The sequence below is a fragment of the Nipponia nippon genome, unplaced genomic scaffold, assembly GCF_047370975.1.
Source record: "Nipponia nippon isolate SJK-2023a ecotype South Korea unplaced genomic scaffold, ASM4737097v1 scaffold_33, whole genome shotgun sequence".
Lineage (NCBI taxonomy): Eukaryota > Metazoa > Chordata > Aves > Pelecaniformes > Threskiornithidae > Nipponia > Nipponia nippon.
In genome coordinates, this window is record NW_028262351.1 from 5,823,765 (window position 1) to 5,894,603 (window position 70,839).

The window sequence follows — 70,839 nt, forward strand, 5'->3', positions numbered from 1 at the left end:
GTTCCTTGCTTTCACTATTTGTAGTTAGTTGAAAATATGCCTCAGAAGTTCCTGTCTGTGCTTGCTTTTCACATTTAAAAATAAATTCTGTAATTGCATTATCATTTTCTGAAATTTATATGGTGCTTTATGCAAATCTAATAGGACTTCCAATGACCACAGATCCAAGAAGTCACTTGAAAACCTAACAATTGTCAGTTTTCCTGTTTCAGCCATTTTTTTTCCATTTTACTTAGTACTCAGCAAGCATAAACAACTAGATGATGTTTATCCCACACCACTGATTTGTGTTGTGATCTCTCCATCTCTTAATGAAAAATGTTTGTCCTTGTATCCAATCATCTTTCTTTCATGTTCTGTTTTAATTAGATGTACTCCTCATTTTTTATAGCTCACAGAATTTTATTTGCAAAACACAATTCTTACTATCCTTGCAAGTACTTGCTATTTCCAAATTCATGTCCATCTTTCCTATATATTATACTTTTACATTAATACCTAAGTCTCACAGAAAACTTCACTCAAAACAGTTTGTAAGATTTCATCCTCTTCAGCATTTCAGAAAGACAGTTTTCAATTCATTCTGTCCATATGCATTTTCATTTTGAGAAACCACTTTCTTTCAAAAAACTTAAGGGATTTAAAATATCAAGTAATTTAATTATTGTAAGAGGTCATGGCAAGAGAGGTCAACAGCTACCTACTTTCTGAGGCTATTGCTACTCATGTTTGCTTATACCACTTGGCTGGGAAGCATGAGTAGCTAGCACCCCTGAGTACAAGGAAGCTTATCTCTACTGTAGCACAGCACATATGAGGGTACCTTAGGCATGTCCAGGTTTGATAATCCATATTGTTGATTCCAACAGCCAGTATATTCTTCTCTACACTGGTGCTTCAGCTATATGCATTTAGCCCTAAGATTTCCAGGAACAGACATGAGGCTCTTTGTACTTCACCAGCTAGATTTGTTTCTCAATACGCTGTTGGAAAACTTGTCTCTTCTTTCTGTATCTCTTAGTGGAAGTGCTTTCAGCTCATCTATATATTTTAGCTGAAAACCGATAGCTTCTAACTTCTTGTGTGAGACCTCCTCTGTGAGATGTCACACTGGCTGGTACTCGCTGCATCTTTACAATTTAGCTATGAATGTTGAACAGATTGAGAACTTTCTGATAGTTCAGATGCTCTTCTGGAAAATAGATTTGATAGTTGAGACCACTGGATTGTGGCAGGTGATCTATGACATAAATTTCCTAGCTAGAATGGACTTAGAGTGGTGTGCTCTAATCTCCTTGGACTGTCCCGACTGGCCTACAGTTACCTGCTGCATGAGATGGTTACCAGGATCCTCTCTCTTGAATAGGATTGCATTTGAGATGCCATAAGTGCATTAAATCTGGGCTCCTGGCAGACCAGAGACTTGCTCTAGACTGGCCAATCCCTCTGACAGTGAAGAAGATGACAGCGTGGACTCTGGTGGTTTGGCAATGAGGGTCCTTCCTCTATGTCCTTGGTTTCCTTGGTGTCAGTTACCTATGACACCCTGTCACAAAATCACAGGGCTTTGGACTGTCAGAAGTTCAAGTTCAGCTCCTTGCTGAATATCTCATACAACTTATCATAGGACTGGCAGGTAAGCTGAGTTCTTGTCTTCTTTGTAGACATAATACAGCCTTGAGTTTCTTGAACTCGATATTTGTCAGTTTATGTGAAGATGCCCAGCTTCAACCCAGTATCTTCATATTATTGCCTGGGAGCTTTCCCAGCAGTAGAGACCTATATCTAGGCACAGTCCAGACAAACATTAATCATACCTCAGGTCTCATAGGTTGTACTACTTTGTGCCAGCACTATAGCTCCTCACAGATGCAGATTAAAAATAACTGCTTTGTGGACTGCTAGGCACAGCCTTTCATAGAGCCCTCTGGAAGATGTGGCCTGCAGCTGTGGAGAAGTGGTAAGAACGTGAGGACTTGGACTGCTAGCAGCCCACAAGGCCTGCAGAGTTACTCTTGGAGGACTATAGTAGGCAAAGAGTCAAATTTGCTGAGGACCACTGTATTGGCTCTGACTGGGATGGAGTTAACTTTCCCCATAGCAGCCCTCACAGTGTTGTGCTTTGTATTTGTAGCTAGAATGGTCTTGATAACACACCAGTGTTTTGGCTACTGTTGAGCAGTGCTGGCACAGCATCAAGGCTGTCTCTCCAACCTCCACCTCCAAAGGCCAGTAGGCTGGGGGTGGGCAAGAGGTTGGGAGGGGACATAGCCAGGACAGCTGACCCAAACTGACCAAAGGGATATTCCATACCATATAACATCGTGCTCAGCAATAAAAGCTAAAAGAAAGGAGGAGGAGGGGGGGATTCGTTATTAAGACATTTGTCTTCCGAAGCAACCGCTATGCATATTGAGGCCCTACTTCCCAAGAAATGGCTGGTCATCACCTGCTGATGGGAAGTAGAGAGTAATTTTTTTGCTTTGTTTTCCTTTGGTTCTGCGCACAGCCTTTGCTTTTCCTTATTAAACTGCCTTTATCTCGACCCACGAGTTTTTCATCTTATTTTCTCCCCCCTGTCCTGGTGAGGAGGGGAAGTGATAGAGTGGCTTGGTGGGCACTTGGTGGCCAGCCAAGGTCAACTCACTACAGTCCTTTGTGGCTCCCGATGTGGGGCACAAGACAACAGCAGTTTTGAATTGTGTACTATAGTTATAGTAGTTATTAAGTGGCAGCTCCTGTGCATGTTACAGAGTTTGTTGGCTGCACTGCTTATCTCTTTATTTTGCTGAGCTTGGGAACATGTTAATACAAACAATGCCTATGCGCTTGGCCCTGGCATTGATGGCCTTACTGCGCAAACTATCTTGTGGAGAGGATGAGGGAATACATCTCCCTCTTCCTATCCGGGATTGATGTGGGTGGTTTTATTGCGCAGGCTCCTGAGGTCCTTGTTCACCCTTACATGATCTGCTTAATACTACTAATTAACACTGTTGGCATATTGTCAGGTTTGTGGAATCTGGTGTCATCCTGGAATATGAGAAGACAACTTTTGGGTGAGGCAATACTGAAACTTGCCCAGAGGCAGCAAGTCTCTGGGTGGCAGGGTGTGTGGAAGGGTTTGGGCAGATTCCTAGGATGGTTATCACCTCCCATAGCCTATGATTTTACACCTGAACAGGCAAGTAATCCTGGTAAATTGACGTGCCACCTGATAGAAGGGTGCCTTGCCTACCCCAATGAAAACCAGCAGCTTCTCGCACTGTACTGGGGCCTGGCCTGTGCCTATTGGGCCACAATTCGTACTCTCAGAGGACTGTGGTTAAGACAGGGACCCAAACTACCTCTGAGAATGCCATGACTGAGACTGGGACACAAACTACATCTAAGAACACGATAGTTGACGCCGGAGACCCCCTTTGAGTAGTCTTCTCAGAGCAGCGGGTCTGTGTTCAAAACCTCTCCCCTCAGGTTGGGATGCCGCCTGAGGAAACTTCCCGGGATTGAGTGCCCTCACCTCCTTTGGGTGAGTGATTTTCTTCTGGATATCCTTGAGTGAGCCCTCCCCCCCCCCCGCCAGGGTGAGCGATTACATCCTCTGGGTACCCACGGGAGGGAGAGAGTTTCCCCCCATTGTGACTGAGTGTGTGCGCACTTTGGATCATCATTGTCATGTGTATTGCCGTGTAGTTGTAGTAAAGATAAGGGCTGGCGACCGGAAGATCACGCGCTGTACTGAAAGAGTTAAGGGTTGACCCTCCCTTGTCTCCGCCCCTTATAACATGACACGCCTACTGCTGGGAGTATAAAGGTAAACTACTGCGCAATAAACATTGAAGCTGAACACCCACACTGTGTGTGCTGACTGTTCCTTCCCCAGCCCGGGTCGGCTGGAGATCCGCCGGTATAACCTTGATATGTAATGAACGCTACATAGTGGTGACCCCGACGTGATCAGCTGCAGGTAGCAGCGATGGAGCTCGCAGAACTCGTAAAGGTACTAAAGTCGGTAGTGACGGAGGTGGGCGAGGATGGGGCGATAAGGAAAAGGCCCACGGGCGACTGCATCCAATGGATGCTACGCCGGGGAGTGCTCGGCGCTCCCACAGAAGTTTTTGGACACCCCAAATTGGGGGAAAATACGCAATGAGCTGACAGAAGCGATCATAAGCAATGTTGGAGGAGCCAGTGACCGGCTTCGTGCCTCGGGAACAGTAGAAAGGGTGCTCAAGAAGGGGTTTGCGGCAAAGCGGTGCTGGCTTGCCGCACGTAGCGCGCTGATGGGGCATGAAGTTCCTGGGAACGAAAAGCAAACGGGTTTAGTCTCGGAGGGGACACAGGCTGGCTGGGAGGGAGCACAGCCAGGGGGGGCTGACCCAGACTGGCCAAAGGGCTATGCCATACCATATGACATCATGCTCAGCATATAAAGCTGGAGGAAGAAGAAGGAAGGGGGGGACGTTTGGAGTGATGGCGTTTGTCTTCCCAAGTAACTGTTACGCATGATGGAGCCCTGCTTTCCTGAGGATGGCTGAACACCTGCTTGCCTATGGGAAGTAGTGAATGAATTCCTTGCTTTGCTTTGCTTGCGCGCGCGGCTTCTGCTTTACCCATTAAACTGTCTTTATCTCAACCCATGAGTTTTCTCACTTTTACTCTTCTGATTCTCTCCCCCATCCCACTGGAGGGGGAGGGAGTGAGCAAGCGGCTGTGTGGTGCTTAGTTGCTAGCTGGGGTTAAACCACGACAGTTTTTTTTGGCGCCCAATATAGGGTACAAAGCGTTCGAGATAACGACAGATTTAATTGGAATGTGCTAGATCGAAGTTATAGCAGGTATTGCTGTTTAGCTATTAATCGGCAGGTTTCTGTGCTTGCCACGGGGCTTGCTTGCCTTACTGTATATTAGAGTCTAATGCTCGTTAGTGGCTGCTTTTTGCTTTCGCTGCTTGCTGTACTGCTGAACTGCTTATCATCTTACTCCGCTGTGCCTGGGAACATTTTGATAACAGCAATGGCTATGTGCCTGGGCTGGCAGATGGCCAGGGCATCTCTGCTGTTTTTCTGTACTGCTGTGCTGGACAGGCTGGAACTCCAGTGTGAACTTGAGTTGAAGGGGTGGCCTGTGGGGCACAGACGGGGCCGTCATTACTGGGGACTGAGCCAACAGAGTAAGGGGAGGCGCAGGGAGGCTATGGCGCAGCGGGAACAAAGGAGTCGGGAAAGGTGTTCCCGTTACGAGTGGGGAGTCTAGAGCAGCCACCCACGGAACCTTCGGCACCTTCTGCACCAGCGGATCCGCCACCTACTCAATACCCCTGGGGCGAGTTGCAACAATGTGTGGAAAGGGAGCTGACTGATAGGTTGCTGGATTGGGTCCCGGGGGCCAATGTGGGATCCCAGCGGTATTGCAAACTACGTGAAGGAAGATGGCGGGAAGGAGAAAAGGAGGACAAGACACCATCACCTTCTGAGGACGCCCCGTTGCATCCCAGTGATCGACGGGTGCTGGACACACAGAGAGCAGAGCGCAGGAAAAGATCTGAGGAACAAGGAGAACCGGCGTCACGGCTGACGACATCTAGGGGGGGTGGTAGGGCTCCCCCGGCACTGCCAGTGATACCTGAGCTACCAGAGGGACCCCTTACCCCTGGGGCAGTGGGAAAGCGAACTGGTATTACTTTGCAAGATGCTCGCTCTGTGATTGTTGCTTATCCTGTGTGTTCCAAAGGTCCCCTCTGGGAGGCAGGGGTAAACCCTCGAGGGTTGCAGCCCAACCAAATATGGCAGTCTGATGTTACGATTTATGAACCCTTTAATCCACATAAGTATCTGCATGTCACAGTTGATACCTGCAGTGGAGTTATTTTAGCCACTATGCATGCTAAACAAAATGCTCTCGCAGTTATTTTACATTGGCAGGACTGTATGGCGCAACTTGGCATCCCACAAAAAATTAAAACAGATAATGGAGCAGCATATGTCAGCAAGAAGACAAAGGACTTTTGCGCGCGCTGGGATATTCAGTTGAGTCATGGCATTCCCTACAACAGTACGGGCCAAAGCATTGTAGAACGCGCGCATCGCACATTAAAAGGGTTACTCGACCGACTTAGGGAGGGGGAAAAGATAAGCCCAGGAACAGGGGTTCCCCCTCCCCTTGACCCTCCCTTATTTCGGGCACAGCGTCTGTTGGCAACGGCACTAATTACCTTAAATCATACCATTTGAGGGAACACCTATAAAACCCAGACTGCAACCCAGGCACATTTCCGGCTCGATGAGAACGAAGGGCCTTACCCTTTGGTTCAAGTACGGGACCTGCAAACCCGTGAATGGAGGGGCCCTTATTCCCTCCGTTGCCTGGGACGTGGGTATGCGTGTGTGCAAACCGAGAAAGGGACGCTAGAATGGGTACCCAGTCTAAATATTCGACCGTATAAACATTAATCAATTTATTGAGTCTTATCTTGACAGGTTACCATTTCCCTATGCATCCTGATGGTGTGGGGGAGCAATGAGGGAGCCGCGACGAACTACTGGCTGGATTGGGCAAAATCCATGAACGTAACGGATGCATGTCTGTATATGCCGGCTATTGGACAAGCCTCTACCTGTCTATTGTTCACCCCCTACTTCACTAGAGATAAGGAGGACAGTTGCTGCCACAAGTCAAACCAGAGCTCCACTATCCCAGGCTTACAAAACTGGAATGTTAATAACGCCCAAACTTTTAATAACCGGGCTCATAGTCTTGTTACTTGTTCTTGACCTTGTTGTGCTATTACCCTGTCTGTTACGCTTAATTATGCATTCTATGAGTCGTATATTAAGAAGTCTTACCACGTATCGATTATTTTACGCACAGCTTCCCCAGCGAGATCCAGAGCTACTGGAGCTAAGGGAGGGGGAAATGTAGTAAAGATAAGGGCTGGCGACCAGAAGATCACACGCTGTACGGAAAGAGTTAAGGGTTGACCCTCCCTTGTCTCCGCCCCTTATAACATGACACGCCTACTGCTGGGAGTATAAAGGTAAACTACTGCGCAATAAACATTGAAGCTGAACACCCACACTGTGTGTGCTGACTGTTCCTTCCCCAGCCCGGGTCGGCTGGAGATCCACCAGTATAACCTTGATATGTAACGAACGCTACAGTAGTAACAATACCCTGCCCGACTGACTCCTCGAACCTGTTATGTGTTAAATGTTATCGGAGTGTTGATTGATTTTGGTTTGCCCCTGTTTCTCATTGGTTTCTGTTGTGTGGTTTTGGTTGTTTTGTGCAATGAAGTTGTTTGAGTTTGTCCTTCATTCGGTTAGTCTTAGTGTACCTCCGTGACATTTATAATTGGCGCAGCAAGCAGGGTGTCTGTCGATGGAGGGATTGTTATGGAGGCACAGTTGTGACCCTTCTCCCTTAGGAATGGAATGGGTGAGGGAGAAGTGGTATGAACCTGAGGCTGTTGCAGGGAGGACAGAGGAATGCCGTGGAAACAAGTGAGATGGCAGAGGCAAAGGGACCATGTGTGTCATACTGTGTGCCTGCTTGATGCAAGCGCAGGACCAGTACAAGCATTTTAGGCAGGTGGAAAAGGATCATTCTGAGAGTCAATTAGAGATCGAATGCTTAAAAGCGGAGTTAAAATGAGAGAGAGAGAGGATGCGTTTACTAGAACGAAAGATTGAGATTATGTTAACCCAAGAGAAAAAGCCCCCCAGCGTTGTCCAAATTCGGAGGCTGATTGCAGGAACAGATCCCGAGGACTGGGATGGGGACATCTGGGGAGATTCTGATGAAGCTAGCGTTGATGAAACTGAGGAGGTAAAGAGATGTAAGACCTCTCATCAAAACGGAGAGGCATATGGGCCCACAGGGTGGGAACCCCCGAACTACTGTCCATACCACCCCATGGACAGGACCTGAGCTTAGTGACTTGCAAGTTAAATTTTCACGCAAACCAGGCGAGACAGAGACAGAATACCTGTGGCGTGTTTCACTTACCAGAGGTGATCGGATATTATTGAATGATGATGAGGCTCAAGGATTTTGGGGACCTGGTATGTTTCTAAGTGATGGGCCAGCTGGCAACCAGTCTATAACTTCTTGGGTGGCTTACTGGGCTGGTGGTATAGACCCCAAAGAACGAGGGGAGCCTATTACCATTCGGATAAGGGGATTGTCGGAATTGGCAGAAGGGGTACAAAAGGCTGCCTGTATACAGGTGATGTATGAGAGGGGGCAGCAAGGCATACCAATGGCTGCACCGGTAGATCCCGCCCACCTCAGGCCTCTCATTAGGGGGTTACCAGATGCTTTAAAAATACATGTGCAGTCCCTTAGAGAGAGAATTCAGACAGCCATGGAACACAATCGACAGAATGCCCCAAATCTTCCTGCACATGTGCCGACGTGGTCCGAGACACTGCATAGTATAGTCACCCACAGGCGTGAAATGGGGTGGACGGATCCAGGTGGTGGTGCAGATGGGAGCAGGAGGGTCCGGCAAGCCAGCTGTGAGCCTCGTCCCGGATGCCTGCCCCTCCCCAGGAGCCTGAACCCTTCCGAAGCAAGTTGGACCAAGCTGGCAGACCGGAGGGGAACAACTTGTGGTGGAAGGCATTAGCATTGGGGACACCTCGAGCGCTGTTACATGGGCAGGCCACTGAGCATATATGGAAGCTAGTGGAATTGCTGGAGGGAAAGACCAGGAACATAAAGGAGGTGCCAGCAACTGCCCCTCCCCCCCAAGATGGGAGGCAGAACTCTAACCCTTTTCACATCGTTGTGAGGGGAATTAAGTGAACTAAAAAACTAAAAATTGTGGTTTGGGATCCGGGCCACCCAACCCGCTTGGTAAATTCCTGTCAATGGTCCGCCACTAAGGAACCCTATGTACATATTCCTGTTGGTCCGCAGCAGATAAGTTTAGAGTTTTTGATTGACACAGGAGCCCAGATTAGTGTTCTAAACAAGCAGCAAGCTGACAAGCTCGGAATCAAACCATCGAGAAAAGTCATCAGTATAATAGGGGTAACGGGTGCAGCAGAGAGGTGTCCTTTAGCCCGAACCCAGTTTTGGCTGCCTGGGGAGAAGCAGATGACAGCCATGGAGGTCGCTCTGAGCCCTTACAAGGGAAACATATTGGGGTTTGACATTTTAGTGGGCAAGCAGTGGCATCTGCCCGATGGTGGCGTGTGGAGTTTCAGAAGCTGTGGGGTGGGAGCTGCCTGCATTAGGACCTTGCAGTCCACTCCTGCGCTGCCACCATCCAAAGTAACCTGTGTTTCCCAATATCCCTTGCCAAGCGCAGTGAAACGGGGTATCACAGAAGTCATCAATGATCTTGAAAAAAGTCAAATAATCAGCCGCACCCATTCTCCCTATAACTCCCCGGTCTGGCCAGTTCACAAGCCCAACGGGTGGTGGCGACTAACTATTGATTATCAGAAACTGAATAGCAATACTCCACCACTAACAGCTGCCATCCCAAACATAACCTCGGTGGTGACTGCAATACAAGCAGCAGCCCATCCGTGGATGACTGCCTTAGATGTCAAAGACATGTTCTTCATGATCTCCCTAAGGGAGGAGGACAAATCCCAATTTGCATTTACCTGGGAGGGGACCCAGTACATCTTCAATCGGCTTCCGCAAGGATACAAACACTCCCCCACTATCACTCATAACGCCTTGGCTGCACTTCTTGACACTGTGGAAGTGCCATCAGGCATTCACATATGCCAATACATAGATGACATCCTGGTGGGCAGAGACAATAAGGAACAGGTTGGGCAGGTAGCTGAGACTATCTGGAACTTATTGACTGAAAATGGGTTAGATATTCCACCTTCCAAATGCCAAGGTCCTGGGCAGGAAATCAAATTCTTAGGGGCTTGGTGGATAGTGGGAGCTATCACGGTACCTGATGATGTCCTGTCAGCCATCGAGAGGGGGCAGACCCCGAATAGCAAGACAGAATTGCAACATCTATTGGGCACGTTGGGGTACTGGAGGAAATTCATACCAGGTTTTTCAGTAATTGCTCGCCCTCTATATGACTTGCGCCAAAAGAAAAGGAAATGGGATTGGACCCCAAGACATATGGAGGCCCTTAACATCCTAAAGGACGAACTTAAAACCTACCAGAAACTAGGCCCACTACACCCACAAGACCCGCTGAGGGTGGAATGGGGGTTTGCGGAGCATGCCTCCTATTGTGATGTATTCCAAAAGGGACCACAAGGGCCAGCCAGACCTCTATTGTTTTCTTCCACCTCATTCAAGGAAACTGAACAGCAATATTTGGAGTGGGAAAAGGGGCTTCTCTCACTCACCAGGGCAGTTAAGGAGGCAGAGAGATTGCATACATCACAGGACATTATTGTGCAAGGCCCTTTCCCTCTATTAAATTCAGTCCTTAAGGGGTCACCCCCTCCTAAAGGAGTGGCGCAGAAGGCCACAATACGAAAATGGTATTCCTATTTGGAGGGAGTCAGTCAATTTTCACCATTAAAAGAGGGCCCTGCCAAAGTTGCCAGGTTTCAGCAACCCATAAACCCTGACCCAGCTCTGCTGCTCTAATCTCCGATTAAAGAGGCGCCCGAGCTAATCCAAGATTCAGACACACAAGGGGTGTGGTTCACCGACACGTCAGCCCATCAAGTGGGGCCAAAGCGGCAGTATAAGGCAGCAGCAGTGGAAATTGCCACCGGAACAACAGTGACAGAGGAGGGGGAAGGTGGTGCTCAGGTAGGGGAGTTGTGTGTTCTCTTATTAGCCGCAGAAGCAAGTGCCTCCACAATTTACACGGATTCTTTTGCAACTTACAAGGGTGCCACTGAGTGGATATGCCAATGGGAATCCAATGGGCAGGAAGTGGGTTGCACTAGAGTCTGGAGGACTGAAGATTGGCAAAGGCTATTGGAAATAGGCAGGTCATGGCCCTTGAGAGTTGGCCATGACCTGCCTATTGAGTTGGGTGAAAGGGCATGTGAAAGGTGGAACTCCAGCTGCTAAGTGGAACCGACAGGCTGACCAGTTAGCTCAAATCAGAGTGGTTGATGGCGTACGGGAAGAGAGGGAACAGCTAGCTGAGTGGCTACACATCAAGAGAGGCCACTCTGGGAAGGCAGATCTGTATTATGAGTGCCGGTCTTGGGGGTGGCCAGTGTCTATGGCAATATGTGAAGCAGTCCTCACGGCTTGCCCACAATGCCGAATAAGGCTTAAAGCTGACCACCCAAACCTGTAGTAAAGATAAGGGCTGGCGACCGGAAGATCACGTGCTGTACGGAAAGAGTTAAGGGTCGACCCTCCCTTGTCTCCGCCCCTTATAACATGACACACCTACTGCTGGGGGTATAAAGCCCGTGTTGGCTGGAGATCTGGTGGGATAACCTTGATGTGTAGTGTTTGCTACACAGTGGTGACCCCGACGTGATCAGGCAACAGCGATGGAGCTCACGGAACTCATAAAGGTACTAAAGTCGGTAACGACAAGGGTGCTCAAGAGGGGGTTTGTGGCAAGGCGGCGCCGGCCTGCTGCATGTGGTGTGCTGATGGGGCAGGAATCTCCTGGGAACGAAAAGCCAACAAGTTTAGTTTCGGAGGGGACACAGGCTGGCTGGGAAGGAGTGGCCTGTGGGACACAGACGGAACCGTTGTTACTGGGGGCTGAGCCAACGGAGGAAGGGGAGGTGCAAGGAGACTATGGTGCAGCGGGAACAAAGGAGTTGGGAAAGGTGTTCCCGATACAAGTGGGGAGTTTAGAGCGGCCGCCCACGGAACCTTCGGCACCTCCTGCACCGGCACCTCCTGCACCGGCGGATCTGCCACTTCCTCAATACCCCTGGGGCGAGTTGCAACAATGTGTGGAAAGGGAGCTGACTGATAGGTTGCTGGATTGGGTCCCGGGGGCTGATGTGGGATCCCAGCAGTATCGTGAACTACGTGAAGGAAGATGGCGGGAAGGAGAAAAAGAAGGCAAAACACCTAAGGACGCCCCATTGTATCCCAGTGATCGACGAGTGCTGGACACACAGAGAGCGGAGCGCAGGACATCGAGGGGGGGTGGTAGGGCTCCCCCAGCACTGTCAGTGATACCTGAGCCACCAGAGGGAACCCCTATCCCTAGGGCAATGGGAAATCAAACTGGTATTCCCTCACAGTGGAGGGAGCCTGTACACGATTACCCCATGAGCTCTGATAGCAGTGAGGGCGAAGGGGGTGACGAGGGATCCTCGATTGTTGCTCATCCGCCCCCGCTTCCGAGATGGACTAACGAGGTTTCAAGGGAACTCGAGGCATTGATCAGCCGATTGAGAGGGGTGGTGGCAAATGCGGAAAGTCTTATGCCAGGGGGAATGCCGAAAGAGAGGGCAAACGGGACGGATTGGCGGATGATTGCAAAAAATTGTGTCTTGGAAGGAGTGCGATTCCAGGCCCCTCCGATTCAAGCATTTCCTATCCGAGCAGCCCCAGGTGGAGGATATGAGTGGCAACCGTTAGATGCAAAGTTGGTGAAAGAATTGGTCACAACGGTGAAAAGTCATGGATTAAATTCCCCAGAAACCCAAGTCCTACTAGACTGTGTTTTTGCAACGCCGCTTGCACCTTTTGATATCATTCAGTTGATGCGGGCCGTATTGACCCCCTCGATGATGGTATTGTTTAGGGAGGAGTGGAGGAATCGGTGCACCCAAGTTGTTATCGAGGCGCAACAGGCCAACCATCCCATGGCAGGAGTGACTTTAGAGCAGCTGATGGGTGAAGGGCAGTTCGCAACTCCTCAGGCACAGGCTCAGCGAATGCGGGGGCGCGATTTTGCTGCATCTTCGAAAGCTGCCCAGGAAGCGATACGCATCATCGCGGCTCTTGATAAAAGGGAGCCTCCATGGGTCCAAATACGGCAATCGTTAAGTGAGCCCTTCACAAAGTTTTTAGACCGGCTGCAAGCGGCGCTCCAGGTTGCTCGACTTCCTGAGCAGGCTAAGGAGGCGATATTGCTTGACTGTGCACGTACGCAAGCAAACCCACAAACTGCAGTGTTGCTAAGACAGTTACCCATAGGGACCACGCTTTCACAGATGATTCGTTACGTGCTGGAACAGGAACAGGCGCAAAGTATGCAACCGGTAGTGGCTGCAGTCCATGCGGCCTGCCGCGGCGCACGACTTACGTGCCATAAGTGTGGGGGGCAAGGACACATGGCGCGACAATGCCCTTCAAAAATAAACACCCCCGGAACAGGGGAAGGAGAGAGAGACCTACGATGCTGGCGCTGTGGGCGACTAGGCCACAGAGCTCGACAGTGCAAATCGGGGAGTCAGCAAAGGAGACCGGGCTGGGGAAACGAGAAGAGGGGATGGCTGAGGGCCGTGCCATCCCCACCTGCCCCAGTGATCAGCTCAACAGGCCCGACGACAGCAGCGCAATGTATGGCACAGGGAGTCTCTCCTTCCCCGGGACCAGCACAGTCGCCTGCGGTCCCAATGATGCAATATCCAACTCAGCTGCCTTGGGGAGATGGGAGCGCGCAATAGAGGAGGCTGGGGATAGAGCCTCGCCGTATGTGGCACTCACCCTAAACATGACCACACGACCAGAAGTAGATATTATAGTTACCCCATGGCTCCCAGAGTTGGGGGGAACACCACGCCTCGTGTTAAGAACCCTTTTAGGTACAGGAGCGGATGTTACAGTAATCCCATCACATCTATGGCCAGATGATTGGCCACTCGAACCGAGAGGTTCGCTGCAAGGCGTGGGAGGCATGCAGACCTCGCATCAAAGCAGGAACCCAATGCAAATTATGTTGAAGGATCCGGAATCTGGACAAGCTAGGGTAGCATGGTGTAACCCCGTCATTGCTGAGTTACCCATTGTCATCTTGGGACGATGTTGCTTGCAGAAGATGAATATAGTGCTGCATACAAATTTATCATAATGGCCACTGCCTGTGTCCGCCCATTAAAACTCACCTGGTTGACAGATAAGCCAGCGTGGGTAGAGCAGTGGCCATAGACAGAGGAAAAGAGGGCGGCTGTTCGACAATTGGTACAACGAGAACTTGACGCAGGACAGATCGAACCCTCTACAAGTCCCTGGAACACCCCCATTTTCGTGATAAAGAAAAAATCGGGAGCGTGGCGACTGCTACATGATCTACGCGCAGTTAATGCATGTATACAAGACATGGGTCCGCTACAAGCGGGCCTCCCTTCTCCGGCCATGATTCTACCTGACTATCAAATAGTGGTTATAGATATTAGAGATTGCTTTTTTAGTGTTCCCTTGCATGAAGAAGATAGAGTACGCTTTGCCTTTACTGTTCCTGAGCCTAACAATCAACACCCGTGCGCCAGATATCAATGGAAGGTGTTACCCCAGGGCATGAAAAACTCACCAGTCTTGTGTCAAATTGCTGTAGCTTCTGCAATACGCCCTATTCGAGAAAATTTCCCTACGGTCATCATTTTCCATTACATGGATAACGTGTTATTGGCGTCCAACCAAGAGGAGTTACTGGAAAAGGCACACGTGCAGCTGATACTCAGTTTGGAGCGACATGGGTTACACATTGAGCCTCGGAAAACACAGGTAGGGCGTGCAGTAAAGTATTTAGGTACTCAACTGAGGCCACGAAGCGTGACAGCACAATCATTTGAAATTCGGACTACAGTGACAACACTCCATGAGGCACAAAAATTAATTGGACAACTATTGTGGCTTAGAAACTTTATTCCAATATCTGAGGCAGAAATGACTACCTTATATCAACTCCTGAAAGGAGGAGATTCCCCCCTAGCTCCAAGGACTCTTTCAAGAAACCATCAGGAGATTCTTAGGACAATTATGGAGCGAGCCCAGCATTGGGGTCTCGCTCAATTTACACCTGAACAACCGGTCACTGCCCTGATTTACATGACCGATACCGCTGGCCATGGTTTACTAATTCAAAATAATGGTGAAAAAGGCTGGCCTTTTGCTTGGTTGTATCAAGGCAAACCAAAGACGGCTTTAATTTCTTGGCCAACATTATTATCCCAGCTTATTCTCCGCTGTCGGAGGCAAACTCAACACTTAACAGGGAAGGACCCGGAGGTCATCGCATTGCCCTGTTCTTTGGCACAGTGGGAGTTGGTACTTCCACAAGTGGGGCTCCTGCAAGCGGCGATAGCTGAATTTACGGGTCGTATTGAAGGTCTAAGACCACACCCCTGTGGGGAGATAATCCAGGTACTCCATTTTTTGCCAGCTAGTGCCATAGTTGAACAACCCACCGGAGGCCGCACAGTTTTTACCGACGCGTCATCGATTACTGGGAAAGCTGTCGTTACATGGCAGGAGGATGGTCAGTGGACCCACATTAGTTATCAAGATCAAGGGCAATCCGTGCAGTATCTTGAGGCCAAAGCGGTATGGATGGCTCTCACTCAATGGCCCGAAGAGGCCTTGGATCTAATCACAGACTCTTGCTATGTATATAAGTTACTGAAGAAGTGCCGATGGGCACTTGGGGCAACGTCAGAGATTGCCGGAATGTTGCTCACCGCACTGCAAATGAGAACCGCTCCTGTCTGTCCTATCCATGTTAATAGTCATAGTTCCATACCGAGTTTTCTTTCTGCTGGGAATGAAATAGCGGACAGCTTAGCAAAGAGCGTACTGGCGGTTGAAGAAACTTCTAACCTAAGGCGAGCTTTCCGCCTGCATGAGCTCCTCCACTGTGGAGCTCGCGGTTTAGCTAGGCTCGCTGGCATTACGTTGCAAGATGCTCGCTCTGTGATTGCTGCTTGTCCTGTGTGTTCCAAAGGTCCCCTCTGGGAGGCAGGGGTAAACCCTCGAGGGTTGCAGCCCAACCAAATATGGCAGTCTGATGTTACGATTTATGAACCCTTTAATCCACGTAAGTATCTGCATGTCACAGTTGATACCTGCAGTGGAGTTATTTTAGCCACTATGCATGCTAAACAAAATGCTCTCGCAGTTATTTTACATTGGCAGGACTGTATGGCGCAACTTGGCATCCCACAAAAAATTAAAACAGATAATGGAGCGGCATATGTCAGCAAGAAGACAAAGGACTTTTGCGCGCGCTGGGATATTCAGTTGAGTCATGGCATTCCCTATAACAGTACGGGCCAAAGCATTCTAGAACGCGCGCACCGCACATTAAAAGGGTTACTCGACCGACTTAGGGAGGGGGAAAAGATAAGCCCAGGAACAGGGGTTCCCCCTCCCCTTGACCCTCCCTTATTTCGGGCACAGCGTCTGTTGACGACGGCACTAATTACCTTAAATCATACCATTCGAGGGAACACCTATAAAACCCAGACTGCAACCCAGGCACATTTCCGGCTCGATGAGAACGAAGGGCCTTACCCTTTGGTTCAAGTACGGGACCTGCAAACCCGTGAATGGGGGGGGCCTTATTCCCTCCGTTGCTTGGGACGTGGGTATGCGTGTGTGCAAACCGAGAAAGGGACCTAGAATGGGTACCCAGTCGAAATATTCGACCGTATAGACATTAATCAATCTATTGAGTCTTATCTTGACAGGTTACCATTTCCCTATGCATCCTGATGGTGTGGGGGAGTAATGAGGGAGCCGCGACGAACTACTGGCTGGACTGGGCAAAATCTATGAATGTAACGGATGCGTGTCTGTATAAGTCTTACCATATATCGATTATTTTACACGTAGCTTCCCCAGCAAGATCCAGAACTACTGGAGCTAAGGGAGGGGGAAATGTAGTAAAGATAAGGGCTGGCGACCGGAAGATCACGTGCTGTACGGAAAGAGTTAAGGGTCGACCCTCCCTTGTCTCCGCCCCTTATAACATGACACACCTACTGCTGGGGGTATAAAGCCCGTGTTGGCTGGAGATCTGGTGGGATAACCTTGATGTGTAGTGTTTGCTACACAAACCAAGCCCCAGCCCAGCACATCAGACAGGGCAAAGCCCTCTGGAGCACTTGGCAGATTGACTATATCGGGCCATTAAAACTGTTTCATGGAAAGAAGTTCATCCTGGTAGGAGTAGAAGTGGTTTCGGGGCTGTCGGTGGCTACAGCTGTTGGTGCTGCCACTGGGGACCAAACGGTGCAAGTGTTGCGTGAGTGGTTCAGTGTTTTACCCACCCCTGAGAGCATTTAAAGTGGTAATGGATCGCGCTTTACAGACGCAATGGTTTGAGATTGGGCCAGAGGGGAAGGATAAAGTGGGTGTTCCATACCGCCATATTACCCCCAGGCCAATGGGATCGTCAAGCAGACCAATGGTTTGATTAAAAAACATGCTGACGTCTCACGACCCAGTTGGGACACATGGCTAACCCACGCAGTCCTTATCATCAATAACCGTTGGGGGAGTTATGGAAGCCCCAAAATCAGGGCATTCTGCCCTGAGAAGCCACCAATGGGCAATGACCCTCTACCAGATAATAGAAAGGACCAGCTTCCACTAAGAACACATGTAGGTCAGCCTGTCCTGGTGAAACTACCTTTCATTGGCATCGTGCCCATGACCCTAGCAAAGCCTAGAGACCTGTACACTTGGGAGGCCCTAGATGAAAACGGGAAGACCCACTGTATCAGCGCCCGGTGGATAGTCCCGGACTTCTAACCCGAAAGCCTGGTCCCAAGGGACCAAGGCCATTTTTCTTTTTTTTTTGTACTCTCTTACAGGAGAATGGATGGGCGGACTGTTCTGTTGCTCCTATTGGTGGCGACAGCAACTAATACGGACAACTCAGACCTGGATGGCAACGTGGTGGCAAAGATGATGGTGGGATTTGTGCGGATGATGAACCTAACATTGGTAACAGTCTGTTTACCCACCCCCAGGTCAGCGGAAGACCCCTTACCCATTTTTGTACAGGATATCAACATATCCCTAGCCCTTGAATTAACATGGGGTCAGTATAACAACTATAGCTGGAAGTTCCGGGAAAGCCCAGGGGGCATAGGCTATACCCATATCGTTTATAGCTGGTCACCAGGCATGATAAATGCTAGTTCAGTATGGGATGCCAAATGCAATTACATCCCCCAACCGACCCATAAAGCCACGGGGTGGAGCGTCAACAGCACTACACCCTGTCCCGAAGTTCCATGGGGAACCACTGAACGTGGCTCTCTATGGGATGCTGACGATCACTCACTAGTGTATACCAAGCCACTGAATGCTTCTTGGTGTATCAAACATCCTGATAGAGACAATAATGAATGCCCTAGCGTGTGTAATAACAACTCATTCGACAGCCTGCTCAATTGCACATGGTCCAGGTACACCTATGCACCTAGCTGGTATGGGGGAAAAGATAAGGCACACCCGACAGGGAAATCTCCACTCTGGGACTGCCAAACGGAAATTGGGGTATAAGGATATAGACAAGATGCCTCTGTTGTGGCTATATCCACTGGCTCAAGAAGCCTTGGTACAAGGCTGCTTATGCAGCAATACCAGCTATTCACATCCCTCTGTCCTAAATTGCCAAAAAAAGGGACTATTGTCACCCCCTCACCACTATTCCGGGTTCGTGCCAAACATCTTTTGTCTCCGCACCTCCTAACTTAGTGTGGGCATGCTCTGATGGCCACCTATATTCCCGGCTATACCCGACCATCCCAAAACTGGCTTGCATGTTGGCCGTGCTTTCCCTCTGTCCTATCTACCGGGAAGGGCCCATACCAAGGCAATGGTGGGATCGCGTGCCAAGGGATGTACAGAAGAGGTGGAAAAATGCTCCTACGAGGATTGGGTGGTGGTTAGAGTCAATCTTTGGAATGGGAATTGCTCTAGTACGAAACAGACACTCTATTCAAGAGCTGAGCCTACAGCTAGAGGCGCTGATAAACTCTACGCATGACAGCATAGACTTTTTAAATCACCAATTACAAGAAAACAGCAAGATGATTATTCAAAACCAAGCTGTGTTAGACTTAATCTATTGAAGGAGAAAGGCGTATGCAGGAAGCTGAATCTGTTGGTAGACAACTGTTGCGTCCACATCCCAAACGTTTCGGTGCCACTACAAGAACAGATGAATAAGATGAAGAAAATAGCTAGAGACACAAGAGAAATTGCTACTGCGCTAGGAACTAATTGGTTGGAGAAAGTTTTTAATGCGTTTGGGTTTTCCCTGTCAGGGTGGCTGACTAGCCTCCTTCAGTCTTTGATAATGATCATAATTGTGATTGTTGTAATTTCATAGAATCATAGAATCATTAAGGTTGGAAAAGACCCTTAAGATCATCGAGTCCAACTGTTAACCTAACAAACACTGCCAAGTTCATCTATACCATGTCTTCAAGCACCGTATCTATCCGTTCTTTAAATACCTCCAGGGATGGGGACTCAACCACTTCCCTGGGCAGCCTGTTCCAATGCTTGACTACCCTTTCGGTGAAGAAGTTTTTCCTAATATCTAACCTAAACCTCCCCTGGCGCAGCTTGAGGCCGTTTCCTCTCGTTCTATCACTCGTTACTAGGGAGAAGAGACTGACCCCCACCTCGCTACAACCTCCTTTCAGGTAGTTGTAGAGAGCAATAAGGTCTCCCCTCAGCCTCCTCTTCTCCAGGCTAAACAACCCCAGTTCCCTCAGCCGCTCCTCATAAGACTTGTTCTCCAGACCCTTCACCAGCTCCGTTGCCCTTCTTTGGACACTCCAGCACCTCGATGTCCTTCTTGTAGTGAGGGGCCCAAAACTGAACACAGGACTCGAGGTGCAGCCTCACCAGGGCCGAATACAGGGGCACTATCACCTCCCTGGTCCTGCTCACCACACTGTTCCTGATACAAGCCAGGATGCCATTGGCCTTCTTGGCCACCTGAGCACACTGCTGGCTCATATTCATCTGGCTGTCAACCAACACCCCCAGGTCCTTTTCTGCCAGGCAGCTCTCCAGCCACTCCTCCCCAAGCCTGTAGCGTTGCATGGGGTTGTTGTGACCCAAGTGCAGGATCCGGCACTTAGCCTTGTTGAACCTCATACAGTTGGCCCTGGCCCATCGATCCAGCCTGTCTGGGCTGTATTATTACAAGCTGTGTTAAGAGCACCATAACGAAATCTGTGTCCACTATGAAGTACACTCCCTTTAAACTCACCCTTGAAACTTACATTCCTCTAAATCCCACTTGTGACACTGACATACCCCTAAAACCGACCCATGCAATTGACATTCCCCCCCCCCCAAACCCTGTCCGTATGTTAGATGTCCCAGTACAACCCCAGGATGGTGCTCATATGTTCGCTCATTGCTATTGTTAATTGTTGCTATAATGTTGAATACTGTTACATGGTTGATTGATAGTTTATTGTGGATTGACTGCTGGCTGACTAAAGACACTTGAAGAATGATGATCCACAGTGGGTGTTAAACTCACCAACACTATGCCCCCTTTTAACCTTGGAGGCAAGAGGTGACTGTACCACCACTCCAAAGAAACTGATTGGATCATGACTGTGGTCACGGAGTGGATTGTGTGACAGGTACACTCCCCTCCACCCTGAAGATCGGGACTTTTAACATGGTGATCACTTCTGTTTTTATAAAAAGTCTGTTGATGATCCTTGCAGATTTCTTGTCATCAGACAAGGCGACACATCTTGTCATCAGAGGCAGCAAATACTCTAAACTCGATAGACAGCTTACATGTTTTTAAGACATTTAAAAAATTATAGCAAATATTTCCAGAATTAATTACCTGGACAAAGGCACTTTTTTCCCAAAGAAGATAAATAAAATGGGATAGCTTTAGTAAATGTAGATGACTTGCTGAAGTAAGGCTTTAGGAGAAGTGAAAAACCTTTCACTTTTTACATTTTTCTTTTTGTCAAATCCCTGATTAATTCATCTGAAACTTTCCAAAAAGCTCATCTTCAGCATATCATGTTGCTCATAAATGAGAAGAATATGTCAGCAGTGACTTTGAAATACAATATAAAGTTAACACTAAAATAACTACACTACCACCATGGTATTTGGGGACTAAAGAATATTGTTTGGGGCAAATGGATAATTAAAGGGTAAAGTTCTTAAATGATAAGTGTTCTTGCTTTTTTTGTTTTCTTGGATTGTTCTTGCATAATATTTCCATGCGTGACAGTGCTACAAAAAGTCAGAATGCTGATAGAAGAACTTGCTTGCAAAGTTTGACAGCAAAAATGATTGGCAAACTTTTAAGATTCACCAGTTTGAAAAAAGAGGGATGTAAAAGCTGGTTATGACTATGTATTACAGCCATGAAAAAGACAAAAGTTATCCTGCCATGGATCAGATAAAGCATTCCCTACAGCAATAGGGAATAATTAGTATACAAATAAAAGGCACTTATGAGCCATAATCTAGGCCACTCTAAGCAAAACTGGTCTCCCATATTTATGGAAAATGAACTAAATAGGAGAAAATTCAGAGATTTCTAATAGTAGAAATGGTAGCGAGCAACCTGTCTCCTTTGAAAGCGGAGCTTGGTAAATGTATGAGAGAATATATAATAATACTGAATTTGAAATCATACTTTTAAAAAGGCATCATCATTTCTTTAATGCCTGGACTGTGGTTGTGGTCTCTTTAAAGCTGTCATTTTTCTGTAGATGTCCCCAGCCATTTTCAGTGCTGGAGCTTTATTCTTCTTAAGCAATTATTGATGTAAATTGGTAGAACTGAACAGGAATCAGTGCACTTATGCATCTCTCAGACTTGTACAAGTACAAAAGAAATGTCTTTCAAAGAATACATCTGAACTGGGGACAAGGGCAGTTTAAAAGTTGTTATATGACAAATTTAAATAACTAACCAAATTATCTTTGAATTTCCCTGTAACAACTTTGGAAGATTCTGCCTTTGTCATGCATTCCAATGGGAGAAGCATTCCACGAGTCCCATGTAATCCATTAGTCTGTCAAAATGGCACTATCCTATTTTACTGCTAATTACTCCTTTTTTTTTTGGTTATATGGTAGCAAAGACACTTTGCATGTGGTTTTTAAGCTTTTTATTTTTACTCTTCTTTGTAATTAGATGGCATGATTAAAATATACTTCATATTATGTCACTGTTTCTTTTAAAGAATGGCATTTATGTTGGGGGAGAAGCAGCTCATAATATAATGACAACCTGCTTTGATAGGATCGTCCCTTTAATGAATTTGTATGGTATCAAAAGGCCAATAATTTTTCTTTGCTCAGAAGTCACACTGTAAAAAGGCAATCTACATTTAAATAGTATAGTGTAAGTTATTTGAGAGCTCATAAAAATGCTTATAAGATATAGACCTTATTATTATTCTCTTAGAAAACACAGTTTACTAATGGAACATAAGAAACTTTTTTTTGCATTCTCAGCCGGTTTATATGGATAGGTATTTTCCCATGAATGACTCATTTTTCTGTATTTGGAACTAGTTCACCAATATTAGAGATGAATGAAGGTATCTGTTAGGTAATCATACTCTTTGTCATTTATTGTTACGTTTATACATTTATATATCTTCTAACCATCCCATTGTATCTAATTCTCATTACTGAAACCCCTTCTTATCAAGACTTACAACTTATACTACATTCTTAAACCATCTTTATACCCAGCTGTCCTGGTTTCAGCTGGGATAGAGTTAATTTTCTTCCTAGTAGCTGGTACAGTGCTGTGTTTTGGATTTAGGATGAGAATAATGTTGATAACACACTGATGTTTTGGTTGTTGCTGAGTAGTGCTTACACTGGTCAAGGACTTTTCAGTTTCCCATGCTCTCCCAGGTGCACAAGAAGCTGGGAGGGGGCACAGCCAGGACAGCTGACCCAGACTGGCCAAAGGGCTATTCCATACCATATGACATCATGCTCAGTATATAAAGTAGGGGGAAGAAGAAGGAAGGGGGGGGACGTTCGGAGCGATGGCTTTTTGTCTTCCCAAGGAACCATTACGTGTGATGGAGCCCCTGATTTCCTGGAGATGGCTGAACACCTGCCTGCTGATGGGAAGTACTGAATGAATTCCTTGTTTTGCTTTGCTTGCGTGCGTGGCTTTTGCTTTCCCTATTGAACTGTCTTTATCTCAACCCACGAGTTTTCTCACTTTTACCCTTCCGCTTCTCTACCCCATCCCAGTGGGGGGGGGGTGGGGTGTGAGCGAGTGGCTGTGTGGTGCTTAGTTGCTGGCTGGGGTTAAACCACGACACCAACATACAGATCTATACATTCTCATTAACTACTGTCCCCTGTCCCTTAACAAATACATATTATTCTCCCATTCCACAGGCTTCTGCCACTCCCCCAAAAGTTCATAAGAACAGGCTATGACTTGGGCCCCATCTGTCAAGGTGAGTGCTCAGGACAGGAGAAGAAGTATGTTCTACTATTGGGTGCCCACACCAGCTTGGTTTGGGTCATCGTTGCACTCGCCCAGTTCCTTTTGAATCTCATTCTTCGTCAGTTCAGGTAGTTCCTGCTACATTACTTCCTACAACATACAACTCACATCACAGATTATTTTTCCCCCAAGGTTAAATCTCCTTGAGGCACACACCGGGTCTCCCCATCCTTCCGCATTACCCATCAAGTACACCCAGGTCCTTGAGCAAAAACAATCCCACGAATGGGTTTGCCTTTTCCCAAGGGAGGAGCAATCCATACCACCTTCCCCAGCCATTTCCCTATGTGCACTATGGGGACCTTGTCTCCTCCCACAGTATGTAGGGGCTTTGTTTGGGCAGGACCAGGACGGTTAGTAGATCCCCTGGTGTTAGCCAACCAAGTGGCTTCTGCTAAATTTATATCCCAGTGCTTCCATGCCCCATTGCCCAATGTTTTCAACATAGTCTTTAACAGTCCATTATATCTCTCAATCTTTCCAGAGGCTTGTAGGTGATAGGGAACGTGATTGATATACCCAGTCAGTGCTGTGTTTCTTGGCCCATGTTTTCTTGAGGTTATTTCGGAAATGAGTCCCATTGTCTGATTCAATTCTTTCTGGGTTACCATATCACCACAAAATTTGCCTTTCAAGGCCTAAGATGGTGTTTTGGGCAGTGGCATGGTTGCAGGGTATGTTTCTAGCCACCCAGTAGTCGCTTCCACCATGGCGAGCACGTAGCACTTGCCTTGGCGTGTTCATGGCAGTGGTCCAATGTAGTCAATTTTCCAGGCCTCGCCATATTGAAAACCCAGCCACCGCCCTCTGTTCCAGGGAGATTTTACTTGCATGGCTCACTTGATTGCGCCACATGTTTCACATTCATGAGTGACCTGTGTGATGGCCTCCATGGCCAGGTCCACCCCTCGATCACGAGCCCATCTGTATGTTGCATCTCTCCCTAGATGTCCCAATGTTTCATGGGCCCATCGAGCTACAAATTGCTCACCCTGTGTCATGGAGGTACACTAAGATTAACCAAATGAAGGACAAACTCAAACAACTTCATTGCACAAAACAACCAAAACCACACAACAGAAACCAATGAGAAACAGGGGCAAACCAAAATCAATCAACACTCCGATAACATTTAACACATAACAGGTTCGAGGAGTCAGTCGGGCAGGGTATTGTTACTACACGGCAATACACACGACAATGATGATCCAAAGTGCGCGCACACTCACTCACAATGGGGGGAAACTCTCTCCCTCCCGTGGGTACCCAGAGGATGTAATCGCTCACCCTGGGGGGGGGGGGGGGGAGGGCTCACTCAAGGATATCCAGAAGAAAATCACTCACCCAAAGGAGGTGAGGGCACTCAATCCCGGGAAGTTTCCTCAGGCGGCATCCCAACCCGAGGGAAGAGGTTTTGAACATAGACCCGCTGCTCTGAGAAAACCACTCAAAGGGGGACTCTAGCAATGCCCCATGGGTCGGATCTGAGCTGTGGTTATAATTGGTCATGATCCAGAAGCTTCTCCGAGCCAAGGCGCCTCATTGGCTGCGGACCCTGCCTGGCGACCAAGAGGCCCCGCTCCTCCTGCTCCCCCTGCCGAAGGGCGTACGTGCCTGAGGGCACGGCAGAGCACAAAAGGCGCGAGAATGAGGCGCGAAAAGCTGGTGGAAGATAAGGTACTTCTAATGAATGCAAAGCTCTTTTCAAGATACAGGAAGGTGGATCTTCCTCACAACTTTGTCACCTACACATCAATTTTATAATAGTTAAAGCTTATTACAGGTTTCTTGCTCAATGCTACATACCAGGTATTTTTTCCTGGAAATTTCTTTAGAAGAATTAAAGAAGTGCTGTGAGAAATCTGAGAGGGAACTGATTTAGAAATTAGTAGCTGAAGAATCTACAAACACCTTCAATTTAGATCCTCTACTCAGAGGCTCACAGATTTTATTGCATAGGCCCTCTGTTTTTCAAATGGGTAGTTGAGGATGTCCCACATCATCCCAAATATCACTAAGTACATTTAGACACAATTTCCCTTGATCTTTGGAATTGAGCATGTCCTACAAATATTGTTAAATATTCTTTTCTGAGGTTAATGTTTATGCCCATAGCTTGAAAATGTTACTAAAGAATTTTTTTCTCTTAGAACACCCAAAATATTTATTTTCAATCACAACAAAAGAGACTGTAAGAGGTTCCTACAAAAGATTAATTCCTCCTTGCGCAAGTCAGTAATTTTCTTACAAACTGGCTTAAAGATATCACCCAAGAGATTTTGCAGATGTAAAAAGAGATCTGGCAAAGTCCCAGCGTTAGTTCTCACAAGACTGAATGCATGTGTACACATATGTTGGATGCTCTATGTGTGTATGTACATATAGATTGAATAGCAATTAATAACAGTTTATGAGAGAACTGTATCTTGAATCTTCAAAGAAAATGGTGAAGGTCTAGGCTCTAAGAAGCTTGACAAGCACTGTTCTCATATGTAACCATATTTCATCATAGAATGGTTTGGGTTGGAAGGGACCTTAAAGATCATCTAGTTCCAACCCCCCTGCCATGGGCAGACACCTACCACTAGATCAGGTTGCTCAAAGCCCCATCCAACCTGACCCTGAACACTTCCAGGGAGGGGGCATCATACCAGAATACATCTATCACATTTCCAGTGCAAACCACAAGCTCTGATTCATCTCTCTGAAAACACAATTACACACACTGGCTTTACAAAGCTACATCCCGATTGCTGACTGGGACAGCCGTGTATCAATTCTCAACCCTGCTCAGCTGAGACATAATCACAAATCACTCACCAATGAATGACACATGGAAACACTGTCTGCAGTAGTATCTGCAGAAGAGGGGGGAAAAAAGGGCAGAGAAAATAAAAAGGTAATAAAACACCATGTAAGAACTGGGGATAAGAAGAGTTATGGACAGAAAACCAAAATGACAGTTTCAAAATACTCCACATGGAGAGAGGGTTCTTCAGCAGCAGTTTGTGGTCCCTTCAAACATTTTGCTTTGCTGTTTTGGAGGAAACAAGTTAATTTGGAACTTTTCAGTAGCTATGGAATAAAAGGCCTGTATTGATTTCTGTGCAACTGCTGCTTCAAAGGGTTATATTTGACAAACAGCAAATACAAATGGTAAATATTTTAAAAATGGGAGGTGACCGTTACTTACAGACTTTCCATTTTCATTTTGTTTCTCCCAAATTGAAGGATGATTCACTATAATAGCTATAAGCCACCCCAAGATGTGCAATGGTCAGATATTTGATGTAATTCTTAGGTGGACAAAGGCAAAATGCAATCTTATTCTCACAGTTTATTGCTATAATCCTAGTAATTAACACCTCCTTATCACGTATAGACCTCAAACACAAATGTAAACTGACATTCCCTTATGTGGTGCAAATCACTAACATCATTCCATATAAATATCACAATTTAGGATACACAGCCCAGTTAGCCTAATGTGATTAAAATAAGCAAATTGAACCGTTCAGAGGCTCTTGAGCTTTAACAGTCTGCCTGTCTTCAATGTGTCAAATGGTCTCACTCTTAAGTATAACGTATCATATACCCCAGCAGATCCTACAGAAACAAATAAAAAACCAAATCTAAGCAAGCAAACCACGGAAGTTTGTTATCACGGAAGTTGATTATCATACCAACTGTAGACCATCAAAATTATGCAGTAAAGCTCAAGGTGGATTTTTTTTCAGAATCAGGGGAGAATGAAATCAGCATAATTTGCATCACATCTAATTTTTGCAACCTATTTCACACTGCTGCTATAGGCTTTCTGCTATTTATGAAATGTCCAGTATTTGCCTCTTTATGAATGAAGATGAAAGAGACATTACTGAGCTGATGTCTGAGGAGGAGTGGAATGGAGAATAGCTGTTCCACACCCATAGGAGAGAGCTTAAAAAAATAGTCTGCTGTTGTTCAAATTAATAGGATTTCACTTGGGACTATAATAGGTAATGATGTGATTATAATGAGGAGAAGAATACTGAACGGATGTTGTTCTGTGGCCAGAATAAATCAAAAGAAAGGAAATAATAAATGATATTCACTTTGCAAATATGCTTGCATAAATAAGGCATGTTGGGGAGCAGTATCACGAAAGTGTATCATCTGATTAATTTTGGGTCTCGTTTTCCTTGACTGCATATCTATCTGTAAGATTTGTGTTGTAAACACACCCAGAAGTCCCCTGTATTTCTGCAGCTTCAGTTTAAAACATGGCAATTATCAGATTTTATGTTGTATCTGCTTCTACATGGTGAATCAACTTACTTATTAAATACAAAAGCTAGTAAGGTAAACGTATCATTCTTTAGCAACCAATCATGAAGTGTATGTTTTAGTTTTCTGTCATGGTTTAACTCCTGATAGCAACTAAGCACCACACAGCCGCTCGCTCACTCCCCCCACCCCAGTGGGATGGGGGAGAGAATCGGAAGGGTAAAAGTGAGAAAACTCATGGGTTGAGATAAAGACAGTTTAATAGGTAAAGAAAAAGCTGTGCACGCAAACAAAGCAAAACAAGGAATTCATTCACTACTTCCCATTGGCAGGCAGGTGTTCAGCCATCCCCAGGAAATCAGGGGCTCCATCACGCATAACGGTTACTTGGGAAGGCAAAACACAATAACTCCGAACGTCCCCCCCTTTCTTCTTCTCCCAGCTTTATATGCTGAGCATGACGTCATATGGTATGGAATAGCCCTTTGGTCAGTTGGGGTCAGCTGTCCCAGCTGTGTCCCCTCCCAATTTCTTGTACACCCCCAGCCTACTTGCTGGTGGGGTGGGGTGAGAAAAGGCCTTGACTCTGTGTAAGCACTGCTCATCAGTAACTAAAACATCCCTGTATTATCAACACTGTTTCCAGCACAAATCCAAAACATAGCCCCATACTAGCTACTATGAAGAAAATTAACTCTATCCCAGCCAAAACCAGCACATTTACTCATACAGCTTGCCTACTAATTTGTAAAACTGCTCAGATTAAATCAACTGGTCTCTCCTCTAAAACAAAAAGTATAAAAGCAAAGCATTTCAGCCAGTCCCCCAAAGAACGGTGTTCCCTCCCAAAACTACAATACTTCATCATCCGAATTCTGTTCCAAAAGAATAACTGATATTGAGATGTTACAGTATTCTTTTCATAGCTAAGACTGATACCAGGTTACTCTTCTGCCACTTTGGTTTAGTACTATTGTAACCTGCACTGGTATTTTTCCTCTGCCTAGAAATTACAAGATGTACACTGAATATAAGCTTTTGCTTTACCTATTGGACTGTCTTTGTCTCAACCCACTAGTTTTCTGACTTTCACCCTTCCAATTCTCTCCCCCATCCCACCGGGGGGGAGTGAGTGAGCGGCTGTGTGGTGCATGGTTGCTGGCTGGGGTTAAACCACGACAGGGTCCTAACTTACATCACTGAAGTTCATGGAGTTTTAGTCATTCTGGTTAACATGAGCAGAATCAGAAGCTGTCACAGAGTTTTAACTCAAAGACAGTGGTCTGTCATGATATTTACCTCAAGTTCATCAAAACCTTTGAAATTTTTGTCAGAAGTATGTTACCAGTGTAAAAGTTGGGTAATCAGGGAATATACTTAAACTTCCAGATTGAAAATTGACTCATTAATTTTAGTGAGGCAAAACCAACTGTATATGAAGACAAAAATGATGATTATTATTTTTCTTATTCAGGAACAATTTTTGCTTTTCTCAGCCCCTAACTGAAAGTGTTTCTCACATGCATTATTCTTAATTACCTCAGGCTCCTTAGTTACCCTGCTGTAACAATGGGGATCATTGTTTTGTTATGGTTGTGTACAGCATTTCCCAGTGTGGGAGGGTAGGAAGGAATGGGACTGACCTGCAACAAAACCAGTAAGCAGTAACTCTGCAGGAAACTTCAAACTATTATGTTTAGGTGAAGTCTTGTAGTTAATGTTACTCCACCCTTACTTTTGGGTCTTTTCCCAAATAAGTTATTAACAGAAGAAAGGGATTCTGCTTTTAGCTTATATTTGAAAAATCATACTTTCTTGAATAAAATGTTATTGTCTTTAAAAATAAAAATAAAAGAAGGTGGACCTGAAGAAATCCATTTCTCAGAAAATGATGGTAGAAAAAAATTAATCCTTTCAAACAACAAAGTTCTTTCAAAATTCCTTTGCAGTAATCTCCTTATAAATTATAATAAAATAACTACAGTAAAATTAGATTATTGATAAAGAAGAACACATGAGAAAATGGAAATACCAGAGCTTCATTAGCCAAGGCATTTGCATCAGACATTATCAGTGCTGGCAGTGGATGTCCAATAAAAAAAAAAATATCTGATTTTTTTAACAGATAATGTAATCTTTCTATGTGTCCAAGCATTGAATTTCACTTTTTGTAATATAATATAGTCTTCATCCACTCCTTGCTGTTTTGTAATATTTATAATATTCATAATATGTATAATATTATGAAACAATAAGGAAAGGCCAAAGACAAACAGACGGCTGTAAAGTGAGATCCAAAGATTTAGTTTCCTGGGGGATAAAGCACCATCACTAGTGACATCTCCTCTCTCACAGGTGCAAGAATCACTGAGAAGAGGATAAGAGCAGAGAAGCAGAGGGAATAAAAATAAGAGATAGATACAAAAACTGGACCAGGGAAGGGGATTGTTATATAGATTCAAAAAAATTAGTACTCTACAAAAATACAAGAGAATTAAATAAACTAATATGGTCAGTCTCCCCAAGTAGCTAAGTAGTTTGTTTCCCAAAATTTAGGAAGGGCTTTTTTAAAGGATTGTTTTAAAGGGAGAACTGCAAGGTTGACAATAGGAAATACTCATGGAATGAATAAGGACTGCAGCAGAAGTGGAGGCAATATGAATCCACAGATTTAAGTTGTAGTCCAGAGGATAAATAAACAAATGGACACAACAGAGATGCTGAATGACAGAAATTTTGGGGGACTTGATTTTTCAAAAATATCATTAATATATGATCACAGATGAGTGAGAGTAGGGATATGAGAGATCAGAACCTTAATTTCTGAAGTACTTATTAGAAAAAACCTTCATAATATAGCAACCAGAAAAAGCAATAGGGATTAAACAATGATAAGCTGTACTTAACTGGAATGGTTATGTACAAAGAGCACATATTTAGATCTCTCATGAAATATGGAGGTATCAAGTGAATTGCCCATCACTGCAAGCAAAAATTTACATATTTTTTTATAAATTAGTGGGACTGAAAAGGACATGCTTTCACTCTCACTGTTGTACCTTTATCACAAGATTACATGAGAAGCCCAACACTTCAAAGAATGAAACAAGTGCTGTCTGTGTTAACAAGTAGCACAGGGCAATAGGAGTCCATTTGTGCAGTGAAATCATTGATGCTGAGGACCAATGTCCTTTCTGTCTGTGTTGCAGGCCTGGGTCCCGTGAACTGAATGACCATTAGTGGTTAGACTGTGTTAGGTGCACTGGCGTGCACGTCCTGGTTCAGTGTTCTCCAAGACTGTTTTGCAATGCAGAACAAAGCTACATGAGATAGTTGCTTCAAAACTAAAAAAATAATGAAGGTGCACCTTTAATTAATTTGATGATGCTAAGTGAATATTGAACCAATACCATAGCCTAATGATAGAATAGTGTTGTAGAAAGCACTTTTTCAAAGAAACACCACCTTAATGGAAAGGCATTCTGGACACTGAGAAAATCAGGAGATGATGAAGGGAAATAAAAACCTGATAAGGTTTATCAAGGTTTACTTTTAAACGTGTCACTTTTCTGCGGAGAAACTAATTCTTTTCATATGCAAGTTTAGGATTTACAGATTAATTTGAATCAAATTTAACTAAGTGCTAATGCACCCAAACTTGCTAACTTTATCCCTGGAAAAACATTGAAGACGCCCCAAAAGGAATATGATTAGGTAAGTTTTCAGACCAGATATTCAAATTATGTAAAGCACAATTTGAAGTCCCACTGAAACCAACAAGGTGTCTCTTTTCTTGTTTACTATTATTATCTGAGTTATCTACCACCCAACAGCCTTGATCGTGGTCCTAAATAATGAGCAAAAATAAAGACGTTACCTGTTTTGAAAAGATTACAGTATCACCTTCAAATACAAGGAAATTAAATAGATAAGGTGGGTGCAAGGAAAGGGACAACAAAGTAGCAGTTAAATAAGAAATAGTTATTCAAAATGATATTACTTGCTAAAAATGAGCACAGTATAGTCATTATAAGCATCATGGGAAAAGATTTGGAAAAGAACTGTGAAACAAATTACTTCATTGGTTTTGTCACAAGAGTTTTTCCCAATCACAGGGACCAGAGGAGAGAAAGCATAATGGATGCTGCCTGAAGGAGTAGATACTTGTTGGGCAGAAGAGACTGTGAATGTTGCTGGGGTGAAGACTGAAATCAGCTTTCCCATACATCTGTAATCCAGCGGAGCAGGACAGGCGCTAGTAATAAAACCTCTAGAGGACAGGCAGTGGTTGTTTTTACTGCAATAAGTAAAAACTAAAAGAATATGACATGAGAATACTGTCTATTTTTTTCACTTCGGAAAATGCAACAGAACTGAGTTGCTACATAATTCTCTAGAAAATGTCTCCTCCTGTACTTCTTGAAGATGCATCCTCTACATTTGTGAAAAGTAAAATACAAAATAAGTTAAATATAGGTACTTAGTCATTTGCTTCAACTGGTCCACTGTAGGCACAAAAAACCTGTATCAAATATACAAAGAAATAAAATCAGATTAGTCTGGATTTCCTTTTATGGTTATCCTTCCTTGGAAAATGTTAAACAGCAGAAATAAAAATCATGAACTTGGAAAAAGTGAATTTCCATTCTGGAGATGACCCCTATACTCCTTGTCTTTCCTAATATCACAAACATACAAAGGCTGTGTTATACAACATAAGGGCAAAATTGTAATAGCTTGTTGGAATAATAGCTGCTCATGAAAGCCACGTTAACTTCTTTAGAGCCTAGCTCTATTTCCTTTTAAGTGCATAGGATATTCTTACTGACAGTACTGGATTTTAGGTCAGGCCCCTTATCATCCCTGAATGATTCATCAAGCAAATGCATCAAATACACAGAGCAAAACTACACCACAACCATAATACATACCTTAACTAAAACACAGAAGACACTGAAATGTGTTATTTGAAATAGAATCCACCCAACACACACAAGAAAAGAAAGCAGACTAACCAGTGGGAGCTACTTCAATGCTTACGCAGGAAAGTCATCACCACCACCATTAGATTTAAAATCTACAACCCATGATTACCTTGGACAGTTCCAGGTTTGCTTATATCCTTAAACTATCACAGCTACCACACAACTCTTATAACATCTGAAATGTAGCTCATTAATAATAAAGTAAATATAACAATAAAGCAGAAAGTATCAAAATCAAATCAATAAATCAAAGGCAATTTTTTATAGCAAACTCCTTACTGTTTTCAACTTGAGAAGGACTTGTATCATCTATATTCATGGGTTCACGAGGGGAAAGTCCTGCTTAACAAACTTAATTTCCTTCTATGACAAGGTTACCCACCTAGTTGACCAAGGGAAGCCAGTCAACGTAATCTTTTTGCACTTCAGTAAAGCTTTCAATACTGTCTCTCACAGTATCCTCCTGGACAAAATGTCCAGCATACAGCTGGATAAACACATAATGCAAAGGGTGAGCCATTGGCTGATGGGTCAGGCTCAAAGGGATATAGTAAATGGGGTTACATCGGGCTGGCGACCAGTCACTAGCGGGGTTCCGCAGGGATCCATCTTGGGGCCAGCGCTCTTCAATATCTTCATAAATGACTTGGATGCAGGACTTGAAGGTTTGTTATCAAAGTTTGCCAATGACACAAAATCGTGAGGAGCCGTTGACACTCTCGAGGGCAGAGAGATCTAGACAAATTAGAGAGCTGGGCAATCACCAACCATATGAAGTTTAACAAGGGCAAGTGCCGGATTTTGCACCTGGGACATGGCAACCCTGGATGTACATACAGACTGGGGAACGAGAGGCTGGAGAGCAGCCCCGCAGAGAGGGATCTGGGGGTTCTGGTCGACGGCAAGTTGAACATGAGCCAACAGTGTGCCCTGGCAGCCAGGAGGGCCAACCGTGTCCCAGGGCGCATCAAGCACTGTATTGCTAGCCAGTCGAGGGAGGTGATTGTCCTGCTCTGCACTGGTGCGGCCTCATCTTGAGGACTGTGTGCAGTTTTGGGCGCCACAGTACAAAAAGGATATAAAGCTACTAGAGAGTGTCCAGAGGAGAGCCACAAAGATGGTGAAGGGTTTAGAGGGGAAGCCATACGAGGAGTGGCTGAAGTCACTTGGTCTGTTCAGCCAGGAGAAGAGGAGACTGAGGGGAGACCTCATCACGGTATACAGCTTCCTCACAAGGGGAAGAGGAGGGGCAGGCGCTGATCTCTTCTCCCTGATGACCAATGGTAGGACCTGAAGGAACAGCAGGAAGATATGCCAGGGGAGGTTTAGGTTGGACATTAGGAAAAGGTTCTTCACGCAGAGGGTGGTGGAGCACTGGAACAAGCTCCCCTGGGAGGTAGTCACGGCGCCAAGCCTGACAATATTCAAGAAGCATTTGGACAACGCCCTCAGACATATGGTGTGATTTTTGGGGTTGTCCTATGCAGGGACAGGAGTTGGACTTGATGATCCTTGTGGGTCCCTTCCAACTCAGGACATTCTATGAGTTGCTGTAGTCTGTGAAAAAAAAAAAAGTTAAGAGGCAATAAAATTTATTATTCACTAATGTGTGTTAATGGCCAAAGAGCTTCTTGACTGCAGCTCCATACTTTAAATTTCATTTAATATAGTTTGATATTTTAAATGTAGTACCACAGTCAAGACCAGCCTCAAGACAGCCATTGCAGTGGCCAGAGAATCAGATTTACAAGTGATACTCTGCAGCTATTGCCTAATGCAGAATCATTAGAAATAAATTATTTCAGGAAAGGTATAATCTGAAGGGTTTTAAATCAAAAGACTACATCAAATCAGTCCTCCTTGAGAAAGAATTCTGGCTTTACCTTCCTTATATTACTGTGGATCTACAGGTTACTTGGAGTAAATATATTCATATAGGCCACAAAAAACAAGTTCATCATCAATGTCTCATTAGGGAGATGAAATTTGTTTATATTCTTTCTTGCAAACTTACATTCCAGCTGGAACCTAAAAATGCAGGTCTTCTGCTTTTAAAATCACAATGCAAATCTTTACCTGCATTAATAGAGGACAATCATTCAGATAAAAACTATGTTTATTTACCTTGCCACTACTCTGTACCTTCTTCTCACAGCTGACTTCATTCTCTAAAGTAGATATAAAATCTAAGAATCGTAAAGAATTGAAAGAAAACTCATTTAGTCCATTCTATTGCCCAAAGACAAGATCTAAACTATTCACAGCACCTGTCTTTAAACCTTCAGCGACAGAGATTCTACAATCTGACCAGGCCATCTACTCCAGTATTTAGCTACCTCAGTGTGAAAATGTTGGATTTTTTTTCTCTAATGCTTAACTTAAATTTTCCTTCCTGCAAACTGAGCTGTTATTTCTTGTCCCACCCAGAGCAAACATTGGAGTTCCCCTTGCCATTTTCAGATACACTTTGCATATTTGAACACAGTTCTGAAAGCTTCCTCAAGCCATCCTTCTTTTGGCTGAACAGCCTGAATTAATTCAAAGTTGTTAGGCGGGTCATGTTTTCCAGCAGGTTATTCTCATTGATCCTTTGTAGGTTTTCTCCAGTTGTCCACAACTTTCTTGAAATACAGGGATCAAAACTGAACAAAATACTCCAGTTTAGGCTTTATCAGTTTCAAATACAGTGGACATATTACTTCATATATCTTACTGAGGATATTCTTATTTAAGCATCTAAATATTGTGCTTGATTATTGGACAGTAGCATGACAGTGCTGACAGATATTCAGGATAGCTACTAGTACTCCCTGATCTTTCTTTACAGATTTGTCATTCTCCACCCTGCATTTTGCATTTGATTATTCCAACCTCCTTCACTTTGAAATATTTCTCATTTATGCCCTTAATATTTTTTTTCTAAGTATCTGCTGGCATTCCTGAGCTGTTTTTTCCATTAGGATCCCTTCCTATGGGATTTTGTTTACTAATGGTATTTTTATTCTCTTCCTAGGAATCATGAATTCTAGAATTTCATGACCACAATCACCAATGTTGCTTTTCACCTTCAAATCCTCAAATAACTCTATACCCATGATTTCAACCTCAGATGCACTTCACCCTGTTTTCCTTCTTACTGTCTGAATCAAAAATTTGGCCAATATGTTCCAAGAACTTGTTCATACTTTGCATCCTGCTACATGCTGTACTTCTACCAAAGCTCAGCCTAGTCTGAAATGATCTCATTGCCTTGGATTGATGTTCTGTATTTGATTAACCATGAAAGCATCTTTGTTATTTTTCCCTTTTATCACCACTATGGACTTTAAACAGGTTTATCTCCTGACAGATTCTGCCTCTCAGAGCAAACATGTATGACTCAATATAACGGGTAATATCTTCTTCTTCTTCTTCTGTCTGTCCTTCCTAATAAGGTTTACCATTCTATATTCATATTTCAATCATGAGACCTATCCTATGAAGTCACTGTTAGGCCAAACAGATCATAATCTTGATTAGGCAATAAGATTTCCAGCTTCTCCTCTTTATTTTGATACTTTTTACGTAAGTATACCATACTAGAAGAAATTACTTAACATGGTGGTTTGTAAATAAAACAAACTCAGTCCTATTCCTATTAAATTGAATTTAATTCATCTTGGACAGTTAGTTTTTATCTGCTTAATTTGTTTTTGTTCTCACTGCACAAAAGGGTGCTTTACCGACTAGGTTTCCAAACAGTGCAAAATGTTAGCATGCTTTTTTAAACCCGGCAAACCCATAACACTAAAACAAATCATCCACATAAAAAAAAAAAATTTAAGGGTAATAGAACTTTTTCAAAATGAGAAAATGTCTGATGCAAATCTTAGATGCAAAATTTTTCAACAACTCAATAATGCTGGGAAAATGTCAAGCTATGTTAATGTCATTATTAGCCTATCACCAAATACCTATCCCAGTGTGAAAATGTATTTATGTTATTATGACGTTGTTACCTTAGGAAAAAAAAAAAATTTGAAGTTGTTTTATAGACCTGTAATTCTAAAATATATCAGCTATAATGAGTGGACTGTCTGGTACAATTTCAAAAGACTCCTTATACTTTCATTTAATTTCCCTTAAGATCATTTACAGCCCAACATGAAAACCTTTTAAGCCCACTGTTTCTTTTTGAGAGTTCCTTTAATTACTGTTTTAGTAAGATATTTAACTTACTAATATAAATTAGAATGTATCTGTCTTTTGTGGAAAGTGCAACTTAATTTGAATGTTACTTTAATGTATTGTTCATTTTAATGTATTTATTTTTATGTCTTGTTCAATGAATCATTTATGAACATTCTAGGAGGTAAATGATTTGGTAATAATAGTACAGTACATATATCTAAAGCAATAGTTACTCAGAGTCCTAGGGAAACTTAGGAAAATGAAATGGTCACAGAATTGCGAGCAAGAAATTTCTCTGAAAATCCACATTTCAATCCATAAGATTCCCTAGCAGGATATGCACTTAGCCAGTGAAATAGAAATTAAAGCAGTATGTCAGCATTTAACAAGCTCTTTTGTTGATCAGACTAGAGGGGAATCATACTGTCTGTAGCAGCTACTAAAATGTAACAATACAATTTTTAAATAAGCTTTTTCCTGGGTAAGACACACCACATTGTTCTTCCAAATTCTGAGGGCTGTTCATCACTGCAGGCATGCAGTATGCAAATTAAACTTCTTTGCTCCAGCTGAGGCTGTACTATGCCCACAGAGTGATTCATCTTTGCAGGAGAGCAGGCAGTATTTGCACCATTAACCTTCCCTGAGATTTTACTGGAGGGAAGCTTTCTTCATCATTTTGATGTGATTACATAAAAGTCTTAGTATGGAAACTACCCTAAATAGAAACATCTTTGGATACGTCCTGGCCATGGACCTAGTATCTACAGTCTTATCCATTTGGGGCATAGCACAGACTGTATATGATGCTTTAAGACAATTGTAAACTGTTTTTACCCTTTCTTGTGACACTTTCTATTATCAGAATGCATCTGCTCTAAATTATATCAGCAGAAATTGACATAATTTAGGAGTATACATGAGTCCTAAAAAGTTTATTTGAAAGAGTAAGTTTATTTGAAAAATAAAAATCTCATAGTGAACACTAAAGTAACTGTTGCTCCCCTCCCAAGTTTGAATACTCTAATAGTCTAGAAATAAGATTTGTCTGCGGTACTAACATCAATAGATTATAGTCCTCCAAAATCAAAAAAATTCGCTAATAGAAAAAAGAGGATTTTTTTTTCCTCTTTAATATCTTGATTATAACCTTAAAGGCCCACATATGTGAGATCCCCTCACAATGGAATGTTCACAAACTAGTAAGAGGAAACAAAATACTCTGCATTTTTAAACTTCTAAGCAAAACAAAAACAAAACCCAAAACAACAACAAAAAAATAAACAAACCTACAAAGAAAAAAATAGGGAACAAGCACATAAGAATTTAACTGAACTGCTCAGTTGTTCTACTTGCCCGTTCTTTCTCATTTAGTCCTTCTTCCCTTGACTGTTTATCTAAACTGTAAACTATTTTGGGTGAGGGAGTTGTTTTCTCACTTTCAAATTTGTCAGTAAAGATTGCTGGCATTCTGTACTAACAAGTAACTGTTATAAACAACAACATGTATATTCTCTTTCATACAAACTCACTAGATTTTTTAATGATCAAGAATGAGGATTAGAAAACAGATTCCATACTTCAGCCTAGAAAACTGGAAATTAGCCGAGATGAAAAGAATGAGAGAGCCAGATCCCAGGACTTAAGGAAGAGATGTTGACAGTGCCAACAGCAGCAGGAAGCAACGAAAGGACAGAGGGGAAGCTAATGTTAAAGGACTGGAAGGCACATAAAAGGTTGAAAATCAGACATGTAGCAAATCACTGCATGTCCCAAATCACTGTAGCATGAATGTGGCTCTCATTCACAAAGCTGAATGTTTCTAACTAGAAATATGATATTATGTAGCTCCCAGATATTTGAAATTGCCCAAGCCAAAATGTTGCTGGGAAGAAAATTTCAAGCTTTACAGTAACACTGTACAACAGCATGCTGGTTTTGGCTAGGGTAGAGTTAATTTTCTTCATAGTAGCTAGTATGGGGCTACGTTTTGGATTTGTGCTGGAAACAGTGTTGATAATACAGGGATGTTTTTGTTATTGCTGAGCAGTGCTTACACAGAGTCAAGGCCTTTTCTCACCCCACCAGCAAGTAGGCTGGGGGTGTACAAGAAATTGGGAGGGGACACAGCTGGGACAGCTGACCCAGACTGGCCAAAGGGCTATTCCATGCCATATGACGTCATGCTCAGCATATAAAGCTGGGGGAAGAAGAAGGCGGGGGGGGGGGGGGGGGACGGACACATTCGGATTTATGGTGTTTTGTCTTCCCAAGTAACCGTTACGCGTCATGGAGCCCCTGATTTCCTGGAGATGGCTGAACACCTGCCTGCCAATGGGAAATAGTGAATGAATTCCTTGCTTTGCTTTGCTTGCGTGCGCGGCTTTTTCTTTACCTATTAAACTGTCTTTATCTCAACCCGTGAGTTTTCTCACTTTTACCCTTCCGATTCTCTCCCCCATCCCACTGGAGGGGGAGGGAGTGAGCGAGCGGCTGTGTGGTGCTTAGTTGCTGGCTGGGGTTAAATCACCACAGACAACAGTGACTGGGTCTGAAACACAGGATGTCCTTTCTCCAGTGGCCAGTTCACCAGTATCACAGAGAGACTATGACACAGTTATTTTACAGACATCACGATCTGCAGTGCAATCCATTTCTTTTTTAATGGAAAAATTTAGTATGTCAAGAGTACCCAAAAGTACTAGTAAATAAGTGATTTGGTTCAAAATGGAAATAAAGAATATGTGTGTGTTTATCACTGTATAATCAATAGATTATCGGATTCTGTGAATTGATTTAACAAATGATTATGTGCGCAATGGTATGTACTGAGTCTACTTAAGAGAGAAACATGATAGGGAACTTGTTCATTCATGCAAATGTCAGCTAGATGTAAAACAGAATAGCCACAGTATGAGAATAATTAATTCATAGTTGTATTTATGGAATTTTTAAGAACGTATTAAGAAAGTACAATTTGCATTTGCCAGTCTTAAAAATCAGGACTTAAATTGCATTGCAGAAGAGCATAAACTGGTTATTAGTTCTGAGTGGCAGTATTTATACCTGTTATGATACATAACCACAATTTTAAACATTGTGTTGATTAATAAGTTTGCCACTAAATGCAGTTGACTAAGGCTTGGTTCTCAGTGCATTTCTGTAAAATTTTCTGTAAAGCCATTATTTTCATCACTATAATTGAAATGATGTTACCTGCTTTATTTCAAGATAAAATTGTAAATAATTTTTCTTTTTTCATCTTGTAAAACTCACATAATTCTCATATCACAACATAATCATCATCAGATAAAATTATTGTTATTAACAATTTTCCCAGTACAGCTCGAACCACAGCCTAGAAAGTCTGATGTTCACTGCAGGCAAATTGGTAGAAACAATACTAAAACATACAAATAATGGACACGTGGATAAATACTGGTATAGAGGGAAGTGTGAACTTGGCTTTTTAGAGACAAATCACGTTTCACAAATCTTTTGGACCACTCTACGTATATCTCAGCTCTTAATTTTTCCATTACACGTGATATTCCCAGATCCAACTCTCCCTCATTTTTAATATACAGAATGCTCCTATACCCTTTCTTACATTATACTAAATATATTTTCAAATGCCAGCTAGCTCCTGGCACAAGCCCAAATTTGGCAGCAGGTGACACATAATTAAAAGATGGAAAAATCACTTCTTTGCTCAACACTGACTACTTTTTTAAATGCTGTTGCTTTACTGCTTTGTTAATTTACCTGCTATAGACTTTACTTTTTCACTTTTTTTTGCTACATTAAATCTGTTTCAAATTTGGAAATCTGATGTCCAAAACTGTGGTTCCAAAAATCATTTGAATCAGTAAATGTTAATTTTACCTGTATTTTTTTAATGGGAGGTATCTAGCGGTCTCTTGAAATGCTCTTTCTCAAATGCAAGACTACAGTACGTTGTAAAAATGAAGAAAAACTTTGGATTAGAAGCAGAAATGACTGTGGGAACTAAGTAGGGCATTAGAAAAATGTGCTAAAAATATACATGTTCCCAGAGTAAGAAGGTGGACAGGACCACTCTGCAGTAGCTGATGTCTGACAACTTGTATCAGTCAAGGTAAGAGGGGAAATGAAATTGTATGTAGAAATTCCAGCAAATATATGCCACAACCTTAAAGAAATGTCTGTATGGGATTTTTTTTGTTTGCTTGTTTTCCTTCCATTAGTGCAGCTCTATTGGTGTTTCTAACAGTGGAGGCTAGTGTAGGCAGGATGAAGGTGTTATCACCATGTCATCTGGTCCTGCTCAGGGCAATACTAATAGAGAAAAATGCTTATTGATTTCTCTAGAAAAAGGCATTTTACTGCCTGTAAAGATGAGGTAATAATTATCAATGTTGTGAAAAGAACAGTTTTACAATCATAAGAGATATGGTAGGATGGGATGAAGGATAACATCAAGGTACCTCTCAAGGAAGTCAAAAGGAAGGTCTGAACTAGTAAGGTTCAGACAGGATGTGTTGGTATCTGATGTTAATAATCATACTGATAACAAAACAATCCATACAGGCAAATCTCTTCTTTCCTAAAATGTCTTACTTCCTGCCTCTTTCTGATAGCATCAACTTGTACCAGGATGTTTTCAACAATTGCTAATATTTCAGAAAATAAAACTAGATGCTGACAAGGAAAATTGTAAAGCTCAGTTTAAATTTTTCAGTGCAGGGAGTGAAGCTATTGTTTGATTAGTTATCCACTCTGAGCAATTAATTTAGCCTCTCCATAAAAACTTCTAACTTACTAATGATTAATGAACTTTTTACAATCTGGTTTACAGACACAGATAAAGTGTTACCCATAGAAAAAATTAATTAATAGCAGTAATTCTGTGTGTATACCTAATTCTGGAATGATAAATGCACTGATTTTCAGATAGCAGTATGCTGAAAGTGTAAACTTTTCTGTGGAACCTTTTCAGATGTTTTTACTTTCTCTGTAGGCAAGATAATGAAAACTAAGATATTATAAAGTCTGTTCTTCTTTCTAAACAGAAGTCTTTCAGATAACCTAATTTTAAGTGATTACAATACCACAAAAATACTAACTTTGTGGCATATATTTAACTCTAGTTTTCTCTCCACTGTTAATTTTCTGAAGTTGTACAGCATGTTGAATTCAGAGTTACCTATTGTTTAATTATTAAAATATCCAGTTCAGACAATCTATTTTACAAATTTAGTATATATTTGTTACAAACAGTATTATAAACATAAATATTACATAAACATAGATGTAACAGCATAAATATTAGCTATTCTTGAGGCCTTATGAGATGGGAAGGGAAATTAATGTCTCCATTATTTGGTTGACAGGATTCAGATTTCTTTTTCAGTCAGAGCAAATTAAAGTAGGAATAAAACCTGATTCCCTGTTTTAGAGATACTGAACTACTGCAGAGTAACATCTCAGATGTTCTTGCACGTGGCTTGTAAAATTTCTCAGATTCATTTTTTTTAGTAAATATTATGAATTATATCCTTGTCTCAGAGACAACCATGGTGAAAGTGCCCTTTGACTATGATAAGTTCTCAATTTCAGCCTGTATTTAGAGACTTCTCCTCTACTTAGATGATTTACTTAGATGCAAGATTATCTTTCTGGCCCAAAACCCAAGCTTTCCAAACTAATTTTATTATTCAATGCTCCTATATACCATGTTATATTTTCACAGGTGTAGCCTACATCTCAGATAACCAACACCCTTTTAGAAGTACCAGGCCTTGAGAATAAGCACTTAGATAACATGTAGAGGATCAGAGGAAGGAAGAGGAAAACTACTGGGGAGTAAGAGCTGTGGAGTAAATCTTTTGTATGCAGCCCACACTTATAAAACTGCTCAAGTGAAGAGGATTTTTGTCTGTTTATTTTAAAGAAACTGAAATTCCACATGTGAGAAAGAAGCGTGAGGCTTTGAATTGTTACCAGTTACTTTCCATATGTGCCATTACTTTCCCACACCTCTGTAACATCTAGTTGCCTAATGGTTATACTACGTATTTTTTGTTATAAATACATGTCTTCCTAAATATATTAATAGCTCCAGTTTCTGCTGTTGTCTTTACATACTTAAGTCCCTGTACAGGGACAAGCAGTTCCACACACCACTCTTGGATATAACTAAGGCCCTTCCACGCAGTCATTCATGCCATATGGATTGATAGATTGCTATGTGCTGAATTAAGCCATTCTTTTTCAGTTAGGCAAAAGATTATGACTGATGCCATTTAGAATGCCAAATTTCTAAAATATATCTTCCTCCAAAGTGTCCTTATAAGTTTTACACATTAGTATTATCACCACACATATTTACACATTATTTTATTATTCAGACTCAAATACCTCCTCTCTCTTGAGCAAGTTCATCCTTCTTTATAATCTTACCATAGACTGCGCTTCCTACAAAACAGGAAAGAAGTTTGTTTGAAAGTACTTTTAATTGTCCGCTTACATCTAAGAGACTATGCATGAGTGAAAATATATTGCTTTTTGCTAGCCCATAGGAGATTAACCTGCTGTCCTTCAAATAGGGAAGCCGGAGCTTTTCCTCTATCACCATCTAGTGGGGAAGAAACAGGAAGTGCTGTAGGACCGTGCAGTGGCCGTGGACCGGCAGTCGGAGCGATTACTTTCTATTGACTACTCCTGTGAACAGCGCTTGGGAATACACTCAGTTCCTGTCACTTTCCACAGACATGCACATAACGTATCTGAACTTCATGAGTATGAAAGCAGATTCTTGACTGAATGCCCTAACTGATGGATTTCATGTTACCTGCTTGTCGTGGTTTAACCCCAGCTAGCAACTAAGCACCACACAGCCGCTCGCTCACTCCCCCACCAGTGGGATGGGGGAGAGAATCGGAAGGGCAAAAGTGAGAAAACTCGTGGGTTGAGATAAGAACAGTTTAATAACTAAAGTAAAATAAAAATAGAACAGTAGTAATAGTAATAATAATAATAAAAACAACAAGTAATAATAGTACACTAGTAATACAAAGCAATCGATACACTGTACAATTGCTCACCACCCACCAACTGATGCCCAGCACGTCCCCCAAGCAGCGATCGCTGCCCCTCCCCCGGCCAACTCCCCCCGCTCATATACTGAGCATGACATCATGTGGTATGAAATAGCCCCTTGGCCAGTCTGGGTCAGCTGTGCTGGCTGTGCCCCCTCCCATCTTCTTGTGCACCTGGCAGAGCATGGGAAGCTGAAAAGTCCTTGACCAGTGTGAGCACCACTTAGCAACTACTTAGCACTACTTAGCAAGAACCAAAACATCAGTGTATCATGGACATTGTTCTCATCCTAAACCCAAAACACAGCCCCATACTGGCTACCAAGAAGAAAATTAACTCTATCCCAGCTGAAACCAGGACACTGCTTTACCTGCATCTTTATATCCTGACATCAGATAACTCTCAGATAGGAGACTGAACTGAATGTTAGATCAGAGATGTTCAAAAAACAGCCCAACAGCTCTGGGTACATCACCTTTTTTAACCTTTTACCATTTTGGACAGAAGCTATCAGAGTATTTTTGAATGCCACAAATCCCATGCATGGAAGTTAAAAATTAGAAACTGTTCCCTAGCTGTTATTGGGAGTAAACATTCACTACAAATAATGGGTTTCTTGTAAATTAACGAGCCACAAAACTGGAATGATTATTTTAGGGAAATAAAACAACTGGACGTAATTTGCTCAACCCCTGAAACAAGGACAAGAGGAAGACACTATGGAAAAACATGTCTTTGGGGTAAAAATTCAAAGAATAGAGGAAGACTTGTAACACTTATTTCCCTTTTTGCAACTTTAAAGCAATAATTCTAACAAAGTGGTAAAGGAAAAATGGATTTCAGGACAAATTTTATATTAAATAGGGCTAAAATTTAAAAGATTTATTGATATTTTCAGGGGCATTAGAGGGACATGGTAACTATTCAGAAACTTTTACTGGGGCTAGGGTATTTTAGTGTACATGCATCCGAACTAGATTTAAACTATTAAAGGGTGTCATTTCTCTCTTCACATGTCAATATAGAGTTCAGAGGTTTTTTTCTGACCTAGCTATGTATTTCCATACCTAAATTTCTTGTAAATATAATCCTAATACTGAATTTCTTGACATGAGAACTAGACAGAAGCTGACAGATGCCATGAGGGACATTCAGTTTAAAGCATTGCAAAAAAGCATTGGTATGGATGACCTTAAATATCAACCAAGGCCAAAGGCGGCCAAGGTGCCTTTTACAAGGAAAAGTTTATGGATGTTCTGAAAGACTGAACCCAGAGTAGAAACAAAGGTTTTATATTATCTCCTTGTTTATTTCTGAAGGAAGAAAAACAAATTGTGGATTTTAACCACCCCCCAAAGAATCATAGCCATCTGTGAGGCTGTAGTGTGAGAGAAAAGAAGTCCTTTCTGGAGTCTAACTGGAGGAGACCAGGAGGTCAACAGAATCAACCAGAACTTCAAAAGTTCCCTGTGCTCCCAACCCTTCCTCATATGAAAAGGAAAGCTCTACATTTGACTGAAGAGAACCAAACAACAAAATTCATTGAGTGAATACAGTACCCTTGTTTACCCTTTTTTTCTTTTTAAACTTGCACAAGTTCTCCAAGCAAAAGCAGACATTTCTCATATGCATTGTATTAAACAAAATCTTGCAACTTATTGTTATTTTGCAAAATGTTTTCCTTCTCTTTTTACTTTTAAGGGTTGTGGTTGCAGTTGTACACCATGTGTGCTTTCTAGATTAGAAAACTAGGCCTAATGTTGAAATATAAACCAAATGTGCAAAACACTTTTCAGACAAGAAGTTATACAGATGTAATAAATTTAAATATTCTAATGCCTAGTTTGTTATATAAAATGTGATACCAGTATTCATGAATTGTCAGACACCGGTACAAGTAACTCACCTTGCTTGGCCTTAAGCAGTCTAGGAGCTGCAATTCATACATCCATTCATACAACTTAGGAGGCTTCTGGAAAAAGCTCTCCTGCAGTAGCACAGGTGACATGAAGTTCTTGCAGAAGTTCTTCTACCAGAACTCTTTCCACATGTTCTCTGCTACCAAGACATGCCTAATAACCTAAATAACTTGAAGTAACAATTTTCTTCTGCATTTACTTTAAGCTATATGCCTCCCTTTCTTCCTAAAAAATGTAAATGTCTCTTACTGTACAGTTCAGTATGGTTCAGAACAGTATCCTTTGGGAATTAGAGAATAAAAGAGAATGGAAAGAAAAAGAATGGTCCAAAGAAGGAACCTTGATCCAGCAAAGATGTCAGAGAAGGAAAATACTGAAAGAAAAACATTTAATTGCAGCCATTAAGGTTGGGGAAAATTCCAGAGAGATCCAGTGCTGTGAACCCAGGAGACAATCTGAGGAAGGGAAATGGGGTTTCTAGAGTTCAGTACAGCCAAGAGACTGAAGAGGCTGAGAACTGAGAAGTCAAAAGGTTTTTTTATACGCTTTATTTAGGATAACTGAAGCTTTTTGAAGGATTGAATTGCCACTTGAAGCTGAGGGAAAGCAGGAATAGAGAAATGGAGGAATAGTTGAAGAAACAGAAATTTTATCTAAATGACCCCTCACATTACATTATTTTAAAAAGTAAGTACATCTACTACAATTTTCTTTAATTCCTCTGCAATTCTAATTGGGAAAGACTATATATCAAAATCCATAACATCTTACCATACCCTTAAGTGCTTAAATTGAGAAATGCAGGTTAGGACCCCAGGTTTCAGGTCAGGACACCTCCATGTCTCCAGTTATTGCTCAAAAGGAAAAAAAAAGTTGTTTCTGAAAGGTGACTTAACCCACCTGAGAGGAGCAACCACTCTCCACTGACTGAGGGAAACATATGTCCTTAAGGGATGAGAAGATTGCTGACCTGGGGTGGCAGGTATGCCGCAGGGTCAACAAAGTTTTCCACTGCAAAACTTAAAAAAGAAAGAAAAAAAAAATCAGTTTACCCAATCAATACTTAAGCATTGACACATATCTCCACAGTACTTACTAAGAAGAAAACACAATGGATGACTTTACCTGATGGCATTTAAGTCCATCTCGAGAGTCAGTAGTCGTTTCCCCCCCATTTCACACTGCCCATATGAGACAGTTCTTACAACCCTGACCTGTCTGTGGTGTTTAAGTGTGACAGAGCTTGAGACAGGATCCAAGTCTCTGAAAGAAATAACCTTCTACAGGGGGAGGTTGGGATTTGGCAGAAAAGGAGTTAAAAGTTGAGTGTCGGCGCCGAGGAACCCAGCGGACTGTTCCATTACCCGGGGAGGGGGGAATCTACTTCCACGCTATTAATTATTCGCTATAAAATTAATGACAAAATTTCAAAAGGAGAGCGATAAACAGTCATAAAGCACGAGGAGGAGATATATGAATTAAAAGAGGTGAACCTGAGGTAAAATCCTGAGGGCACCTCTCTCCTTTCTCCTGCGTGGGCAAGTTCCACTCAGCAGCCGGGTTGGTGTCGCAGCCTGGTCTGAGGGAGGAGGCGAGGCGACACCCCAGTAGCATGTTTGGGGCTGGCTGGGCGTTTTAGGAGCTTTTAGATCCACTTTTATTTCTCCTTCCAGCATCACCAGAATTTCCCTCCTCACTGGAGCAGTGGCTGCTCATAACAGGCTTCATTTACCTGAACGGGACTGGGAGGAAAGAAGAAAGGGAGGGCACGGGAGCAGTGATGGGAGATGGGGTTTGGAGTGACAAAGGCGCGGGCAGCGGCCACCGCGGGGGCAACCTGGGGTACCGCTCAGTCAGGAGTCCAGTGGCTTTCTTTAGTGCAAATAATAATATAATCTGACGTACCGAGACAAAATCTGCTCAGTAGAAGAGGTGTAACAAATAAATAGGCTTGGCTAACGGGAGTCCTGAGCATAAATGCAAGTAACTCGACCAGATTTCATACAAAGTGTTTAAGAACCGGGGGCTGAGTGACTGAGACCCACCACAGGCAGTTCTTAGGAACATGCTCGGGCATTGAGTGCTTTTCCAGACATCTGATTACACTAATGTTTTGGAGTATTTTAGATATATTGATTGTGTTCTTTAAGATCGATTTAAAATGTCAGTGTATACAAAAAATACTTTTTTTTCTATTAAGTGATTATACTGTGGCATCTTTGATTTAGAGGCCCATAATAAAAATTTCCTCAAGAAAGTGAGGAACTGGGTTCTTTGATCTGCACCTAGACAGAAGGAAACTGAGGGCACTTAAAATGTTCATGAAGTAGCTGGTGTAAGAGCAACTATTAGTGATAAACATGAGATCTTTCCATCATATTAAAAATATTTCTGTTGAACCATAAGCATGTGCAGTGCTTCCCAGGCAACTATAAAATACCAAGCCCACTTCCTCTGAGAAACTCCGAAACTTAAAAGCAAACCAAAACCACACAGAATAAACAATTTAGGAGCATAAAATGAGGTGAATAGGAGGGGTATTGTCTTTGGGAAGCCCAATTAATTTTATGTGATATTTTCTTCTATATGATTAATAAGAACATTTCTTGTCTGCCCAATTACTCCTAAGTACCAGCTGAGTAGTATAAGCAGTAATACTGTGGTGACATGGTATATATGGAGAGTCCATGTACTAAAGGGAAAGAAGTAAGAGATTGAACTACATTATAATAATGGTGGTCCCTCTGGGGCACACCAGTGAAACAGCACCAGGAAGTTTGCATTAATCATTGTTCCTGCGCTATTTGGGTTGTTGTGTTTTGGTTTTTTTTTTGATAAATAAGTACTTCAGTGCACTAAGCTAGTAATCCGGAACCTTTCTTGAGCTCTACATTAACACATAACCAAAAATAGTATTTAATTAAGGAAAAGTTGCAGTATGTTTTTGCAAAGGGAAGTGTGTACGCTGGAGGAAACCTATTAGATTAATAGTACTGTAACTTTTTGCTTGGCACATACATAGCTGTAAGAATTTGTCCTTTAAGTTTTTGCAGATGAAAAGAAAACATATTCCTAAAGTCAATAATTAGCTATTATTCTACAGCTACCAAAACATGTAGTTGTATTTCTATACCCTGATTATTACAGCTCTATAACTTCCCTGAAATTACATGTGAAATTTTTTATTTCAGGCATTTTTGTCATCAATATATAGCATTTTGAATGAAATTTTGGGGAACTGGACAAATTATATTTATTACATGTGAAGAGCACCAGCCATAAAGAAGTCTCATATAGACATCTCTGAACTGCTTTTAGAAGAGGGTAAAGCTGTTACAAGGCCTGGTAAGAAAAACCTTCATTTAAATATACACATTTGTTTTTATTGTTGGGAGGGAAGATTATTAAAGGAGCGAGAAGGAGAAAAAAAGATCTAAGTAACTGCTAAGGATAATCAGTTTGATTGATAGATCATGAATGTTCAACAGTTATACAGTTTTATACTACATAACACTATGAAGGTCATCAGAGTGCTGCGTAACACAATGTTCATGATAATGAAACAAAGCCTCAGAGGCTATAAAATATGTATGTGACACTCCTTCCCCCATAGGCCATGTTATATTTTTGAGTTAACCATCAACAATATAGGAATACTAAGCATTTTTCTCTTTTCAAGCTCTAGCTGGTATTAATTAGAAGATTTAGAAAATAAGGGGACCATAAGAATATCATGTGACTAACTATAAAATAAAACCTGATGCTTTGCATTCAAAATTCAAATGGACTAGAAAAAGCTGCATTTACCTTTATTAATCTAGATTCTAAAACCAAAACAAAATCCCCAAACTTCTATTAGTACTTGTTTAGAAGACCAATTTTTCATGAAACTGCATTCTTAAGGAAAACTCAGATGAGGTTAACATCAAAATACATAGCCTGTACAACTCTACTTAACATGCCCCTAGACTGGGCAGTCAACTTCAGTACTTCTGAAGATTACGTGGAAACATCCAAGTTTTCATAGTATAAGTAATATGCTAAGCTCTTCACAGACAATCATAAACACAGCACATTTACATTTTAAATAAAAAAGAAATGAAACATTTGCACTCTATAGTCTAAATGAAGTTTCTGAAACTAGGTGTGAAAAACCTGAAAATAGAAAGATCATATTTTCAAGTCTGCACATATATAACAATTTTTCTGAAACGGTATTTTCATGTAAGTACTTTTTATGCTATACTATACTTTAAATATAAATTTTATATCAGGTATACATATTACAGCCTCTTTAGGAGAGCCACTATTTCATCTTTCATACGAGTACTTGCACTGGATTGACATCTTTACTGGGAATACAGTAGAGAAAGTTGGGAAACCTACAAAACGGTCAACAGTAACTCAAAACTATAAATTAACAATGCTGTGCACACTAGCGTTCTTTCATTATATTCAAGATTTGTAAACAATTTCCACTTACCTATAACCTTTAAGAAAACTGCTCATGCTTATTCTGTTATTTCTCCAAATATATACCTCTTAGGCCAAGATTTTCTATGCTGTTCTTCTCTTCAAAGATGAATTATGTTTAGGGAACCTGAGGAAAGTAATGTAGGTATTTTAAAACAGCGGGAGGACAGATAGAGACATTTAAACATCAAAAACTAGAATTTAAATACATCATGATACAGAAAAGGACATTTTTCATAAATAGATTATTTTGACTTGATTTTTAAGTTATGGTGTTACAAGCGAAAAGCAGGTGTGGATCCCCCAGGGACGAGACACAACACTCAGCAAGTGAAAGCTTTGGCTTTAATGAAAGCATAGCATTACCAAGGTGGGATCCCCAGGACACCGTCGCTAATCAAATAGGGACACGACACAGTGGAGCCCTGCTAGGAAGTGAAGCTCAAAGGAAAGCACTGCAGGGGTGGATAATAAAACTTGCGCTGATTAACATATCATACACATGCAATGTCTTGTTTTGCTCATTAGCAAACTAGCTGATGTAATGCAGATGCTGTTGTTCGAATTCTGAGATCTGCAGCTGGCCGCCCTCGTTGGCACCTGTGCAGGGGTATGTGCAGATGTTTGCGTGTGTGGGGAAGCAAACTATCCTGGGTTAACGTGATAACAAGATAAGACTTGCTTGGGACTCTACATACTCGGATGGGGGAGGCGAACTATCCTGGGTTACTGTAACAAAATCTTCTCGCACCCTACATATGGCTATTTGAAAATTCCATGCTAACCATTCCTAAAAGGTATATTCTTATCTCAGTCCTTTTTTTTTGTCTACTGTAACTGAGTTGCACCACCTAGGCAGAGACATTTATCTGTATTTAATTGCATTGTAAAAGCCCGGGCAGCTTCTCCAAGTCAACAATTCAATTTTATGGACCACTTATTGTCCCCATCAAAAGTTTAAAAAAAAAAAAAAAAAAGGCTTTGTGCATCAGAATGCATGGTCTTGCAAGTCTGTGAGAAATTAAATCTGTGACAAGTTAATACTGGTTTCTGGGTCACTAATGGAGCACCCACACATCTTCTGAAGTGCTGACAAAGCAGATGAACTGATGTTTATCCCTATGATCACACTGAGCAGCAAGTTGCCAATATGTGGCCAGTTACAAAATGGAATTTTTTTTTTTAAAGAAGTTATAAGAGGAATACTCAGCATTCAGAAAATACCCAATGATGTTTTATTTATCCTTATTCCTTTTCCATTTTTATCTTAAAATCAATAAATTACATTTTAGAAGTTATTTTCATTACAAATTGATGTTAACAGCCATAATTTAAAGGAGTGCAAAAGTTACTTGTGTTTATTTCATTTTATTGCACAATGTGTGTTTTCTGTTCCTGTTCTCACTGTAACATCCTTTCATAAGGGCCACAGGATGTCTAAAAGAAAGAGGGACATCTGCTGCAGGTTAGAAGGCTGTTTTAGCCACCATATAAGACTTTCTAAAATGTCTTCACATGAACAAATATCTAATTTGATAGCCAAATTCCAATCAACTTTCTTTTGTCAGGTTTCTAGATAAAAAAATTAGATTATTAATTGCTTCAATAAAGAATTAATTGGAAATATGAATGTGATTTATCTCTAGGTGGGGGACCACAGTTCCCTCTTACTTACCTTCCTTTTGGCTAATCACTCCAAGGAGACTGCATTAGGTGTGTCTATAAAATGCAATCTAAATGAAACCACCACAAAACATTCACAGACATTGGAAATCATTTGTCTAAAAATTGTGTATTAAAATGTTCAAACAGACCTTGGCACAGGCTAAAAGCATGCCAGCTAGTACTTTCCCAAACAATTCCTGGGCACAGTTTGGGAGTTAGTGTGGATCAGGAGCCATTCCCAATGGGCAGTAGATGCATGTGACTATCCTGTTTTGAAGAATAAAAGGGTTTAATAATTAAGGCATAAAACATTGTATGGCTACCAGCCTCAATGCCAGAGAACAGTCCCAGGCATGTTTAACCTATTAGTTTATATGTAGCCATTGAATCTTTTGGCTGAGATGGTTAACACTTCAGTATCTGAAGAATGGAAAAGTTCTGCTTTCTTTCAAAGAAGCAGTTTTTAAAGGCCTAAGCCCAAGAAGCTCTTTTAATATACATGATTTAGATAATCATCTCTCTGTCTTAAATCTTCTTTTTACTGGCAAGTTTATTAAAAAGGGAGTGGCAAGGCATTTTAAGCATGATAAGATGTTCTCAGATTTCTTTAATCCATGCAAGTGTGGCTTTCAGCTTGTGCTGAATACAGCAGTCCATTAAGCCAATTTTTAATTTCTGTCCTTTGCCAGAAGATGAATGTCCACATTAACTTGCTGGCCCATGAAGCTGTATCAATTTACCTTTACACCTTAAAAAGTGAAAAAAAAAAATTGCCTGAATGTTTTTATCTTCATCTCTCAAAATAATCCATAGTGGCCCTCACAGCTCTTGTATGAAATTGCACAGGATTTGTTCTGTAACTGACATGCAGTTCTATATCTCTATTATAAAACATGACAGTAAGTTGCTTTCCCAGTGCCTGTCCAAAACAAGACTTTTGAGAGGATAAAGTCATATAAGGCTCAGATTAAAGGAAAAAAAAATTTGTGGGAAGTTCAGGAAGTTATAGCAGGAATGGTACCTGATTCCTTTCTGAAGTTCACCAATAGTGAATCCACAGAAAAGAGCCAAAAGAGCCTAAAGAGCATCTTTAGCCAGATTTCAGATTTCTTTCAACGATAATGTGTAACTGATCATTTATCTTCCCTACAAAAACAACTGTTATTAGGTCTGTTCTTACAGCCCTAATATAACAATACTGGGGCAGTCTACTTGTCCAGAAGAGTAATCTATCACTGACCTCTTTTTCTGTTATATAATGTATTTTATTGTTATATATATTTTAGTCTAAATTACATATTTTTACATTATCTATATTTTAACTTTATTCAGAATCCCTAGTGCCTTGCATAATCAAAAACTGACTGTAACATTCAAATGAAAATACTAGAGCTTTGTCTTCTATCATTTTTCCTCCATAGAGAACTGTTTTTTACAAGTTTACATTTTACAAGGTATATCTGCCATAGAATTCATATCCCTTCTTCATACAAACAGAAGCACATTCTTAACATGGTAGAGATAGTGCAAGTTTGTCACTTAGAAAAAATTAAAAAATGAAATAGTATTATTTCATTCCATATGAAATTCTTGTTGACAAATTATGCTAAATAATTAGAATTAGAAAAAAACCTAAACAAACTTCCATCTGGCTTACCAGAAAAAAAAAATCAGTAGTCACCATCAAGTTGTAAACTTAGAGCAAGTACCAATACAAATATTTTACTCCTCAATCTGCAGGCTTCCTTGGCTTTTTATTTTACCTGTACCACTGAAGGCCTCATCTGATATTTAGGTTGCTTACTTCTCACAATGAATATTCCTCAGTGAATTAATTACATGGTGCTGTTATTTGCTCCTTTGAACTAAAGTCAATGCAAAGAACCTAACTTTATCTTACTTGTCATACAGCATTCATCATTACATTCTTCCTATTTGCTGTTGCAGTCCAGCCTTAACACCAGATTCCTAATTATTTGAACACTTAAATTTAGGACGATAGCTATATGTTTGCATTACTATATTACATTCAGATAACAAGCTGAGTTCCTTTCAATTATTTAAAAAAAAATAAAAATATACCATCATAATGTTTTTTTATATATATATTTTACTGACACATCACATTTATTTAAAAATTCTGCCCAGAAATACATACTACCTATAAATTACTAACAGGTAAATATAACAATGTTTGTGCATCCCATTAACAACTTAAAATTACAGGTACCTGTATGTTATACCAGCCCTTAATGAGACAAAAATGGAAAAGCACAATACATTTTTCATTCATTCTATAGAAAAAAAAAATCAAATGACAACAAGCAACCTCTAAGAAAACATTGGTGTCAGGTGTGTTTTTACTGTAATATTACATGCTGTCCATAATTTATGAAGCTGAATAACAACATGTAGCTGTCAGGGAAGTTAACATCAGAATGAAAAGGGCAAAGAGGTCTCCACTATTTTCAACAGTGTACACATGCATACTGTCTTTATAACTAGAAAGCTTTTTATCTCAGTACATAGTTGTAAACAGCAGCGAGAGGTACCTACAACTTAACATATTTTGTGAAAATTGCTTGAGAAATACATTTTAAAAACAGTACTGTCTGCATGAAGATCTTTAATTCCTGCCTTTTGAAGTTACACTAAAAATACTGAATTATTGGTTCTCTTTGAAGAACAAGAAATTAGCCTCAGAATAACTGACTGTGCAAATAGCTTAGATTTATGGGAGACCAATCATTTGTTTAGGGCAAAAGACACATTCTCCCTTGACATCAAAGGGAGCAGGATTAGGTTCTAAAGCTTTACCCTGAAACTTGCAGTTCATTTTCAGGACTATATAGGTGTAGATTTATCAGGGGAATTCAGAGAGCTTTGCCTTCATTTGCACTGCCACCAGCTTTGTTCAGTGCAGTATATGCTCCTTAGTGTGCCACCGTCATGGTTGCATGACTGCATAGCTCCTCCCGTACAGATTAGGACCACCTCCACCCCATAACTGTCTGGAACAGAAATAAGGTTTAAAGTATCTTTTGATATGCTTTCCAGTAATATTCTGAAATACTTGGTTTTATCCCTTTTTCTGGGCATTTCAGGCATAATGAGATGAACCCCATGCATACTAAAATATTTTTAGGAACATAGTGAGCCTTCATTCCTTAATAAATTCTTGTGAGTGGACCTTTGAAGACAAAAGGAATACAAGGAACCACTTGTCTGAATGCAATTGAAGAATTTGCACTTTCCTTTTTAAAAGTGGATTACAGTAATATCTAATGGAATAAAACATATTTTTTTATGTATTAAGTATTTAATTTCCCTTAATGAAAAAAAAAATCCCGATTTGCTCATGTGTGTGACAACACCACCTTCTAAAACAACTAATGACTTAAATTAGTTGTTTTCTTGTGCAGGTAATAACGTCATAGTACTCAGACAAAATAGCCATTTCTACAAATTCTTTTAGTTGAATGAGATTTTAAAACCATAAAATGGTCCAGTGACATTCTCACTGGAAAATTCCAACAGAAACAAAGTAATCAAATAGGTGTTGTGTCTTACGATGATGTTTGTACTGGCTAAACCATATTTGATACAGAAGACACCTGGCATTTGAAAAGCAAAATTTCAGTATTTACATTTTATTTACACACTAAATCACCAATTAAGAAAAAAAATCGTTATATAAATAAGTTACTAAAGTCACATAAAGACTCCATCATCATGAATTGGTAACAATCAGTTAGAAGTAGATTGAAGTAGTATTCCTGGGCCAACTTTGTTATTTTAGAATCACATTTTCCTTTGAATTCATAGGTGTATATGTCCACATACATATGTGTATGTGAACTCTAAATAGGTAGTTTATTAAACTTTAGTTTGTTACCAAAAGAAGATAAATATTTTCCCCCTTGACTTACAGAGTTGCACTGTATTAAGCACAGACTTATGAACATGCTTCATTTACTACACCAATTATTTATCTTTATTTCAAATGGATAACTTGAAGTTGTGAATGAATAAACAAGGGTGTGTTTATATGTCACAGGATATTAAAAGCTAGCTGTGTCCAACTATGGCTGAATCCTGAAGTCCACAGACAAGGAAGGCTTCCTCTAAAAATCAAAGGATTTTTGTCCAAGTACTGAGGAGCAAAACAACATGAGTAGGAAAAGACATAGTTAATTCATGAGATATAAATGCTATTATCCCATTCTATGATTATTCACAGTTTTACCTGTACAGAGGAAAACCAGAAAAATCTTTCAGACTAGGACATCCTCTTTCACCAAACACTCCTTCACGACCCACAATTAAAATATTTCCAGTAAATCTGGTGGTGGTGGGGAGCATCAGCCTCCAGCAAAGGGTCCTTCATCTGAACATCAGCATTTTCCCCCGTGCTCGTCCAAAAAGGTTGTTTTTAAAAGCCACTCCGGTACGTCCACCTGGAAATTCCTCGCCCCGGCAATGCTTTCAGCATCGGGTGTTTCAGTTCCTTCGACGCGGCCTATTTACACCCACAGAGACGGACGTGAACGATAACAGTAACTCCAGCAAGTGTCCCAGGTCTGACACACCTCATCCGCTGGGGCAGGGGGAACTGCCGCCTTTGCGGGTTCATTTTGAGACGCCTTTTTAAGTCTGCCTCCTGCGAGGTGGCATTTTGCAGTCCTCCTCCCCACCATCCTTAAGGAAGGCAAAAATAAAACCCAAAACGTGTGTTTTTTTCAACGGTCACTTCATCACAAATCACTGTCTGCCTTCCTCTCAGCGCAGGCCTAAGCGTAAACTCCGGTCTTGTTCCACACACCAGAAGGGGAGAGAAAAGAGAAACTCGTGCAGCAGCTGAAGGGGTGGGGAAGGGGAGAGACAGCCACGCAGCGGAGACTCAGCTGTGCCTGCCGCTACCAGGCAAGGCAAGGCGGAGGGAACCACTCCAGCTGCAGCGAAGCTGGAAGGGGAGCGGCACGGAGCAGAGCAGTAGCGGCAGCGGAAGCGATGCTGGTTGAGCGAGTGAGAAGGAGGCAGCGGAGGGAAGGGGGAAGCTGTTGGTGTTTGGCGCCGGTGGAGGGAGTCATTCCTGCAGCTGCACTTCCGGTCGGCATTTTGTTCTGAGAGGGAGCGAGAGAGACACACACACAGGATCCTTTCCTTTCCCCCCCTCCTCCCCCTCTTCTTCTTCCTCCCCCCTACCCCCCGCTCGGTACCGACTCACTGTGCCCAGGCTGCCACCTCCCCCACCCTCCTGCACTCGCATATACAGAGGGAGCGGCGGTGGCCCCTTGGCGGCGGCCCCTTGGCAGCTGCTTCCTCGGCCACCCCCCTGCGGCTTGGAGCGTGTTTCGGAACCGGTTCGGTTTGGCCCGGCCCGGGTTGATATTGTGAAGCAGGCTCAGGGGGAAGGGATTTGTCTCGGCCGCTCACCCCCCAGCTCTACATGTTCGCTGCACTGAGGAGGAGACGGAAGAGGAGCCAGCCCCCCTCCCGGCCCGGATTATTGTTTTTATATTATCTTCCCTCCTCCTCCTGCTCCGCGGTGGCGACGGCCTAGCAGCGGCGGCAGCGGCTCCTCTGAGGAGGGAGGGGGCGGATTTCTCTCCCCCTCTCTCGGATTCTTGTTGGATTCAGACGCCGATTTGCTCAGGTAATCCCCCCTCCTTGTCTCCCTTTCCCCTCCCTGCCCTTTCCAGCAGCGGGCCGGGCCTCCTAGCCCAGGCGGCCCAGCGCTGCCGGGAGCAGAGGGGATTAGCTGTTATCCGGGGTAGAGGGGAATAAGTGGCAACCAGAGGTGTTTATTTCGCAGCCCCCCTTCCTGCTCGCTCGGGTTTGGCGGAGGAGATTGGTTCCTTCCGGGCTGCCGGGAGGCCCAGGCCCGGTGGAGAGCGCAGGCCCGCCGGCCAGCGCCTTTACTCCAGCTCGGGGATTAGAAAGGCGAAGCGGCTTCTCAGTGACAGGGCCTCAACCCGGAGAGGAGCAGGAGGAGGAAACAATACAATTAGCCGCAAATGTGCACTGATCCTTTGCCATATTTGCAACTTCACCAGGGCAAGGAAGGAAGGTCCCAGTGCAGACAGCCCTCTGAAGTGGGGAAGGAGTAAGCGGAGGAATAGGGGATGAGAGACAATGTAAATACCCAGAAACAAAAATACTAGCTCTCTTTGCTATTACCTTCTCCTTCTAACCAACTCCGTTCTGAACATTCAAAAGTTCGAGTGCACATAGATTTATAACGTGTAGAGGTTTAATCTCTAAATAATATAGCGATTGATTAGTGTGTTAATCAGTATATTTATAGCATAAAACTAGTACTTGTGGGACACAACAGACACCTGCAGACCCAGGAAATACAGATAGGCAAGCATATTGTGTCAGATAATTCACACAATCTCAATGTTCATGTGCTGTATACATTACAGGAATATGTACTAAATTCAGACGAAATACTATTTTATACTCTTAACAAACAGAAAATGGGAGAGGGGTCATGTGTAAAGTGCTACGTTTATGACATTTCAGGGGCCAAGGTGAAGATGAGATCTTACCCTAAGTACTTGAGAATCAAGAGTAAATTTAATTAAGTGAAAAGTGAGGAACGCTTAAAAAGTGTCATCCTTTCTTGTCAGGCCATATCACTTTGAGATTCTGAGGTTGTTATTGGCTGTTTGTGTCCATGATGTTTGAATATGTAATTAGGTGTCATTTTAACAGGTCAAATGTGTTTTGTAAATGATGGCTGATTAAGTGTCAGGTCTTTATTTATAAATGGTAGCTAATTTACAGTAAAGTAAATCTTGGACTTACTGTATGGTACAGTTGAGAGTGTTATTAAAAATTGAAGTAGATTTAAAGCAAACACCCTGTGAACTAATAAAAATACTTCTACAGAAATTACATAATTGAGGGAAATTTTAAGATACCAAGTTTCATCTTTCATATAGAAAGGAAATTTGTAAATGGCAAGCAAGTATCAACATTACCTAATTTGTCTGTTTTTCAGTAGGTTTTTTTAGTTGTTCAGGCAGATCTGTTGTAATAATAAGTGGTTAATGTATCTAATAAAGTAACTTTCTGGTATATTGTGTTTAGAGTCTTATAAACTGTGCTATCATGTCTCTGAGTGCCCTGATACATGTTTAAAAGGGTGAAGTTAATATAGCTGTTACATAGAATGCATGTTTTTAATGCTGTAAATCCGTGTAGTAGTCAGTAGTGTGTCCATGATTTGTATTGGTCAGGGAGCAGTTTGAATTTTAAAAGGCCTGAAGATCTTGCTGAGCCCCAATCCTGGCCTCCCTCCCACTAATCTCCCATTCCTGTCTTTGTGCTGCCTGGTCCTGTTAGACACTGTTTGCAACAGGGCCTCAGGCCTATGTGTGTGGAGAGGAACCATTTACACTTCGAAAAAGCAGCTTTTTATTTTTAAACTTTTGTGAATTGCAGAGGGAGCCACTAGTTGTCTCTAACTGTCCCTATCTCTGTGCGTAGCTGAATTGCTGTTTTCTTTTGGTCTGTAGTATGCATAGAGGCCAAGCGTAACTCTGCTTTACAGGAAAGAAAGGACTGTGCAGAAGTAGTTGTAGTTCTTGGGTAGTTTTCATCATCAGGAAGCGACATGAGCTCTAGCGTTTCTTTTGTCATCTGTTTCAAACAGTTCTCATTTTAACAAAAATGGGTTTGTTAAGCTAACAGTAGTGAACTTCTCTGACTTATTTTTCATTTAAGGAGGTTTGCTTTAAATATACCAGATAAGAGCAGGAAATGAGCTACTGTAGTTATGTAGTTCCTGTCAAATTTATCTTGCCAGGGTTGTGTTTATGGCGTGCTCTTTTTTTTTTTTTTTTTTTTTAATCAGAAAGCATGCACTTTTCTGGTATGAAAAATAGGTGTATTTATTAATTTAATAAATTTATTTATTTATTTATTAAATTTAAGATGCTGCCTATTTGTAGTGAGTTCTTTTGGTTTTGTTCTTCTGAGCCATATGTGGTTAATCCTGAATTAGTTGCATTATCACAGTTTATGTAGTTGTAAATTTCTTTATCTCAGAAAAATATATTTAGCATACAGAAATACTTAAGTCATCTTATAAACATTTCCACATTATTTTTGGTTTAGATTGTATTTTTAGCATGTTTAAGAGCGTGTGTGTGTGGGACTGTCACTTTCATACTCCTTTTTCCTTAGTGTTGGGACCTACTGGTCCACTCACAAGCTAGCTGCTTAAGGAGGATGTAGTTATTTTATTCACGTTATAGAAATATAAAATTAATTATTCTCGAGGTGTTAGTTGTAACAATTATTTTAACTGAAAGAGGAAAATATTTTCTTGTTATCTTTTATTTTGTGCTTTTCACTACCTTGTACATTTTGAATGTTTCCTGTGTGCAGGTTGTTTTTTTTAGCCTTTTTCTATCTTTTAAAGCTGTTTTTATACTTTTTTTTTTTTTTTAAAACATACCACTAAAAATTTTTGTTTTGCATTTGAAATGTTTAAATTTTGATTTAGGAGAAACAGAACAGGATCAGAGAAGCAAAATTGTACCACTAAAACCATTTGCAGATCCCTGTTCTACATAAGAGTACGTGTACCCTGGTGCAACCTCATTGCATGTTTGAGACTCCATGTACATTAATGTTCATATGACTCTTCTTGCAGAATCAAGGCAATAGATGGTTCTAACCCAAGGAAATGACTATGGTTTTTTTGTTGTGTTTGTATGATGATTAAGGTAATACAGCCTTAATCCAAAATGTTTCATGTATATATTCCTCTATAATATAAATAAGCTATATTTTGAAGGATACTAGATGAAAAATAGTCAAAGTATGAATTAATTTGAGCCAGGAATTGGTATAACAAGTTTCCTACTGCAATTTTCTGTGTGTTCAGTGGCAAGTGTGGTACTTTTATGTGTGTATTATATTACAAAGTGTTAAAGTCATGATATTAAATTTATATTAACATTTACTTCATAATTATTGCACAAGAAATGCAAAGTTAGTGGACAATTGCTAGTAACTAGAAGGAAAAAATATACTTTATGCTGAATATCTAGACGTAGGAAAGAAGTCCTCAAATTCAGAAATTTATGCTTTCTAGGAATTATTCTAGAGGAATATATAATATTCATCAATGTGTGGACATTTTGACAGCAATTATGGGCATACTTAATTGGAAAAATATGAGTCGTGATAATTTTAGAGTTTGGTGGCTGGTAGGTGTGTGGTGGATCATCCAGTGTTAGAACAGCTATTTAGTGTTGCAAAATACATCACTAGAAATATTTAATGCTTGAAAAAATTGTCCATTTCAATATGATACTGCTTATTTTCAGTCTTGCCTTTCATATGCCTTTATTAGAAGTAGTACAGGTTAGGTTAGCTTCTGATTTTGAATCATCAGCAGTAATGAGCACTCAGTTGCACAGATACCTACAAGGAAATGCTCGAAATTGGTGATACGTGTGTATTATTGCTAATAACCCTGTATAATAATGATCCTTTTTAATAATTGAAAAAGGATGTCCTTTTGAAATGACAATTGTTAAAGGCTTGTATTCTAAAACCCTTTAATATAATTTGTCTATATTTGTGTTTTTATTTTATTAGTGTTACATGCATATTTCTTCATAGCTGATCCTGACCCCCCAAGTATGTGGGAGAGAAGTGCTTTATATTGACATCTGATGCACCCCAGGAGTGAGGAGATTTTGCAGGACTCGCTTCCTGTCTCACTTCCTGTCCCTACTGTTCACTATGGAAAATCTCACTAGCGAAAGGGAGGGGAGAAAGGATTTTGGCCCAAATGTACGTAGAAACTAAAAGGAATTCCAGTCAAATTGAACACAGTTGTTGATACTGTACTTGAAGGTGACTACTTAGTTCACACAAATAACTAAAAAAAAAAAAAAAAAATTGAAGAACATTTTTCATGTTAAACTCTAAGTCAGGAAAAAGTTCTAGAAGAGTTTATTGCTTTTAGTATGTGTATCAGTTGGTTCTAAGCAGTTTTCCAATCAGAGCTCTCAAAATTCTTTATATAGGTAGATATTTTTATTTTTCAGATTATTGCTGTGGTGATTTGAAGCACTTTGTTTTTTGCAGGAGTGTGTATGTGTAGACATGCAATGCATTTTACAGGAACAGTTAAAAAACGCTAGGCTGCAAAGTCAGGGACTCGGATAAGGAAACGGCAGACTAAGATTGCAGAAACAAACATAATCCAGCCCCCTTCTCCATATGATGGGCCTTTAACTACATTACTGTATTTCCTCCTTACCCTTGTGGCCCCAATTCAATGCCTCATATAGTGCATGGGAAATTGTAGCTGACTGGTATATTGTTATAACCTAGTTTATATATTTGTTTTTCTTTGTCATTCAGTGTGCAGTCTACTGCCTTATTACCTGCTGTATACCATCCAAATCTTTCATGAATGCTGAAGTGTTTTCATCTATTCATTTGTAGGGATTATATCAAAATATATATCTGCACTTCACAAACATTAAAGATTTTTTTGCACATCTGTAAAATATTATTTCTATTTTACAGATGGAAGACTGAAACTGAGTCAAATTTTTAGAGTTACTTTACAGCACTTAGGAAGTTCATAACATTGTTTTCTTTGACTTTATTTGTGGTTGTGAGTGCCCTGCATTTCAACGCATCATGCTCATTGTTTCTCATGGTGTATTCCTAAGAAGTATAGAACGGGTTTTCGCTGATGGCCTTAAACATCTATTCAGTTTCAGCTGTCTTGATCATGCCAACAGCTGGACAAGAATAGATTTCCTGTCCTGAAAAATTAAAAAGAATCATCCTCCATATTGTAAAGAAACCAAAATCTCTTAAAGTTTATCAGGAAGAACAGAGACAATAACTAGATAATAACTCAAATCCCACAAGTAATTAAATGGCTTGCCTGCAATATTGGAGACAGAGATTCAAAATATTACTCTGTTAACTTCCAGCAGGAACTAGCAACCCTGGAGAGTATCCTAAGCATTGGTTATTGGCTGTTAGGGGTAAAACTCTGCCTCTTAAACTGATAATTGTTGCAGTTGATGTAAACTGGTTGAATGGAAACCTCTGCAGCCTAGTGGTCAGACCATTTCATTGCGATGTCAGTCTGTTGTCCAGCTGCTATATGGCTCTGTTAGGAAAGCAAGACTGTTCAGAGGTGTAGTAAGCGTGTTCCTAGCCACAACATTGCTTTTGGGATGTAGGAAGTCCAGGTTCAAATGCCTGATCTGTATCAGGCAGAGAAGTTCTTGAGCTTTTCCTCCCCTGTATGGCTTTTTATGTTCTAATCATATGCTCTAGGCATGACCCAGAAGCTGTGGGTATATTATGGAACAGGTAGAATTTTTTTCTTTCTTTCCTTGTGATGGAAGTTTTCTGTGAAAATAAGCTGTGTTTTGGTGTGGTTTTTTTTGTTTTTTTGTTTTAAGAAGAGTTGTTTTTTACAAACTGGCGGTTTCCAGCAAAAGATCTCTTGGATGGGAAACTTTTTAAAATTGATTGGATTTATTAACTATGTTTTATTCAAATTCCTTAGTAAAAAAAAATGTAATGTCCCACAGAAGGCATCTCCTTTTACTGTGTAACTCTGATTTGTTTCATGACATATGTCATGTGCCATATATGAAGCAGGGATCCTGTGAATAACAAAACCAATATATGATCATTTAATGAATGACTATTAAAATACACAAGGGACTGAATTGTAGGTGTAAGCAACCATAATTCTGACATTTCTTAATACCTTAATGCTTGGTTTTATAGTTCTAACCCTTTTTCTCTTTTTTTATAATGTAATTTATCAAGCTCCTTGAATGTAAACACGTGTCTGATAGTGCAACCCCTATCTCTCATGTTTGAGCTAACAGTCTCTCCTCTGTTGACCAGGTACTCGGAAAGGATGAGGTTACAAATACTTTGTCTCTGAAATTTTGTTTTCAGATCTTGGGTTTTAATAGAGACTGTCCCACTGTCTTGTATGTTATTTTCCATTCAGACATGTTGCTTCCTCTTTTTTTTCAGATATGCTTTCTGGATATTAATGATGGGGGGGAAATTTAGAGAGCCCTCATCGGATGCTATGTACAGCAACTACCTTAACACCCGTAGAAAAAATAAGCTGGAACGTACTTTTTGCAGTCTAAAAGCTGGGAAAATTTTGATAAGACTCTAATAAGACTGTGGTGAGAATCATGGACAGTGATTTGTGGAGATCTAAAATCAGTTTAACTTTGATTTTGTTTTCTGAAGGGAAAATTAAAAATCTGCCTGATGATTTGTTTGTTAAATTCCTAGTTCAAACTAAGGAGATATGATTGCTTTTTACTACAGCGGATGCTAGTTTTTTGTTTTGTTTTTTAATAATGGGAAATGAATTTTCTTCTACTAGCATTCTCAGTGATGACTGGTTCCTCCTGGCAGGTTCCTTAAAAGCTCTTGTCGAGGCATAACCTGTAACATAGAAAAATTTCAGTATATCCTATGAAAATTTAGCAGTTATAAGCAACTGAAACATTGCTTAACAGAATTGCTAGTAAACTTTAAGAATGCATGTTGCTCCCTGCTTGTTTTGTATAGGTGAGGCTGGTAGTGACTTCTCTGTTTCTTGACACTTACTATTTAAAGGCACTGATTTTACTTCTGACTTTGCTAAACTTCAGTCATTTGGGCCGAAATCTTCTATGCTGGGTGACTGCCCTTTATTGACTGACTCTTTTAATAAAGCTTAATGCCAAAATAGTTCAATGTCTCCTAAGGGTCATGCTAGAGGAAAAAAATGTTTAAAAAATAATTTCTGACCTTTTCAAGTCATTCAAACACCCCCATTCTTTGGGAAAGGAACTTAAAATTTGAGTGAGGTGATTTTTTGCATTAGGGACATGCATTCTGTTGCCATTTCAAAATCTGTCCAAAAATTGGGCAAGTTATTAGTGTCTGAAAAATTAGCTGACTTCTCTGATTGTAGGCATTAAAGTTGAAAAATTTTGTATGTGCAACAGGACTTTCCTAATAAGTATGGTTCTAAGCAGTGAGATGTGGTACAGATTCTTAGTTTTCTGGTGTCCATTCCCTGCTTATCCACAGTGCTGATTTGTATGAATGTGGAAAAGACAAGAACTGAGGTTGCAGGTGGCTGGAAGGGTGAACACATGGAGGAGAAGAGTGGTGGACTGGAACCAGATTTACACAGATGGGGAGGGAATGGGAGTCTGAAGGGCAGGAATTGGGAGGAGAGTAGGAGCTTGGAGTTCCTAAGGAAGTAATGACTGAACTGAGAGGACTGGATAAAGGAGCTGGTGGGACAGATACAAGTGACCTTAGTGAAGATACAGGAAGAGCTGAGAAACAGCCTTAGCAAGAAACTGAGACAGAAGGGTACTCTGGAATTGGGTGTACAGTCAAGGGAAGCAGTTCAGGGATGGGAATGAGTGGGAAGTATGTATTGAGAGGGGAAGAAGAACAAATTGCCTGAGAAGCCAGAAGTACAAAGCAAGGATTGGCTGGGCAAAGAAGCATTATTTCACACACAGGAATTTGTTGTTTGATTTGTATTTTTTTTTTTTCCCTGAGGAAATTGCATAGTAAAAAAAAAAAAAAAGCTCAGAAATGTGCGATACTTCTTGTAAGAGCAAACAGTAGGGAATTCTGTAGTTCAGATTACCTGTGTAGTCTGCATTTGGCATCTTTGTGAATGTATTGTGGTAATCTTTAAGTCTGTTGTCACTATTTTTTCCTACAACAGGATGCCTATTTCACTGACTGTGTGGAATGAATGTAGCTTCCTTAACAGAGATTTAAAAAAAAAAAAAAAAAAAAAAAAAAACAAACCCAAAAAACCCCAAACCAAAACCACCAAACCACGCCCCCTCCAATATAAAAAAACAGATTATATTAATATCTCCTAGGATTGGCTTTAGATATTGTTGATTCTGCCTTGGGGAAAAGGATAGACTCTTGAGATTGCTTCCAGTCCTGTCTTTTATGATTAAATATTTTGATTTCTCTTTAGTGTTCAATGTGTGCCTTAATCACTTCACATCATTAAACCTTGCTCCAGAGACAGAATTCTTAATTTCCTCATGGGCTTTTCTGTGACGTGTATTGTAATATTGGAATGCTTCACAAATACTTATTTGTTTAATATTTTTGAGGGGACAGTATGTAATCATGCAGGTTGGGAACTGAGATGCAAAAGTTGGTCTTTATAACTTTGGAAGTCCAACTGGAGCAACTGTACGACCTGAATTTTAAATTAACTTGACTTTTTTGTATCGTAATGTGTGTGATAATATTAGAACAGATTTTGTTAATTTTGGTTATAAATATGCCTAATCAGTGCTTCTTCAAATAGGGCTTCGGAGCATGCAGGAAGAAAGGAACACAGAAATATTTATCATTAGTAATAGAAATAGAATCAGATTCCCCAGAGTGGCATTTTTCTGTTTCCTGTTATCTGATCTTCAGCCTCTTTCACTTCATACTTCTCTTTCATTTTTACTCGAAGTTGGAGAGTCATGTATACAACAGACCATACAGCCTTATGAATAGCCTCTGATTCACTTCCAGAGCAGATCCTTCCTGTAAGCTGAATGAAGATTGGGCCTGGGGGTGGGAGGGAAATGTTACGCAATCATATAATCCAAAGACTGTGTCAGAATTCTTGAGCGCAAGGGGCGTTTATTAACTTTTGTCTGACTTTGCAAATGTGATCTTTCAGCTGGGGGGCATGGGATTTCCTGGTAGAAGTCTAGAAAGCTTTGAGTTGATACACAGAAAAAGTAATGTTTGAGTATTTGTTGATATCAACTTTTCTGTGTTGAATGTTCTGTTTTAGAGGGCTTTTTAAAAGTCAGATCTTCAGCATCATTTGTAATGATATGAATTTAACATACGGAAATGCATTTAATATATCTCTTTAAGTATTGGCTTGTAAACCAGCTGTCACAGTGCAGTAAGTAAAATTTGTAGTCTTGATTTCTGCATCATAAAAAGGAATTGGAGTGAGATCAAAAAGGGATTTTGTTGTTGTGATACTGCTGTTGAACAGATCAGCCCCTGAGTGTCAATCACAAGTTTGAGATGTGTGAGCATGCAAAATGGAACTCTCAACTCCTGTGGTGCTGAGCAAAGGATCCATATTGGCTAGTCAATAGAAAACATCGAAGATATTTCTACCTCCTGAAAGAGAGTTTAAATCAATTTATTTGATAATCGTATTCTCTCAAGATTTTTCCCTGTTCTAATTAATTTTCTTTGCACTGTGATGTAGGACTCCATCAACAAGAGGAGAAGGGAACGCTTGCTACCCCATAAAATCTTAGAGCCAGTCGAAGACTCTAATGGATAGTGACAAATGCATGTTTGAACCTCCTGCTACTGAGGAGGGTACTAGAATCTGGGTGTCTGATATCCTGAGCAAGTGCCCTTCCTCTGTCCTGCTGAGATTTTGAGTGAAGGGATGGAGGCGGTGGCTAGTACGCAGTGTGAAGTACTCAGTTTTGTGTGTTAGGCATGTTCAAAGCATGTGTATGACTGGACTTTCCTACTCTGAGGATCTTGCCCAGGCTTAGGTGTAAAACAGATGTCGAACTGTTTAGTTCTGCAAAAATAGTGGCAGTTCTGGCATACACTGAAGCAAAGCTGTAGGTGAACTTTCCTGGTGATAATTTAGGTGACTAATGGCTTGGAGAGTTGTAGGAACACACTGTGCACTCTAAGGTCACTATTATAAAAGATTATTTAGAGTTACGGCTCTGCATATTTACTCGCTGTAGTAATTCCCCCTGGTTCTATCTAGCATGATGTAAAGTTTAGTCATGTTATTTACAGAAATAGATAATTTATTTTTACCAGGGAAAAATATAATTAAAATATTTTAGGAATTGCAATAAAAATGGTATAGTTTAAACAACTGTTTTGTCTGTAATTCTCTAAATATCATTACACAAACAAACTATCATAATACTGCAAGGTAAACATTCTCAGTTTTCACATCACACTGTAATCTTAGCCTGCAACCTGGAGGAAGAATAATGAAAGCTACTTATTTAATTTAGTGACACATTAAATAATTATTGAATTAGTAGACTTTAGAATAGGAATTCTCTCTCTTTCTGTAAATGTATGTTTATTCCTGACAAATCCTTTTTCTAGGCTCAAAGTAGACATATGATGTCATGGGATTAAGCAAATTCTTAATCACATCTTGATAAATAATTAGCCAGTGAAGTCTTATAAAAAGCTCTGTAGATGGACTTCTGAGGATTCAACATAACTTGTTAAGTCCTGGCAATTTGAAGTTATTGCATGCTCAGCTACAGTGAATGTTCAATTTTATATATGTAGTCTGTGGCAATTGCATATAACTTGATTTAATTTAACCCTGTTTCATTGCTGGCTAAGGAAGGTTTGCATTTTTCATGGGCTAAGTGTATATGTGCAATTATTGAAAGTCAGCTGATGCACAGTAACTTGAGAGTCTGGGCTAATCAACTTGCCCAAATGTGGCTGAGACTTCATGTAACCCTATGTGAATTTTGGGAGAGAACAATATTTGTCTGAATCAAAACTGTTGAAGGTCGTCTACCTGCACCTAATTACTGATACAGGTATAAATTTGAACAAGTGTTTTGGGAAGGACAGTAAAAATGGATGAAATATCTCATTGTAAAATACACTAATTTTGAAATCCTGTTAGAAGATATCATAAAGCTTGTTATAGATATATGCAGATAACTATTTTAAGCAAGAACAAAAAAACCTCATATGTTTTATGATCATGAAGCTTACATGCTTATGCTATTTTATAATGAAAACCAAAGAAAAACTAGAAGATAGTAGTTTATAGATGTAGTTTAGTTTTAAAAGTGACCCTATAGAAATAGCATCAGTTATCAAAGACATTAAATTTGCTGTAGAGAACTTAGAGGTTTTTATTAGTAAAATGACATTCACCTTGATAGAGAGAATTCAGTTTAGTTTCATGTGCATGGTTATGACAAACAAATATTCTGTAAATCAAGTTGCATACAGGTTCATTAGTGGAGTTGTGTGTCAAATAATGCTTTAAAATTATACTTCTGCAAATGCATTGCCTTCGGTGGGTTTACATAGGTATAATTACTTGAAACTGATATATATCAACATATTTGCTTCCTGAAATAAGTTAGAATTTGAGTTGGACTTTAAACAGGCTAGTCCCTAAATCTTAGGGTATTCAAATATAGTAAAATATTTATTCACTGAACTCAATGATTATAAATTGGTGCACACGACTACTTCAGAAGCATTTTTGGTTTTCTTTAATATATAATAATTTTGTAGATTAGATTTACCCCATTAAGACCAACAGTAGCTTTAATGATTCTGTCATAGTTACTTAGCATTGTTCTTGTGGTTGATTATGACAAAACCCAAATTATTGTTAAGCATTTTATGAATCTTTGTGAGTTAAAGATGTTTGTATTTTTGGGAGGTGGGGTAGATTGTGGCCTGGAGTGCTAATTGCTAAGATGTAGTGGTAGGCTCCCACTTGTTGTGATTTCTTTGCAATAACTTTCTGAATTCTGAACATAGTTTAATAAATTCAGTACTCATGTAGCTTACTAACATACTCATCAGTGGTATGTTAATGTAGATGTTAATTAGCTTCAGATAACTTGAGAGAATTTTTATAATCACCTGTGTAAAAGGCTTATATATATGATTGGGTAATAACCCAGATACTTTTCCACTGAAAAGGACAGAGTCATGTTTGAAAACTTGCCTTAAAATCTTTTAGAAATAAGAAACACCTACTTGACAACCAATGTCTTAGAAGATCTAGAAAAGGATGTTTGCTGTGAGTAAACATTAGGAATAATTAGCAGTGGGGGGAGCTCAAGTTCTTTGTAATACGAACCTGCAAAACACAAATGTAAATTAATATTGCATAATGTGAAATAGCAGTTTAGCACTCTACAGAATACTACTGTCAGTATAAATTTGTGTCTCGGATATAAATATTATCATGTGTGCCAAAGCACGCAGACAGTCATGTCAAACGTGTGGACTGGGAAGGCCACTTGTGGTTCTGCAAGCTCTAATTTATAGTCTCCCATGGCAACTGTTAAAGAGAGAAAAAAGGATTCTGAATTGAGATGTGTCCCTGGATCATGTCCTGTGCGTTTAATGTGAAGAGTTTAAATTTTTTTTTTTTTTTTTCATTGAGGAGGTAAACAGCCTGTTGTCACAGGAACAGATCTTTTCCTTGTTGCTACTTCTTAGCTGCTTTCCTCTCAGTTGTATGTTTTTATCACAGAGGTTGGTGGTAAGTTAGATATTATACTACTGGAAAACAGGACAGGAACTCAGTAGTTTGAAAGCCTGGGTGAATAGCTAGCAAAAGATAGTGTCCTTACCCATATAGGTGCCTCGGCATCAAATGAAAAAAGGAAAGACGGAACTGAGAACTAGCTACTCCTTATTGCTACTTGAGTGTATATGTCAGTCTTGATGCAAGTTTAAGGTAGTTGAGGCCTGATCCATTTCAGCTGCTTCTGATCTCTGTTTAAATGGCATGTGAATGAAACTAGCAAGGTATCATGCGTCATTTTTAATGCTTCTGTATTGCCAGAATATTCCCATAAAGATGTGTAGTCTCTGGGTCTCCTTTGTGCTAAAGTAATTTCCAATTTGGAAAAAAAGCAAATTGATTCTATTCCTTCTACAATAGCAAAGCTGCAGAGAACTGAGAATCTTCTCCAAAATGAGCCTGTGACTTATGAAATAATGTTAATGTTTCACACTAGAAAGATTAAGCTACCTCTCTAAAAGGTGGGTGTATATCACCTGCATCCCAGGGAAGACTGCAAAGATCAGCTTTAGTTTTC

At 41.1% G+C, this 70,839-nt stretch overlaps 2 long non-coding RNA genes across 2 annotated transcripts; one reads left to right on the forward strand and one right to left on the reverse strand.

Annotated features, from left to right (window-relative positions):
• Nucleotides 1-3,754: 3,754 nt before the first annotated feature.
• On the forward strand, nt 3,755-7,075 carry LOC148054217 (uncharacterized). The gene is made up of 2 exons (XR_015707633.1): nt 3,755-4,000; nt 6,480-7,075. It is a non-coding gene; the product is annotated as an uncharacterized LOC148054217 (long non-coding RNA).
• A 24,520-nt stretch (nt 7,076-31,595) lies between these two features.
• Nucleotides 31,596-56,627, reverse strand: LOC148054218 (uncharacterized). Its single transcript, XR_015707605.1, has 4 exons — nt 56,184-56,627; nt 50,283-50,399; nt 46,700-46,818; nt 31,596-34,187 (listed from the first exon to the last, which is right to left on the reverse strand). It is a non-coding gene; the product is annotated as an uncharacterized LOC148054218 (long non-coding RNA).
• Nucleotides 56,628-70,839: the final 14,212 nt, after the last annotated feature.